The sequence below is a fragment of the Thermobia domestica genome, chromosome 14, assembly GCF_964235325.1.
Source record: "Thermobia domestica chromosome 14, izTheDome1.hap1.1, whole genome shotgun sequence".
Classification (NCBI taxonomy): Eukaryota; Metazoa; Arthropoda; class Insecta; order Zygentoma; family Lepismatidae; genus Thermobia; species Thermobia domestica.
Window position 1 is genome coordinate 126690940 of NC_137467.1, and position 72089 is coordinate 126763028.

Consider the following 72089-nt stretch of genomic DNA (forward strand, 5'->3'; position numbering starts at 1 on the left):
GTTTGTCTTATTCTGAAAATATTTCAAAATTATTAATCATCAGAGGTAAGCACAATAATAGATGGAATTTTTAATGTGTCACAATAATTGAGCGGCTTGGGGAAGACAATAGTATGACAAATTTTCTAATTTCGGTATAACTCGAAAAGAAACTGCAACATTTCAATGCAATGCAATGCAATGACATATAATAGAGAAACTTGCTCTGCCATCTGCAGGTACATTCTCGAAACTGAACTAACTGAATACTGTTCCTTGATCTTTTCCTCCCAAACAATTCGACATAATAACTTAATTCATCAAAATGGCGCTTACTTTTGTCTTATCCACAGAATCTAGATAAGGTTAGTTTCTACTCTGCCTCAGTTTACATATGCAACTTTGTCAGAAAGATTTTAACAATAGTTTACAAAAGGTCCTTCTCGGCCGTTATAGCGATCTTTCGTTTATATCATAATTTGGACACGTATTTAATTTATTTTTTAAATGAAACTGTAAATTACTAGTCTTGTTTGAAATTTAATTACCATATTTATATATCCTACCAAATATCCTTATCTACGTATTCGATAGTTCGTATTTTACTACATGAAATAAAGAAATATCGTAAATGTTTAATATTGTCATATTTTTAGCAAGTTCTCGCAAATGTCATTTGCACATTAATATTGTGTTGTCCACTTTTGCAATTTTTATGGTAGTCATCTCCGCTGGACTAGTAGATAGTGCGCGTGATTCGTAACCACAAGTCTAAAGCACTGAACACATTGTGGTGGTTTGGATTTCATCTGAAATCGTGGGTACGTTTATTATAGAGCTTTGTTGCAAGAAACGAATGGTAAAATTTAACATGAAAGTAAATAAATAAATGCATTCTTATGATTAAATCAGAAGGAGTTCAAATTTTGGACAAATAACAAAACAATAAATAAAAAGCAGGTACTATAAAAAATTCACACAACAGTACGGTGATACATAGAGTATAAGAGAACAGATACAGAATATAAATATATATATATATATATATATATATATATATATATGAGAACGATAATACTTTAAATCGGTTTTAATTAAAGTGACAATATTGAGGTATAAACAGCGTTTTTACCAAAACTCTGCTAATATTTTTCCACTAAAAGTGACTTTAACATCAAGAATTCCACAAACCCGACACATATTTATTAGACACTCTTCAGTCTGAAAAAGTCTTAGAGTATGGACGGTTGATGGCATGCACTAATAGTTTTGAATAAGTTGTGAGTTCAAGCGTAAGGATAATTTCATCACGGCAATGAGGACTACAGCACGTCTGCCACATGACCTAGTTTCACAGTATGTAGTTTTGTTTCATTGGTCAGGTTTCAGTTCGTTTAGCCAGCGATTCAAAATGGCTACATGTGTTGAAGTATTCTGTGGAATACTTCAGTACAGTGACTAGCAACCAGGCGTGCTGGGTGCTGTCTCACTAGCATTTGTTTCTTGAAAATCGTTTTCTGCAATCACAGATAGCAATAACACAGCTCTATTTTTATACTTGGTGCCATATAGAATGCTCTGCAGTAGATCATAACAATAGTTTACAAGCCAGTACAATAATGCATGCAATAGGCAGAGTTGAAACTCATTTTTTGGCAAGATTAACCAGAGTGAAGTTCCTTAGTCCTGGTGATACCAGAGTGAACATTTTTCATCTTCAAAAGAGTATATACGTATTTTACTTAAATATATACACTGTTCTCTCAACCTTCCAAAAAATTGGTAATATTACTTGTTGGTGTGTACTGTTTTGTATGATTACAACGGAATTTTGAGTCGAATCAGAGAAAGAATAACAGAATAGCACAAATGCAAAGGAAACGAAGATAAAGTAATAAAATTAGTTCATGAAGATACTCCCGTAGTTACGAAGTAGTCACAGAACGATCAAATGTACCGCAATTCAAAGTGTTTCTTAAAGAGGATTAGTTGGGACCTGTTGATGCAAGAATAGTATAAGTAATTTTAAAGGAACCTCTCACTACACTGGACTTAGGGTGATCCGTTTGCCTGAGGAATAACACTGTAAAATGAGCTATTACCAACAATAGTAATAGCTCTTCGAGCTCTCATACTATGAACATTGTTAAGTGGATTCAGAAGAGAGAAACGAGCGGAATATTGAGCGATGCAATCATAATATAAATTAATCAAATGATACTATTCTATATTTGGTAACAGTTGAGCATAAAACCTAAGATACTGAAGTATAGTTACAGCTATATGACAACAGCGTTTAGGATTATGGATATAGAGATTAATTATATTGAATGATGAAAGTCGCCGGTTAACTCTGCTATTACGGCTTGCTGTGTGTGAAACGCGAGCATGTAAGTATGGAATCTCAACTTGAGCTCTCTTCCACCAAATATGACAGTTTGGGTTGAAGGATACATACTACGCGTTCTTCTCGATGTTACAAAAATACATTGATAGCACCCTATATATCAGTATAATACAGTGCGTCATCATATCCAAATTAATCCAGCATGTTGTACTTGATGTATCTACAATACTTATAACCACTCCAGCTGAGTCTTAGGTCATAAATGTGATCAAATAATTCTAATCAAATATTTGACCGATCTTGACTGATCTAATCCTTTTAAGATCTACAAAGGGTGCGGGATATATTTCCTAGAAATGTATGTAGTATTTATACATTAGAGTACCTGCTCAAATAGCTTGTTGCATTGCATCTAAATCGCCATACATGGTAAAACAAAAGCACTGTCTCATTCGGTTATCGAACGAGTTTGAAAGTGTTAAGTAATACTGCGAAGGTGGTTGGAGCAACAAGAAATCGAAAGATCGTTAATAATGAGTAGATCACAGACATAGAACAGTTTCTTGTTGATGCCAATAATCGAAGGGAGTGACACTATTTCCAGGAACACGTGACTGAAACATGTCACATAGATTCGATCACCTTTCCATAACAGGTCCTTGCCGGTACGTACATGACAAGCTCACTCAATCACATAGTTAGTGACATTAGTGACAGGATAAAGAACACAAACTACAGAAAATGAGAAAAATAGGAATAATTAGTAGCAAATTCAAAATTTATCGTGTGTATTAAACGTTTTCAAGAAGTTATATTATTTTTCGTTGAAGACCCTCTGTGTTCATTAGTACGTTATTAAATGCAATTAATCCCTTAAGCTGAAATAATGGATATTACCAACAAATATTTCGTAAGCTAACTAAGCACGAAGTTCAAGAACGTATTAAATAATTAATGCATTTCTGTATACAGTCATTTTTAGATACTATTTTACAGAATGACGCAACAAAAGCACTGCATTCCACATTGTAACTTTTTTACGGTCTTTTATGATTATCGAATATGAGATTAAACACAGGCATACATTGCACTTTTCACTTTCGGTGACAACTTGTCAGGAAATCAGGGAAATTATTCACTATCTTTATCCTGCTCGAATGATCTTGCCTTTGTCTAGAATCAAGGCTTATTATTGATATTATTGTCAAGTAGGAAGAGAAATTAGTTTGGACATTAGGTAAGAAGGAACTGTATTCTGAGAGACGTACGAAAGAGTATGGTGGAAAAATGAGGAGTGAGCGTAGGAGGCTACAATTGATGTATATATCAAAACAGAAATATTGTACGTGAAGACGAAGAGGTTATCGGAAGCCAATGGAGCATAGAAACTTCTGTTCTCTCTAGTGACCTACCAATAATAACAGAATACCTATGATGATAATGATTATAACAATAGAGCGCATCTTAAATTGTCCCTCATGACATGCCAACCGGAAATGTTTTTTAGTATCTATAGTTGGATTGTGTATATAAACTGAAGCACTGTCTTCAGTCGAAATTTTAATTTTATATTGAAACTGGTTCAAGAAACTAGCACAAGTAACCAGGTGAATAGCATCACAATCGTTGTTTCTTCTAAACAGGAAGCTTAAATTTATCTTCTTTAACAGCATTTTGTTAATTTGTCTTAAAATAATCATTCGTTCGTTAGAACTAGTCTGAGAAAGATCTTGGTGAGATTGCTAAGTTAAATTTATTTCTCAATATAGAAAGACAGCATTTGATTTTAACGGAAAAATCTGTTGGAGTGTTGTCTGAAACATTTGCCTAAGTTAACAATATCAACAGTTGAAGGTAAAGACTTGAGTACGCAATTTACACTTTGAATTTGAGCTACGTGTGTTTTGGGAGGTATAGAAACTTCTATATATAACTGAATATTCGTAGAACTCCCTAGAACCTCATTACATTTGTGTTGAAAGTGATCAGAATGTGCAAATAATTGAGTAGAATTCTCTTATTTGCATCTAGTTAGGCTAACTCTATGCTATCACTGACACTAGTTAAATGAGAAAGTTCTATCCCTAAAAAGAGACTTTAAAGTAAAAACACAACAAACACTTATAGAATTAACTAGGCATGCATTTCAAACTTTAACTAGGGTTTGTTTTACAGGCTTAATATTCATAGCCCATGGACCAAATTTATCTAGGTATTCTGAGAGCTATTGCTAGAAGAATGTACATATGTTCTTAACGAAAGAAAGAAAAATGTACGTTCTTAAACAAAATTAAGAAAAATACAACATTCGATTGCTCTTGCATTTCAATAAATGAAGGACAACTTTTTTGGCCGTATCTGTGAGTACTGGCATCAAATTCATCTTTTGTGTTTTTGCACTACCGTATGGCATCAACACTTCAAGTATTTTATCATTCTCAACTTCATTAGAACTAGGGGCGACTTAAGTAAAACAAGAGTTTTATCTGCACATTCCACACTTACGACATATTGTCAACCTTCATCGTGTATGTTGTACAGTTTTACTAGCATCCTAAATAATCTGTTCACACAAGAGATGTTATATTAATTTAATAAAAATACAATCGGTAATTATCCAGTTTGATACTCAAAATATTGTCACTTGTCAAATTAAAATTGTCGTCTATAAAGCCATATATTCTATAACAAATTGGACGATTAGGAACATTATTAAAGTTCACGCGTTATGTAATAACTCATTTTATTATCCTTTAGACTGACAAAGGAAGAAATAATAATTCGTATAAATATATGTCGTAAAAACAAAGCAACAGCATACTATGCAGGCTTGGTCTCCACCACTGCTACGTTGACTCAAAAATAACATGTAGGTGGATTAAGGTCTAGTCTCACAGCTCTCAGCACTTGGAGCCAGAAATTTGCCTCTACTTCACCGTATTAATAAAACGGACGCTTGTTCGTAGATTCGTGAGTCTAAACTAAACACAAAGGGACATTCACTTCGGATACAAAATATGGTTAAAATCCTATAATGTAATTTTAGATAAGTCACTAAGGCCCGCGTAAATAGATAATCATTATGTGAGTTAATTAATTTTCTTTACCAAATGTTATTGTTTAAGTAACTGTAATTGTAATTGAACTAGTTATATTATTTTATTATTACGTAACGATAATCCCAATTCCATATTCACACAAATTCAACCTGTTTTACAACAGTTACTGAAAGATAAAAGAAAATATGTTATACGAAAAATGCATTTATATGCTGCAACAAACATAATTTGTAGTTATTTAATAGTAAAACTTCAAATGCCATGCCTGAAAACAATGAATTAACCTAGATTAGGCGCGTGGGTGCAAGGTGTCTCCCAGTGGTTTTTGTCTTAAACTGGCAACACTGTGTGTTGGTGTTCGGAGTCGCGCCTTTCAGTAGCTGAAGGTTAATTGTTGGTGTTTGATGTGAAGGCAGTAGTACACTTCTGTTTCCCTTCTACAGTTTGTATGAAATAAATTATCTCTGCATCAGCGTGTTTGGGTCACAATTGTCAACCGTGCACCTATGTACCTTACAAATAAAATATCAAAACGCCGGAAGACAGAGACTTCAAATGATAAAAATGTTGTTCTGCAATGGCCTGAAAAGGAAGAGGAGGAATCGGATGTGTTTTCTGATGACAATGATTATGAAATTGATCACATGAGTGTAAGTGGCACTCAATACTGAAACGGAACAAGATGAACCATTGTGAAATATTTTGATTTTGTATATGTGAAATTAATGCACTTTGCGTCCTGAAATTCAATACCAGTTCACCTCAATTGTCACGATTTAAATTTTTTGCGGGGATATTCCTGGGAAATGACTAAATCTCAAATACAACGCCGATGCTCTTATTCCCTAAGTTACAGTTGAAATTAGGAAGATAGGCCAACTTTGACTCTTACTTGGTGTTGAGGAAAATTGGATGGTTGATATTGAAAAGCTACCAGGCTCCAGAGGACGTTGCCGTGCCCGTGGGAGTGGAAGAGACAAAACTGCAAGGAATGGTGCTTAAAATGTAAGAGATGGTTGTGTGGAAAACATCTGAAAGACATTTGTGTGTAACATGCTTGCAATTAGTGTATCTGTCATGAAACAAAATTCGTTGTATTCAGAAGAACACTGTGTGCAACCAAAACTTAGCCTGTAATTAACATTTTATCAAACAAATGAGAGAATTGCCATTTAAACATGATTTTACTTATTCTAGATATATCCTAATAGGTGGGTGACACCTGTCACCCACGCACCTAATTGTGCAACAAAAACGTACACGCCTAACGCAGGGTTAAATATCTTAACTTTTCTACTATCCTCTGTAAAGCACGAAACTAGCCCTTTAATTTTTTTAAAGGTAATTTTTAGACTCTCACTCAACTACAGTACCATCACTATTGACGCTAGGATCATGGTTCATACCTCATATTTTTTGTAATGAAACAGAGTTTCCAACTGCATCAGTCAAATTTCCCTATTACGTACCAAATGCGAGAAAGTCCCGCTCAAATTGGGAAAAATGGATTTTTTTTAAGAAAATCATCTTTTATCGCGAATTTCTCCGCTCAGATATATGACACGCACATGCGAGTGGTACCAAAAAACTTTGCTTCATTGTGAAAATAATGAGGAACGAAGAATGTACGGGGAAAAGTAGTCTTGACGCTATAGCCGATTTACCAATTTTCCCTCGATAATATATTATCGGTCAATTTCTATCCAATCCGCTTTAGCATAAAGACTAATCATTTTAGGAACATGAATCGTATTTCGTCTTGTTTGGCATGAATCGGCCTTTGAAACGGTATAACTTGCGTATCCCTATCCTGCACCGAAGAGGAGAAAATTTCCCAAGAGGGAAATGTTTGTAAACAAAATCCTTTTTTTCGATTTGGGAGCAATATTCCCGCTTCTGGTACTTAATAGGGAAATTTGAGTGCTACATTTGGAAACTCTGCTTTACAATGAAACCAACAAGGAACAAACTATGATTTTAAGATTAATATGGATGCGTCACGAATTGTTTATAGAAAAGCTCTAAAATTTACCCTTTTCTAAAAAGCCACCTTCTTTGTTTGTGACGTCTCTGCCGCCAGCCATCGCACACGCGACTGCAAAATGCCCATAAAACGTTTACTTTGATGCTTTCATACTTGAATAAATGCAAAAAGCCCGGTGTGGAAATCTTTACTAGAGATTTATAAAGCAAATTCCGAAGGTCGACGCCATGGCCTGTATACAGGCCAAAAGATTTAAAAGGGCTAGGAATTAGCACTTGGTTCGATATAATGTGGTTCCGATAACACACTAAGTTGTGGGTTTGCTGCTCAAGTACGTCCTTCCTGACGGCAAGCTTTGATATCTCAACGATTATTCTCTAAGTTGTAACATAAAATCATTTCACAATATTTTCGTAATAAATACAATTGCTAGTTATTATTATTATTATTATTATTTTATTATTTTGATCAAAGGATCCAGAACATTTAAATTAAAAATTTTATTGTAGGCCTCATATCTGGTGGACTATATACAGTGGAGCCAAACACAAACAATCAGTTACCTCAGCATGATGTGCTCATTCCGCAGAAAATACGAAAACCCGACAGAACGGTTCAATTCTGTGGCCCATGATCCAAAAACTACTTATTGGCTAAGATCGCAATCTTTGGATCCATTTTTGGTTTTCCTAATGTTTTTGTTTATTATCTTGAAATGGCAAACTCATAAGTTCTGTCGATGTGAATGAAAAAATATTTAATAACAGTGTAATACCGATTTCCGAGGGAGAAAATTGCTTAACTCGAAATAAAATTAGTGCACTCTTCTGTATTGTAATTTAAAGTCGAATCTTTTATAATAATTGAGATGAAAACGGACATTGAATTCCAATTAATTAACGTATTTATTAACACAATAGAGTAAAAATTATTGCACAGTCCAGCGTAGTATAAAGAATATCAAGTCTATTTAAGTTAAGAGCACGTAACATCAAGTAGTCTGAAATTTATTAAGCATTGGAGGTGAAAATTGAGAAGATATTAGAGTTCCCACGTAGTTAAGTGGTTAGCGTGCGCGCATGTGGCGTCCGGGACCCGGGTTTGATTCCCGACGGGAGCTCATGTGTTTCGGATTCTACGTTAATCAGTAAGCCCCGTCTCATATAGCCTCGTTGCTGAAAGGAACGTTATAGTCGTATGATAGAATACGTAATTGTTAGGTTCGTTCAACCCGAGACAGAAAAAGCAACCGGTGGTCCTAAATCATCAAGTCCACTCTCCTGATAATTTCTAGACCGCCGGTCGCTTGATACGATCGGAAGTTCCTCCCATACATCCCCCTCCCCCTCTACTGAAGCTAAATAATGAGCATTTCTAATAAAAGGTCATATCTCAGAAACTAATCAAGATATTAATGAAGGTCTTTTTCCAATTTTATCTGTAAGGTGCGCTTTACAATTTTGTCTATTCATGCTTTGGATAGACCCAACGGTTTTCGGGGAAATTTAACATAAACATCAAAAAGAGCCATATTTTGTCCGTAATATTTTCTGTTTTACTCTGTATCTTCCCAATGATCTGAGATATGGAAACAACATTCCTAATTAAATTTGTAGAGCATTAAATTATCTTTCCAACGGTACCAATATTCTTAGGTTCACTTCTAGAAGTAGCCGTATAGTGAAGTTAGTTTGAAGGCAAGTGCGCAATGATTCGAATGCTGGTGATCCGAATGGCACCCCTGAATTTCAGCTCACATCACTCAATAAAGGTTTTGTTTCTGAGATAAAAGCTGTTTTTTTTATGTTTGAAGAACAGTTCTCACCCTTCTCCCTCGACCTTTCATGTACTGAAATTATCATTTCTAAATCTCCGGTCACTTGATACGACCGTGCGTTAAGGATCACAAAATTTTGAGATAAGTAGAAATGTCTTTTATAGCTTTTGAAATCCATTTACAATTCATATTAAGGATGATTCCGATTTTTCAACTCTATTTCTCTGCAGTATTTCTACCGGTTGTGGAAAATAATTCCTTATTTCTTTAACAAAAATGTTTATCTTCCATAATGAAAAGGCAGAAAATTTAAATAATGTAAGAACATATGTAAAGATGTCTTAAGTGAATGCAAACACCATTTACAGGTTATATACAGGGTGATTTATAACATCGTTGTACACTGGAAGAGTATTTCTAAAATGAAGAATGGTTCTGTATTTTCTCAATGGTCACTTTACATCGAACTTCATTAAATGCTTATTAATTACTGGAAATAAGCAGAACTATAATTATTTTCTCCATTATCATATTAAACGTGCGCAAAATATTTCCAAATTACATATTTCTTTAGTCTATTGAATCCTCATCAAATGAATCATGTTCTGCTACATAAGTGTTTATAATTGAGTTATAACACTTGTTACAATTATAGCTGCAGGTTCTAATGTACTCTACTAAAGCCCTCACAGACTTGCAATTGTTTGAGTCCCACATATGTTTACATACACAAGACATTAACTCTGAGGAACGTTTAGGCATTTATTCCTGATAGGTATATTTTGACACCGATTTTCCATTCGTAGTTTGGCAATCTAGATGTTCGATTTGAAGGAAGTCAATATTCAATTCGATGGCGTGCCGCCAAATGTGTGCTTGAATGTGTGGTCGCTTGATGTGGAGCATTAGAGCATCCTTCACTGGTGGAAGATAATCTGCTTTCTTGTGACCAACCGAATCAGAACAGACTGCACTGATCCTAAAATTCGCTGTGAATACTATCGGTGTGTAGAAGTATGTTGAAAAGTTGCGGAAATAATTGGCATTTATTGACAGTTGACGATCTTTATACTCACCTAAGTACTAAGCTTTTGGGAAACATTTATTTTTCATTAGGTAATTTCTCAACTCCATCATACCTTAAAAATAGGAGGGAAGACTTGGTACTTTGATTCACGTTTTGCTCTTTCTTAAATTCGTTTGAATGTAAGTTGACTTAAAACGTCGTAAATCGATTGCCACTTAGTCCTGTTCATATTAATCTATTAAACCGTGTGCAGAAAGTAAACGAAAACATATCTTCAAGTCGTTCAAGTACTTCACTGCAATTTAGATTTTAAACATCAACAAGTTGCAAGATATAAAATGTCTATGCATAATCGAATGTCCGAAAATTCCCAAGTTCACAAATATTTTTAACCCACAAATATTCTGTTAGAAAGACTTTAATATTTAAGAAAGCCAGAATAACAGTAACAGTATTCTAACATACATTTTCTTGATTGCATGAAAATTATATATATTAACAAAAATAGGCATAATCAAATACAGTAACCTTCTGCATTAACCGAATTTTTGAATGAGGTAAAGTAAAATCAAAACTAGCACTTTGCTTTCATCAAACATTTAATGGGAACAGAAAAGAATAGATAGAGTATTACTTTATTCTTCTCAAACATTTAATGTGAACAAATAAAATTAAATCCTGTTTGGTCAATATTACTCTGTCTATCATAATAATATTGCGATCGATACATGTGAGTTCACCCCTTTCGCCTTTTTGGCGTCACTTTGTCAATTGTGAACTCTGCATACTGGCATCCTATTTCTTCATCCATCATGTAATAATGCATTTCGATCATATAGTCCCCTATATGCATCTCCATCTGCACATCGTCTTCAGCGCTCTTTATTACTTCCCACAAGACATCTTTCGTGTGGTAGTCACCCTATAAGAGATAAATATACGAATATAAAATAACTTATATAGTCTATTCGTTCTCGGGATATTTTACCTGGAGATTTTTAATTTCCAATACAGTATACATTGAAAAAAACTTAGTCCAGATTTAAGGAGAAAATGTAATATGCCATTACAGTCTAATGTGATGATGTTTTTAATAGGAGGGTGCCCGAAATTTTTTGCACCGACTGTACTTGACGTTTAACAAAAAATTTCTGGCTGTTCATATAATTCGTAATTTTGTTTGTTATTCTATTTCAAATTAACATGGAAAGCTGTAAAATATTCATTAGGAATCATAGTTTTGGGAATCAATATCTTTATTTATATATTAAATTAGTTATAAGTCTTGTATATGGATATGTAAATGGATTATTACAGTTCTTACGGTGTCAGTGCGATCTGAAAATATAGGTCCACCATTGGACGGAACTTTTCCAATAAATAACCAATCTAAAATTTGACAGAATTTTCAGGACCACCCTTCACCTCTCTTTTAGATATCTAGGTCCTTCTGAAATCTAGTTTAATCCAGATTTTACCAAATTTTATCCGTTTCAAAGCCCCACCGCCAAAAATGCTTTGTTTTGATTGGAGAATTCACCCACGCTATGATGTTAGAGCGCGATCACTACGACTCATGCCTAGAATTTTGCCGAAGACAGAGGACCCAGATTTTCCCAGTTCTGGAAAGTAGAAATTAGCTAGAAAAGCTGCATTAAGAAGGTAAAACTAGTGTAATAATTGAATAAATACCGTCCAGGAAGCTATGGAGCCATAATTTGCTAAATTTCACAGTAAAAAACCGGACTGAAGAGCTGAAAATAGGAAGTGTAATTCAGTGACGCCAAGTTTTGCCGATATCATTAGTGATGGACAGGTTCTACGAAGTGCATCAGTTTGCTAGTTGTTCTTAAATATCCACAGACAGTTTCGGAAGATTAGTGTTTTCTCCCTTAAAATTTTCTCATCCTAAAATTATTCCTTTTAGAGTTACGTAAGGCCTGCCCCACTGCCGTTTGTGTTCGTGTATGTAGTGAATGTGATTTCTTTTTGTACTTATTTAGTAGTAACATGGCGGTACTTAATTTCTTTGTAGTTAAGATAGTGATCATAATGCACGTGTAAAGTTTCAAGAGGGCTCCTGTCTACTCCCAACTTGGGGGTACGGCTTCCAGCAGGGATGGGTTGAAAGTATAGTTGTCATAAGGTTCTTTTCCCTTCAGGAAAGGGGCATATATTTCTCAATAAATAGTTAGGGTATTAACTAAACAGTTTAAGAATGTGATTTAGTGAATACAAGGGCCAATTGGCCCTGTTCCTTTCTTTCCCTTTCCTTTCGTAAACGATAGAGCCGATTCTAACGAAAATGGTAAAATCTGAATGTTGTTTATGTGAGTAAATAGTGATGATTAATATGTATTATAACATGTATTAATGTAGTTTGTAGTTATGGATGTGGCATGTATGTGTTTGTAATGTAGTATCAGTAGTAGCAATTGTAGTTAAGTGATGAAAGAGTGTGTGAAATAATGAAGTATGGATAGTGTATCATTCGTATTCGATCAATAGCTAAACGCAACATACCAATCTTTAGTAATATCAGAAAATGAGAGTGTCGTAGTATCAAAATTCCGTGTGCAAGGTCACATTCAGTGGTTCAATGTGACCTTAATTTACCCTTCTACTTTCTTCTCTTTCTTTTCTCTTTCTGAATGAAAGAAAACGGAGTCATGACTGAGAGTAGTCGCTATTGGCGCGGTCAATAAGTTGTTTCGATGAGTTTCTTCGGAAGTCCGATATGGGATAATTAACCATGAGATGAGTATGCATTGAGGGACGAACAATAACAAGAAAGTTTATTGAATTTTACTTTATTGGAAAATAATCATGATTTCAATTAGTAGGTGATGTTTCGTAATCGCCCTCGTTAAAAAAATTAATTTTAGCGACTCATCTACACTACATGCAGTTCCACTTCTTCGTTTACTACTACTACAGATTTTTTTTTCGTTTTCTTTCAATTGGCGACCGTTGACTTAGGACAGTTACCATGGAAACAATTTTTTCCCTGGTAACGGATCTGAAATTATTTATTAAACACTGTTTAGGATCGAGCACATATTGACTTGGCCACAAAAAGGTGAATAATTAAAAAGGTCACAGTGAGATTAAATAATTATAGTCATTGGCTGTTCTGCTATCTTTATCTCTCTCTATAAAAAGGGAGAAATGAAGGAATCTGTCAAAGTTTGAAATCTAAAATTTGAAAATGCTGGAAGTTGACCCAAGGAGGGAATCAAATAGGAGTCCTTTAATCTATGAAAAGTATCTGGATAGTAAGTTTTGTTAGTCTGCAAGTATATAGTTGCATGTGTGTTTATATTGTGTCCTTTTTGTACGGAAGCTATGGCAACCAGTCGAGAAGTTGTCGTATCACAACAGAACGCGGAAGTTTCATGTACACAATGTACGTTAGATAGTAATGCGAAAAGAGCTCGCGTCTCCCGTAGGCTAGTGAGGTGTCACGATTGCGGGCTAAAATGGATTCATTTCAGTTGTACAAATTTAGAGGATACTGCTGAAAATGCAGAAAAGGTCCGGGCTGGTGAGATAATCAAATACTGTAGAGAATGTGAGGGAAAGCCCCACCGGTCGCGTGAACCCATGAGTCTATCCTCTGAGAAAGAAGTTGAACATCCCGATTCAGACGGGGAGCGAGGGTATAGTACCCCGAAGACCCGAGGCCAAATATCTCCAGTGTAGATATCTGACCTCGAGGATGCTGAAAGAAATGGGGATTCAATTGGTGATTTACCGGAAAACCTGAATGGTGATAAAACCAAAGAAAAGCAAAGGAAGACTGTGTCATCCAATAATGACACTCTCCTCCTTTCATTACAACAGATGTTACAAGAAATAAATGAAAAAATAGATAAGAATAGCCTGGAAATGAGACGCGAAATAAATGAGAAATTGGACACCTCGAACCGAGAAACCGAATCTCGATTCGAGGTACTAACCCAGAAAATCGACAACATATGTTCGGACTTTGCTTCCTCAATAACTACATTGAGGGAGCAAATGTCTACTAAAATTGACATGGTCAGATGCGAGGCTCAGCAATCTATAAAGCAACTTCAACTGGAGACTGAGGGTAAATCATCATGTAAATTTGATCATGTTTGATCATGTAAATTCCGAATTTGAACAAATAGATACCAAATTACATAAGGTCAACAAAAAAATTAGAAACACAGCAGACCGAAATTGATAATTTAAAGTCAACTTTGTCAAATTTATCACTGGAAACCAAACGGGAAGCAACTGACCAAAAAATTTTGAAAATTCAGGACGAAATAGTGAATATCCAAAAAGAAATAACGAAACCAAGTCGCGAAAAATCAGAGGTCGCCTATACTTTCCCCGGTAGCGATTCCCCGGAAATATTACCTGCTATAACAACTACCTGTAGCGCAGGAAAAGAAAATTCAATGTCAGTTGATGCACGGGATATTGCGACGCACTACCCCATGCATCGGTCAGAACTAAAGTCGTGGTTTAATTGCAATAGTGTGCCGAATCAGTCGAGTGTTGTGACGACTACGGTCACTAGCGTGAGTGCTCCCTCCTTACATGGAGGTATACAATCACATAGCGTGTTGCCGGGAAGAGGAGATGGGTACCATCCTGAGTCGTTGTTCACGGGTGCGGTTGGTCCGGGGATGGAGCCCAACATAGTCAATACGACCAACAGAATCCCTTTTAATTACATGGGTAATTATAACACCGCTACGACGTCGTCGATGGTAAATCCGGTGACTACTCCGATTTTGCAGGATAATATTTTAATTCCCACTAACTATTCCCCTGCTTATGTTAGTATGGGTTCCAAGGTTTCGCTGAGGGACATCGAACGCTTTCCCACGTTTGATGGGAATATCACCAATGGACTGCCTCGTGTTTTCCTGCGCAGATTGCAGCAGTGTTTGGAAATGTATCGGCTGACTGATAGAGAACGTCTGCAAATAGTTGAGAAACTTTTAATTGCAGCATCAGGCGCATGGTTTGCCTCTATTAAATACAGAATCCATACCTTTGACGATTTTCTGATCCTTTTCAAGGAAGAATACTGTAATGAGCATATAGAAATGCTTCAAAAACGCAACCTTCAATCTTTAAGGTATGATCGAGCCAAGTATGGGTCCCTTCTGGACTATGCCTGGAAAATTATAGAATTGTACTACCAGATCGCTGAAAATCCATCGCAAGCCGAACTAGTAGATATTATAGTAACCGCTCTTCCACCAGATGAGTCGCGGGCCATTGCTTCCCATTTGTGCCAAACGGTGCGAGAAGTTACGTCACGCCTAGCTGCCCAGTGTGGGAAAGAAACTGGAGGCCCACCAAAGAGGTATTTCGCCCGGCAAGCAAAAATTGTGAAACCCGTGAAAAGCAAGGCAACGGCTAGTTACCAAACGGACTTTCTGAGTTACACCCAAGCTGGATCTCGTTATTCGAGTGGGTGTGGCTCGGAAAGCAATCAATATAATGGTCGACGTCTGTACCGTAACCGGCCGATGTTCAACAATCGCCGGGGTTATTTGCCCCTATGACCGCACAATGGGGGAATCGAACCCGAATAGGGACGATAATAGGAGGAACTTTAACGGGGCGTACCGGAGAAGAGAAAACGGTAATGGTCAAGGCAGTAATGTTAATAATAATAGTGCAAACAGATCTCAGAGTTCTGCCCCTTCGCAAATACAAACTAATGGCGGAAATGGAATTCTAGCGAATCGAGGGATCGATAGTCGCGAGACTGCTGTCAAATCGACAAACTAATTCCGCAACTACCTGGTGAAATGGGGGAGGATAGTTGCGGTAAAATATATCCCATTATTTTGAAAACTCAAAATTACCATGAATATAAATCTAATTTGTGGACACAAAATTCATCATTTCGAGACTCATCAGAAATTCGTACTGGATAACAAAGCCTTGGAAACTTTCAATAAACTGAGAACTCTTCTTAGTAATCCACCTGCATTAAGTCAACCAGATTTCTCCTTGCCTTTTCACATCCATAGTGATGCGTGCATGGAGAATTTGGCTGGCCTACTCGCACAATTTCCTTCAGATAAAGATAATCCTAACGTCATTGGATATGCCAGTCGACGGTTGAAACCCTATGAGTTGTCTCTTTCAATATCTCAGCTGGAACTCCTGTCCGTCCTGTTCCTTTGTGAACATTTTGAGCAGTATATCATGGGTCGTACCAGTTATGTCCATACGGATAACGCGGCAGTCACACATGCATTCACCCAGAAGAACCTTGAGCCACGAACCACCCGCATTCTATTGAAATTGCAGAAATTCGATTTAATTTTCCAACACTGCCCGGGCAGAGAAAATTTTGTAGCCGACACAATTAGCAGATACCCACCTGAGGTATTGCTTGAGCCCGAAACACATTATGTTCATTTTTTAACTAAAACGCAGGATGCTGATATTAATCTAGATTTTATTCGAGAAAATCAAATAACAAATGAGTTATGTAAGAACCTGTTAAAGCAATATGAAAACAATCGTAATCTGGATAGAGTAACAATGTACTGTGGGTTAATTTACATTAAACCTTTGCGTATTCAGAAGTGGCTCCTAGTGATACCGCAGAGTTGTATACCCCAAATTAATAGTGTTGTCCATCCTACCGGTCACTTTGGAGTTCAGAAGTGTTATCGTTTTTGTCGAGCTATATTTTATTGGAAAAATCAAAAAAAAAAATACAATTAAAAATTTTATTCGAAATTGCATAGAATGTGCTGAAACAAAGTTTACAAACCGTGCTATAGCAAAGCAGGAATATCATATCCAAGCGACCGTACCCCATGAGACTCTGGGGGTGGAGCTCATTGGAAAATTGCCACCTAGTCAGGGATATTATTATATTTTATCGTTAACAGATATCTATTCTCGTCTCGTTACTTTCCTCCCACTGAAAAAGGCTCATACCAAGGAAATAATCACAGTATTAGAGAGACGATACTTTCACCTATTGCCGTATCCACAGGAATTCTTATCCGATAAAGGGCCACAGTTCCAATCCAAGTTATGGCAGGACTTTTGTAACAAATATAAAATCAAACATAAAAGAACGGCTAGTTATTCACCTCAGGCTAACGGCGTTACAGAACGTAGCCATAAAGAACTTAATAGATTAGTCAGATTATGGTGTCATGAGGATCAAACCACTTGGAACAAATACTTAGTTAAAATTCAGGACCTTCTGAATAATTCATATTGTTCCAGTATTGGCTGTACGCCTGCGGAACGCTTTCTTAGTTACTCTGCCGTTGATAACTATAGGAAAGTGTTCCCATGGCACAAAGAGTTAGAGTCTGTAGATAACCGTTTTCGATACGCTGAAGTAGAGGTAAAATTAAAAAGTCATACTATACAGTCGTCAAACGCTATAAATCTGCAAGAAGGGCAATTAGTGATGTTGAAACTGCATAACTTATCCTCACTTATAAAGCACGAGTCAGCAAAATGGATGAAAGTTTATACCGGCCCGTTTTCAGCAGTAAAATTATCGAAAAATTGTGCTGTATTACACAATCTAAAAGGTGAAAGTATCGGAACTCACAATTTCCAGAATCTTAAGCTTTTCAACTGTACCGAGGATAAAAAACGGGAACTTCTATCTCAATATCCAAACTGAATGTTACACTGTCTCATTTGAGTGTATGAGAGTATGAGTGAGTAGTTAGTTTATTAGTATTAATACATGTTCATTCTATTCAACAACATTTTGTTATTCAAACAAAATTTTTTTAACGACGCCGGGGAACTGTAATATGCCATTACAGTCTAATGTGATGATGATTTTAATAGGAGGGTGCCCGAAATTTTTTGCACCGACTGTACTTGACGTTTAACAAAAAATTTCTGGCTGTTCATATAATTCGTAATTTTGTTTGTTATTCTATTTCAAATTAACATGGAAAGCTGTAAAATATTCATTAGGAATCATAGTTTTGGGAATCAATCTCTTTATTTATATATTAAATTAGTTATAAGTCTTGTATATGGATATGTAAATGGATTATTACAGTTCTTACGGTGTCAGTGCGATCTGAAAATATAGGTCCACCATTGGACGGAACTTTTCCAATAAATAACCAATCTAAAATTTGACAGAATTTTCAGGACCACCCTTCACCTCTCTTTTAGATATCTAGGTCCTTCTGAAATCTAGTTTAATCCAGATTTTACCAAATTTTATCCGTTTCAAAGCCCCACCGCCAAAAATGCTTTGTTTTGATTGGAGAATTCACCCACGCTATGATGTTAGAGCGCGATCACTACGACTCATGCCTAGAATTTTGCCGAAGACAGAGGACCCAGATTTTCCCAGTTCTGGAAAGTAGAAATTAGCTAGAAAAGCTGCATTAAGAAGGTAAAACTAGTGTAATAATTGAATAAATACCGTCCAGGAAGCTATGGAGCCATAATTTGCTAAATTTCACAGTAAAAAACCGGACTGAAGAGCTGAAAATAGGAAGTGTAATTCAGTGACGCCAAGTTTTGCCGATATCATTAGTGATGGACAGGTTCTACGAAGTGCATCAGTTTGCTAGTTGTTCTTAAATATCCACAGACAGTTTCGGAAGATTAGTGTTTTCTCCCTTAAAATTTTCTCATCCTAAAATTATTCCTATTAGAGTTACGTAAGGCCTGCCCCACTGCCGTTTGTGTTCGTGTATGTAGTGAATGTGTTTTTTTTGTACTTATTTAGTAGTAACATGGCGGTACTTAATTTCTTTGTAGTTAGGATAGTGATCATAATGCACGTGTAAAGTTTCAAGAGGGCTCCTGTCTACTCCCAACTTGGGGGTACGGCTTCCAGCAGGGATGGGTTGAAAGTATAGTTGTCATAAGGTTCTTTTCCCTTCAGGAAAGGGGCATATATTTCTCAATAAATAGTTTGGGTATTAACTAAACAGTTTAAGAATGTGATTTAGTGAATACAAGGGCCAATTGGCCCTGTTCCTTTCTTTCCCTTTCCTTTCGTAAACGATAGAGCCGATTCTAACGAAAATGGTAAAATCTGAATGTTGTTTATGTGAGTAAATAGTGATGATTAATATGTATTATAACATGTATTAATGTAGTTTGTAGTTATGGATGTGGCATGTATGTGTTTGTAATGTAGTATCAGTAGTAGCAATTGTAGTTAAGTGATGAAAGAGTGTGTGAAATAATGAAGTATGGATAGTGTATCATTCGTATTCGATCAATAGCTAAACGCAACATACCAATCTATAGTAATATCAGAAAATGAGAGTGTCGTAGTATCAAAATTCCGTGTGCAAGGTCACATTCAGTGGTTCAAGGCTTGATCATATCGTCGCTAGCCCCCTAGTGTCAAAATTCAGTACTAACCGTCATTCCTATGTCGATGTTCTTAGTGATTTAGTTTCCAAGAAATTGACCTTTCTTTTCGAAACAAAACCTAGTAAATATAATTCCCAGCCCAAATGCATATACAGTTAGGTTAAGTGATCCAAAATTAATATTTTTCGAAAATTACAACATTCTACTTGGTCTAGAAATCGAAATATTTAAGTAAATAAACAATACGTAAATTCTTAACAGAAGTCGGGCGATATGATGCTAGTTTTTCGCTTTGAAATTATATTAAATGTTCATTTTTTTCTTTCTCTGTGGCTGCAGAATAACTTCATTGTTGCCAGAATTTTATAAAATTGAATAATATCGCGGAGAACTCTGCTTTCTGTAAACATACATACATATTTTTTTTTTACATGAAGCTACGAAGTATAACATAGTATTGTTTGCGTGGTAAGGGAGTCTTGAGTTCGAGGGATGTTTTGTGTGGTGGCCGGAACATGAAATGTTGGCAATGATTTATAGATTTAGAAGTATATGACGAAGTGTGCATATAGTCTGGGTGTAATTAAAGAAATAGGGTGTTTATGAAATACGACGTCGTAATAAAAGAATAAAATGATAGTATGAATATATTGTGAAACGAAATGAATGAGAGGACACCCATATACATAGATATACATATAGATATATATATAAGCCCAGTTTATGATTAGTCACGTTTCGGTAAAAGAATATATATATATATTTTTAAGGATTATATGTAGCTATCCACATCTCGGGTTCTGGCCCCTACACCGGAGCATCCTGCGAACATGTGGGTGAGATATTGCTGGACTATGTTAGTGCTTAATAGCTTAATTTGTTATTGCAGTCGTATTAGTTCATAATAATCTCGTTTAATAATATTTGTAGCATCATATAATCGCTGACTGGACATATTTAATAATCAATTATGTAATCACAATAGTTGTTACATAACGGGGCTGTAGTGAATTATATTTTTCGGTCGGTTTTAAAATAGAATATCCTGCTCCGTGAGATTTTTTTTCTTTCCTTCCCGTTACCTACTCGGGCTAGCTTACAGTATTCATGAAGGCGACAGCTCTGACAGGGTTACGGAAACAAAACAATTAGTTATTGAAATTTATTACCGTACCGGGGCATCGACCCCTCCCCCCTTGAATATTTTCGTTTTCTTTTCTCAGTTTTCAAACTAGATAGAGATGGAAATTAATCGATGCCTGAGAATTTAGCGCATTCTGCGAAGGGGAGCTATCGGTGAAGTTTAGTAATAGAAATCACCGATCCAAAATCCAGTTTATTTAATTTTCTTTATTATTTTGGCAAATCCATAATTAGGGTCTCTCTTATTTCATTGCCTTCGGTCTAATTTTCGTACTTTCCTCTAGATCCTGTCTCAATTTTCGGAGAGGTCGGATAATTTTTTTTACTGTTTTAGAAATTTCAAAATTTAGGGCAATGACATCTTGCCCTCCCCCCTTTCTCTCTTTCGCCTGTTGGTTTGGGCCGGATACGGTTACTAAATAATAATTTTACAAGCATTAACTTGTGAAGTTATTATTTACAAGACACAGACTTGTTTCTTGGCACAGGTGTTTCCCCTTGAGTCTACGTATTTGAGTAGACCACCCTTTTGGCATATTAAGAATATTTTGGCTATGGATTTGTTGAGAGCGAAATTCGACTTCTATCTTTGTAGCGTTAGTTATTTCTCACTTAAGTCTTTGGCGCCCCTGTTCTTCATCTTACTTCTTCTCTATCTCTCTCTCTGTCTTCATTTCTTCAAGTTTTTTTTTAATTTTCCAAACTCCCCCCCAGATTTTGAATTTGTCGCTTACAATTTATTTAACGTACAACTCTGATCTGAAATTACCAGCTGAGATGTTGCAAGACACAATTCATGGATAGAGTAGATAATGATTGGGTCCTCCATCACATTTTGACCTATTGCCAAAATGAATAACGACTTCATATTTGACGACACTTCAATTACGTTCTTTCACCGTCCTCCCTGTAAGTTTTTTTTTTGTCCATTGGTCACTTTCCTTCCGTTTTGGTTTTCGTTTATCTTGTAGTTAACCTGGGCCCAGAAATTGTATATTGGTCTATCTATTTATATCTTTAGGAATGTTCTGTGTTACGTGCCTGCCTCACAAAGTTTTTTTTAGGATTCATGCACGAATTGACTATATGAAAGTTAAAATTTATAGACGCGCCGTATCAGATAAAAAAATATCAATTCTTTTTCATATGTAATGTCGGAAGTCATTTGTTTTTTCTTGTACAATGTTTGCAACCTTTTCTCAAATTATTGTTGGGGTTATTATTTTAAATGTGTGCGGGATTTTTAAATATGAATATATATATAGAGAGAGAGATAAATTAATAAAATCAAATGAATACACAAATGATGTACATGTGCTTAGTATGTGAATATGATGTTAAAGTAAAGTATGATATTAAATGTATTATATGGATATATGTAAGAGCGCTCGTGTCTGTCCCCCCAAACGTGTATTGGTTGCTATAGTTTACCAGTAAGTTTTCCGACGAATATAATAATATAGATTTTTGTCAAGAATACCGCCGTGCACTCAAATAATTTTCCTTTCTTCTGAATAGATGTAAATCATAACCTACGTAATTATTTAATAGCATGTATTAAGAAGTAACGGCAGGTCTAAATGTAACCCACATCATAATGAATATTATCCCTGAACTACCAACCTAAAACCATTGTGGAAAGTGTACCTTTAATCCCTCTCACCTGCATATGTATCCTGTGACTTGACCAGTGTTTTTTTTATCCTCAATGTAAATCATCATACTCCCTACACCTGTGGAAGATCGTCTTAAATTCGAACCATATATACATATATACAAAAGTGATCCTAAGGAAAGGTTTCATGACGTGTCCCAGTGTTAAACAAATAACTTGAAATTATCCAATTAATAAATTTGGAAATGGACTTACTAAGAGGAGAAACATCCTCTGGCGGAAAGTGATTTCAAAATCCCTAGATGGGTATAAATGTTACAGTATGCGAGTGCAGCTATAAACTGCTAATAGTCACAAACTAAATCTAGTTGATGAATGGTTTTATAAACCAATAGTTATATATATATATATATATATATATATATATATATATATATATATATATATATATATATATATATATATATATATATACACAAACTAAGTTAAATGGAGCGAAATGTTTTGGACGCTACAAGTAGTGCGCGATTTGTGATTTGAACGCTCAAAATTATTAATATTTCATTGCTCAATGTGAAGTAGAGACTCATAAGTGCTATTACACCCAAAAGCTTTATTTCTTTTCTTTTCTTTGTCTATTTTTTTTTTTTTTTTTTTTTTTTTTTTGTAAAACAAGTGTCTTCTTTGCGTATGTCGCAAATCATAATTTTGCTTTAGCATGCCTAAGATATAATATTATGTAATTATTATTTTTTTCTTTTTCCATTTGTCAAGATGATTGAATATATAAAGATTTACTAAAATATAACTCTATGTATTCTATTGATATATAACCAAGAACTTGTATTTTTTTTAATACTTTCTTTATAATTATTTTTCCTTTTCACCATGAATGTAATAAACTATTTGTACCTTTGTAGCTAGTTGGTTTCCTTTAGAAGTATATACACTGTCCTGAATGAATGATCGAGTGAATGCATGATAGATTTAATTTAAGTAATTTTAGTAATATTCTTTGTCATATTAATGTGTATAATATATGTGTCATATTTTAATATATGTGTTAAGGTAAATAACCTAGGTCATGAAGGACCGCTACTAACGGTTTAAATCGGCTCTAGGAGTGAGACGAAAATATCAGGATGAGCCTAAATACGACATCTTTCTTCCAGGAAGTTGAAACCCTTATTGATACGATACATAAATTTATATTGAGTTTATAACTTTGATTTTTTTTCTTGGCTAATTCATATGTGTGGTCGATCCTAGAGATACTGGATGGTTATCAATCATCGTTTGGAATAACTTTACAAAGAATAATTTCGATTTTCTCCTTTCCTGGTCTAGGCCTGGGCAACCCCACGAACGTGGTGCCTGGAGCTAGGTCGGGGTGGTATGGAGGAACATGTGTCTATTCCGAAGCATTCTAAAATTGATTAGTCGTTAATAACGCTTAAAATGATTCATCTTTCAACGACTTTCTCGACTTCTTATTATATTTCCGGAAGTATCCAGTAATCTGTTTCTTATTAAAATACTCTATTTGTTTTCTTTCTTTTTCCTACCTCCTTCTTTTACCCTTCTACTTTCTTCTCTTTCTTTTCTATTTCTGAATGAAAGAAAACGGAGTCATGACTGAGAGTAGTCGCTGTTGGCGCGGTCAATAAGTTGTTTCGATGAGTTTCTTCGGAAGTCCGATATGGGATAATTAACCATGAGATGAGTATGCATTGAGGGACGAACAATAACAAGAAAGTTTATTGAATTTTACTTTATTGGAAAATAATCATGATTTCAGTTAGTAGGTGATGTTTCGTAATCGCCCTCGTTAAAAAAATTAATTTTAGCGACTCCTCTACACTACATGTAGTTCCACTTCTTCGTTTACTACTACTACAGATTTTTTTTCGTTTTCTTTCAAAAACGAGGATAGTATGCGCTCTGTTAGAAACACCATGATAAGACAGTGGCGTCAATCATAATACTGGCTGAAACACCTTATTTCTTCATGCTCACTGGCACAGGGCCGGCCTTAGCCGATTGGACCGATTGCTCCCATTCGGGCCCCGCGCCTAACGGGGCCCCGCGCTAGTGCTATCTACTCTATTCTGAAGTCTAATCTACTCACCAGTTCCGTTTTATTAGGAACCATAGCAAACAAGTGCATTGTGGTCCTTATAACTAAATTTTGGTCCTGATACATGAAATTAATATACAATATTCTACTCGCGGGGACGCTAATGCTTGTGGGTCCCTGTCCAAATGGCTTTGGTACCGTTAGGATGGCTTTGCTATTCTCGGTTTTCAAGTACACACAACAGCATATTGCAATAAAAGTACATCCATGCACTCCATAGGGGAGGATATGGGCTCTTCCTAACAAGTAAATGAATAGTTTGTTTTAAGTTTCCAGGCATAAGCAACTATTTTCTGAATTTAATGCTGGAGTAGTTTCTTTATTTCTTTACGTTTACAATTTATGTTATAAAAATATATTATGTCCTGGGAGTATATTACACACCACCAACACCTCTCACACTCCCAAAATTTCCTTACCCACATCCCTGGGCGTAAAAGTATTGCTTTCTTTGAGTTTGTGTCAAAATGTACATCATTATTCTTGGTACATACCCTCTTTTCTTTTGAACACCCCACTAAGTAAAAGTTGCTGGCGTTCTTATTGATTATGTAATGTGATACTACCGTGAATACCGAGATGGTATCAAATAAATCAACCTCTTACAACTTCTTTGCATGTCCTTTCTCTTATTATAGGTATTTTAATAATACAAACCAGAGGACAAACTTTTCCCTCACCTGCGAAAAATCCTGTGGATGTATTTTTTAAAAAATCAAGTCAGGAAAACCGAATGTATACTAGTGCGTACTGAATAGGTGGCTGGTTATAAATATTTGTTTTCTAACTCGAATAATCCAATGGAAAATATGTCACCATCTTCCTTCAGTTCCTTAAGGTTTGTGATCATCTCACCACCATTTCATTTCGTCTGAAGTCGATAACGATTTCAAGCTGATTATATATTTCATAAGTAGCTGCCAACGATGTTCTCACTAGCTTATTAGGTTTTCCTGACTTGAATTCTCCTCAGAAGATACAGCCGTTAAGATATCTTTGAAATAATGAATTCATTCCACTGTCCATTTCATTAAAGCTTATGAATTAAAACTTATGAAAGAATAGACTTCGCCATTCTATTTCTCGTAAAATTGTAGACTAATTTGATTTATTACATAATTCCCTTCCTATAAAAAAAACTCGAGCGAGTTACAAGATGGCTGACTTCAAAATAGCGGCCATGATATGCATACCCTCAAATAGATGTCTACTTTCTCCCAGTGTTGGGTGATGCGTTTTTGCTTTTCATCCCTTTACCTGTTTTAGAAATAAAATGAAATTTTCAAACTTTAAACACATTGTTATTTCGTATCTGATCAATCAGGTTTCTGACCATTGCGTCCGTCTTTATGAGCGGAAGCACTTTAAATTTTGCTTACGCTCGTTGCTTTATATTCCACATTTCTCTGCCAGGTTAGATCAAGAAACTAGACTTCAACATTGATAGGTTTACTTGTAAGAGAAAAACTATGAAATACTAGTACAGAACCTTCTTGAAGAATTGCGAGGCACAAGGGGAAATTTGTATGTTACAATTCATTCACTGTCTGCATTTCCATTTCTGTTATTTCTCTGAAAAGTTAGCAATGAACAGGGTTAGCGTTTTCACCAAAAAAGGTTGCAGATGGAAAAACGTTTTAAAGGGAAATGGGACTCGTATACGATGGGTGCTCATTGACCATTCAACAATTTTATTTTTGGGCAAAGTAGCCTGAGGGCCAGGGGAACGAACCAACACTTCTTGTCTTGTAATGTCTTTTTTGAACTAAAATACGTAATAATTTAAATACATCATTTCACAGTAACTAAAACAAGTAACATTATTACCAAGTCGTTTCCAGATATGATATAATAATATTGCTAGTTTTAGATTTAGGTATATAGTTTTATATTGAAATGCTCCTTTTATATATATTTAGTTTATTAACTTTCAGGCACTATTTAAGCACACATCTTGATTGCCATCCATTCCGACTGCAAAATCTGTATTAAACTTTTGAAATGTAATGAAAATATATATTCCTTATTTCACGTCCCAAGATTTGTTCTTAGAAGATGGATTAAATTTTGTGTTCTCTCCCACCGGAAATCGAGTTCGAGACTATGTACACCACAGGCGCACGCGCTAACCACAAGAGCAGCAGCAAGGAGAGCGCAATACACATATATATATATATATATATATATGTGTGTGTGTGTGTGTGTGTGTGTGTGTGTGTGTTCTACAGACCTTACTGCAAGTTAGCTGTAAACGTGGTGCCCTGCAAAATGTTCCCGATCGGGCCCGGCACCACCTAAAGCCGGCCGTGCTTTGACATTTGATATTCAGTAAAGTGTAAATATGAAAATACTCTCATTTCGAAGTTCACATTTCTAACAAATATTCAGTTTTTATTGAGTTTCTCAGTATCTCTTCAGCTGGATTTGGGCAGTTGTGGAAGAAAGGGCTTCAATTAATCCTATGAAAACAGTAAGCACCGTTCTCACTTAGTGACGTACGTGGCCACACGAAATAAGAGTGTTTCACCCAGTATTACAATAGATACGGTGATCTTGTCATGATCTTCCAAAATAAAATTACATCTCGGTACCCTCCAAATTCTCTTCAATTTTCCATCAAATCTGATTTAGTTTATCATTATAAAATGGCTCAGTTATCCAAAGAAATTCTTTTACTTTCTCTCCAAGAGAGTTTTGAGCTTTTAGAGAAATTATGTGATTTTCGTGGAACTGTATCTCTTCTTCTTTCGGAAGCACTAATTTCTAAACTTATTATTGAAGAGACAGGAAATATTTGACATGATATCGAAATGAATTAGAACCGAAACTGGTTTGGAAAAGAATCGAAAGGACTTTTCACATGGTCGTCTATAGCCGATTCTAAAACTGAAACAGGTTTTTGATAGAAAATCGTTTCTGATTTAGTAAAGTCACATTGATTTAATTAGAGAGCATTTAATGAATTGCTTTTAAAACAAAGCTTTTTTTCTTCCAGAATTTTCAGAGAAATGAACTCTTTCGAACACATTTAAAATAGGGAAACCATTTATCTGAACACAACCGTCTTTAGGGCTGCTATTATGATTTAGATAGTGTTAAGACTATATGCCCTGAATGGCATATTCGAGTTTCCAAATGAAACACAGTGCAGCAAATTTATAAAGACTAAACACCATACGGAGCGGGAAAAGTGAGATGGCAAAAAATAGAAGCAAAGAAGGACTGTCTAATTGATATCTAAAGTTGAGATCTGCGAAAGTGTTACTGATAAAATACTCTTACTACCACACTGCCTTCAACCAATAAACGGACTCGAAATAGAGTGAATTTGGTATTGCAGACACCATCTTGATTTCGCCGTCATATGTAGGAAAATTTAGCATCAAATTGTAAGTAGCAGAATATGGGGAGATCCTGTTGACTTCATGTCTGAGATGCTTAAATAATAGAAAATTATAAACTAACAGAACGCTGTAGTTACATCTACTTACGATAGGTGATTGAAAATAAATAATTTTTACCTATTGGTCTCTCTATTTTGCTGTACGATCATTAAAATTATTTACACGTCATCAATTTGGACTATAATATTCCAGAAAAAGTCAAATCTATTGAGGAGCAGCAGCTTTATTTGTCTGGAAGTTGTTTATGAGTCATCACATGTATTACGTGTATTGACTGGCCTGAAGAAAAGAGCACATATAATGTGGTAGTGTAAAAGTGGGAATGATAATAAATGAAGATCGGTAATATTTGCTAATATCAAGTGCCCGATATCCGTCCCCGTGCAATAATCTATTTACCACTCTATTTCCAGTAGAAGGTGCTGTTGCCAAGTGGAAGTAATTGCAATATATGAGTCACAACGTCATTACTTGCATACGTATTGTAAAAAGCGAGCAACATCAATTGTGCTGCAATTGTAGTGTTTTATCATTTTAGTCGACCCTAAAACATATCTTCATAGCAAATTCACTTGTTGATAGTTTCAGTCCTGGTGTGTTGTTTTCCATCTGTTATTGTATTCTCCGTACATTATTGTATTATATGTAAGTTAGGAATTATGGATAGATTGTAGTAGTGGTAATTATCAGGAAAAATTCCGAATGTTTACAGTGTTCGTATGCCTAAATTTCGTCCCCCTATTAGGTACCGAATACCGTGCAAGGAACGATATTACGATCTGTACAGGGTTTGTCCGGAAAGTAATAGGACTGAGTCGATTTAAAAAAAATATTGAGCCAATTGTTACTATTCTTTAAATACTTTCAAAATAGGCTCCTTCTGCGTCGATGCAGAGCTGCCAGCGCGATTTCCAAGCATTGAAGGCGACACGGAAGTCATTCTCCGGAATAGCCTTGAGAGCCGCGGTGCAACGATTTGCTTTGGATTTACTTTGGATTTGCTCATTCTTTCCTTTTTTGGGCGAGGAGACGCCGGCGTGTGCCACTCGGAAGATTGAATCTTTGTCTCGGGATCATACTCAAAGATCCATGATTCGTCACCTGTGATTACGTTATTGAAAAATTGGGGGTCACTTTCACACATATTCAAATTTTCTTGGCACATTTCCACTTGCCGCAATTTCTTGGTCGTCAGTGAGCACTTTTGGGACAATCTTCGCCCACACCTTGCGCATGTTCAAATGCTCCGTCACAATTTCATGAACCACAGTTTTTGGTAAATTTAACATATGGGTAATTAAACGAATACTTAGTCGACGTTCTGAGTTCAAAACTTCGCGCACACGAGTCACATTGTCGATGTTTGTCGAAGTCGAAGGTCTTCCAGCACGGTCTTCATCGGCGACCTCTTCTCGGCCCACCGAAAAGGAATTGTGCCACCGAAGCATACCACTTCTTGCTAAAGCATCATCTGGGTAAGCCTGCTTGATCATATCAAACGTCTCTATCGCATATTTACCGAGTTTAACACAGAATTTAATCGCGTTCCTTTGCTCTAACGAACGCTGCATTTTCGGCTTGCACCACTCACAGAAAGACGTCGCGCGAAAATCCTGTCCTGACTCTCCGTGTGCTCGGAGACAACTGACCAGACGCTCGTTCGTTAGCTAGGAACGCCCTCTACCGGATCCATCCGGTGCGCGCACGCTCCGAAGTACAGTCATGGGGGGAAAAAATCAGTCCTATTACTTCCCGGACAAACCCTATATGTTATTTTTGTATTTTTCAGATGGGGAACAGCAAGAAGTGCCTGTAATTTTCATGAACTACAAGCAGGCAACTAAAGTGTTTCAAGTAACACTAGCTACACTTAAAAACACGTTAAATCGGAACAAACGGTTAAGCAATGTGACTCAACAAAATTAGGACGAAAATCTGTTCTTTCTGATGAGCCTGAGACACGTCTGGTGGTGTATTGCATTGAAGTGGAAGCTCACTACTAAGGATTAACTATTTCAGATATAAGATGAATGGTTTACTAAGTGGCAATCAAAAACAATGTGCCTCATTCACTTTGTGATAACACAGAAAGAGTGGGTTGCTGAATGACACCGTCTGTTTTAAAGAGACATCCGAAATTAACACTGAGAAAAAGAAAGAATTGTCTTTGGCTAGAATACAAGGGTTTAACAAACAAAATGTGCAAAAAATTCGCGATTCCCAAAAGAAAATTGAAAAAGATAAATTTCGATCTAACTTGTATGTACAATGTGGATGAGACCGGTATATCTGTCGTGCAGCATAAGTCGTTCAAAGTTGTTACACCAAAAGGAAAGAAGTAGGTACACAAGTTAGCATCAGCTGAGAAAAGTACGACAATTAGAATTATGACATGTCTGTCAGAAGCTGGCCAGTTTGTGCCACCTCTTTTGATATTTCCACAAAAAAAGAGGCAGGCGGGCCTTTTAGACGGAGCATCACCAAGTTTTATCGGTGGTTGTAGAGAATCAAATTGGAATGGATCTTTATTTCTGACACAGCTGAGCACTTCACTGATACTGTGTGACCTTTGAAAACGCGTTCACTAGTCATAATACTGGTCGGTCATCGTTCTCACACAAGGAGCATTGAAGTGGTTGACCCTGCTAGTTAAATGGGAATATCAACTGTATGCCTACCACCCATAAATCCAATAAAGATTATTATAAAATATTTCTTTGATAATATACTTTGATATCTAAGTTTGTAATACTTGATGGAAAGACACAAAAGGTTGACAATACTAAGTTAACTTATCTTCCTTCCTAAGCCTCTAAAGAAACTTGTTCCTTCCCTTTTTTGTCCATCCCTCAAGCAGTGAAGCACAGGTGAATGAAGTTGAAGAAACTACTTGGAAAGAGTGGGAGGAAGGAGACACAGGTGCATGAAAGAATGCTAGGAATTCCTTTGTTCAAGGAGTAGTGGTTCCTCAAACTATGCGTTCTGCAACTAGGTCGAAAATGATACACCTGGCGCCAAGATTTGCTAATTATGATGAGTCTTGACAATAGGTCTCTGTTTACAGGAATGTTGTTTTTCCTTGAGTACACATGTACACGTGTACGAACAATGGATGCCCCAGATGTTTGTAGATGTAATATATTAGGGTCATTGACATGCCGGCTTCCTTTATTCTTTGTTGACAGAGAAGTAGTTGGAGTAAGTACGTGACTGGATGCAAGTACAAAGAAGAAACCTGTTTAGGGACCGCAGCTGCATATTATTTTTTTCTATTCATGACAGGAAAGTGGTTGAATGATTACGTGACTGGATGCACGTACACCGGGGTTGAATATTTTGATTATATTCAAGAAAGTAGGTGGAATTTCTGTTAATAGGATAGAGAGATAAAATATTTAAATAATTGTAGGCAATGCAATTACGTGCAGTGAGTGTGAGATTCCCTCTTAACAGCTAGTTGGAAGAACAACGTGTTCTTTATAAAGTTCTTCTCGGGCAATCAGCCAGGTGAAAACTGGTGGATAGGCCAACGTTTCGAGAGCTGTCATCGTTCTCGTCATCAGGGCAATTATGTAGAGATCAGCGGATATAAGTATTATATACTCTGGGCTGGAGAAAATGCTGGTTCCTGATTGGCTGAAAATGGTGGTTCCTGATTGGCTGGTTCAATCTGAAAAACTGGAGCTGTGATTGGCTGGCTAAGTTCCGTAGTCCGTGCTATTGATTGGCTGAGGGTTATCTGAATGTTTGTGTGTCGTTTTCTTTGCTGTGGTACTGATGACCGGGTTCCACAGGGGGCTGAGTTGAAATCCAGTGTCTCTATTAACGTTGTTCGGTTCATGAACTATGGCGAGAGATTCGGCTACTATCCTGGTCCAGTAACTGGTGCTCTTGGTAATGATGGATGTATCTTTAAATAAAACTTTATGGCCTTCTGATAAACTGTGTTCAGCTAAACCTGATTTTTCTGGATGGAATAATCTAATGTAATTTTCATGTTCTCTGCAACGTTGTTCAATGGTGCGTCCTGTTTGTCCTATATAAGCCTTTCCGCATTCACAGGGTATACGATACACGCCTGGTGTCTTTAAGCCCAAGTCATCTTTGATCGGGCGAAGTAAGTTCCTGATTTTTGGTGGCGGCTTGTGTATGGTCTTAATGTTGTGTTTTTTCAGAATCCGGGAGATCTTTCCAGAAAGTTGTCCAGTGTATGGTAAAACTGCTATACTCAATGGTTCTTCAGTTTCTTCTTTGGATTTCCTCTGTTCAGAAAAGGTCCTTTTCAGGGCCAAACTGATATCATGCTTCTTGTAATTATTCTGGAGTAGTGTCTTCTTGAGATGATCCAGTTCCCGAGGGAGGGATTCTTCGTCTGAGATGTCTTTCGCTCTATGTGCTAGTGTGCTGATGACGGTGTTTCGCTGTGACTTATGATGAAAACTGTTGCCATTGAGATAGAGGTCAGTGTGAGTAGGTTTCCTGTAGACGCTATGGCCGAGACTACCATCGGGCTTCCGGCGGATGAGAATGTCCAGGAATGGCAAGCATCCGTCCTTTTCAATCTCCATTGTGAACTTGATATTACTATGTTGTTTATTAAGAAATTCGAGGAACAAATGCAGTGTCTTCTCCCCGTGAGGCCAGATGACAAACGTATCATCTACGAATCTATAAAAACATGACGGCTTGAAAGGTGTCAGTTCTAATGCTTTTTGCTCAAAATCTTCCATAAAGAAATTCGCAACTGCTGGTGAAAGTGGTGATCCCATGGCGACTCCATCCGTTTGTTCATAGTACTGTCCATCATATAGAAAGTATGTTGAAGTTAAGGTGATTCTGAATAATTCCACAATTTCCGGTGTGAAGTGTTCACTAAGTAGGAGTAACGTATCTTGAACTGGAACCTTGGTGAACAATGAAACCACATCGAAGCTGACTAGAAGGTCTCCTGGAGCTGTGCGTATTTTTAGTGTATTCACGAAGTCGGATGAATTTTTCACATGATGCTCACACTGTCCTACTAATGGCTGAAGCAGAGAGGTGAGATACCTGGCTAGGCGGTAAGTTGGACCCCCAATGGCACTGACGATGGGTCTCATCGGGATGTCAGGCTTATGTATTTTTGGCAGGCCATAAAGTCGGGGTGGCTGACTACCGTGTGGCGTGATTTCCTTGCGGGTTTCATCTGGTAAACTGGCTTTTCTCAAAAGAGCTGCTACTTTCCGTTCGACTGCAGGTGTAGGGTCCCTCTTAAGGCGTCTGTAGGCCGTGTCATTGAGTAGCTCCAACATCTTGTTCTTGTAGACTTCTGTAGGCATAAGTACAGTTGCATTGCCTTTGTCTGCTGGTAATATGGTGGTGTTGGTGTCTTGGCGAAGATTTTTGAGAGCTGTTCTTTCTTCTTTGGAAACATTAGGTTTTGGTATACTGGCCCTTTTCAGGGCCAAACTTACTTCATGGCGAATTTCGTCTGCTTCTGCTGTTGGAAGAGAGTGTATAGCTTGTTCAATGCTGGAAATTATTTCTGTAGACGGAATGAACTTAGGCGCTGGAGCGAAGTTCAGACCTTTTTGTAGCAGTGAAGAAGTGGCTTCATCTAGTTGATTGTCTGTAAGATTGATGATGACTCTGTCTGGATTTCGCTCTGATGTATCCTGTATCGGTCTCTGTAGTCGTGAAAATTTCTTACTTTGTTTCCTTGTAGTTATGAGGAGAAGTGATTCTGCCTGTGCCGTGGAACTGGTGTCAACCCAATCCCAGTCTGCCGTAGTCAAGTGTCCAGTGAGGAAGAGTTGAGTTGATAGAAGTTTGCGATCTAATCTGTCGAGTTTCCAGCGGGTGAAACTAATGCGTCCCTTCACAAGAGCTAAACTGGTACGATGTATAATCTTGCTAATTCGAAGCGAGTGAAGTGGGTAACGTATTTGTGCGAAGACAGGAATGACGTGCTGATCTCTGCATCTCAAAAGGAAGGCAAGATTACAAAGCGTTCGAGCCTTCTTCTTACGCAGGTCTTGAAGTTGTAATATGCTGCGTAGGATTTCCACCCCGTAGAGGTGTTTGAAGTAAGATTTGAAGCTTTCCTGGCGGCGTATATTATAAAGTTCTTCTCGGGCAATCAGCCAGGTGAAAACTGGTGGATAGGCCAACGTTTCGAGAGCTGTCATCGTTCTCGTCAACAGTCTGGCCGAAAAAGGGCCAGAATACCAAAACCTAATGTTTCCAAAGAAGAAAGAACAGCTCTCAAAAATCTTCGCCAAGACACCAACACCACCATATTACCAGCAGACAAAGGCAATGCAACTGTACTTATGCCTACAGAAGTCTACAAGAACAAGATGTTGGAGCTACTCAATGACACGGCCTACAGACGCCTTAAGAGGGACCCTACACCTGCAGTCGAACGGAAAGTAGCAGCTCTTTTGAGAAAAGCCAGTTTATCAGATGAAACCCGCAAGGAAATCACGCCACACGGTAGTCAGCCACCCCGACTTTATGGCCTGCCAAAAATACATAAGCCTGACATCCCGATGAGACCCATCGTCAGTGCCATTGGGGGTCCAACTTACCGCCTAGCCAGGTATCTCACCTCTCTGCTTCAGAAATTAGTAGGACAGTGTGAGCATCATGTGAAAAATTCATCCGACTTCGTGAATACACTAAAAACAATACGCACAGCTCCAGGAGACCTTCTAGTCAGCTTCGATGTGGTTTCATTGTTCACCAAGGTTCCAGTTCAAGATACGTTACTCCTACTTAGTGAACACTTCACACCGGAAATTGTGGAATTATTCAGAATCACCTTAACTTCAACATACTTTCTATATGATGGACAGTACTATGAACAAACGGATGGAGTCGCCATGGGATCACCACTTTCACCAGCAGTTGCGAATTTCTTTATGGAAGATTTTGAGCAAAAAGCATTAGAACTGACACCTTTCAAGCCGTCATGTTTTTATAGATTCGTAGATGATACGTTTGTCATCTGGCCTCACGGGGAGAAGACACTGCATTTGTTCCTCGAATTTCTTAATAAACAACATAGTAATATCAAGTTCACAATGGAGATTGAAAAGGACGGATGCTTGCCATTCCTGGACATTCTCATCCGCCGGAAGCCCGATGGTAGTCTCGGCCATAGCGTCTACAGGAAACCTACTCACACTGACCTCTATCTCAATGGCAACAGTTTTCATCATAAGTCACAGCGAAACACCGTCATCAGCACACTAGCACATAGAGCGAAAGACATCTCAGACGAAGAATCCCTCCCTCGGGAACTGGATCATCTCAAGAAGACGCTACTCCAGAATAATTACAAGAAGCATGATATCAGTTTGGCCCTGAAAAGGACCTTTTCTGAACAGAGGAAATCCAAAGAAGAAACTGAAGAACCATTGAGTATAGCAGTTTTACCATACACTGGACAACTTTCTGGAAAGATCTCCCGGATTCTGAAAAAACACAACATTAAGACCATACACAAGCCGCCACCAAAAATCAGGAACTTACTTCGCCCGATCAAAGATGACTTGGGCTTAAAGACACCAGGCGTGTATCGTATACCCTGTGAATGCGGAAAGGCTTATATAGGACAAACAGGACGCACCATTCAACAACGTTGCAGAGAACATGAAAATTACATTAGATTATTCCATCCAGAAAAATCAGGTTTAGCTGAACACAGTTTATCAGAAGGCCATAAAGTTTTATTTAAGGATACATCCATCATTACCAAGAGCACCAGTTACTGGACCAGGATAGTAGCCGAATCTCTCGCCATAGTTCATGAACCGAACAACGTTAATAGAGACACTGGATTTCAACTCAGCCCCCTGTGGAACCCGGTCATCAGTACCACAGCAAAGAAAACGACACACAAACATTCAGATAACCCTCAGCCAATCAATAGCACGGACTACGGAACTTAGCCAGCCAATCACAGCTCCAGTTTTTCAGATTGAACCAGCCAATCAGGAACCACCATTTTCAGCCAATCAGGAACCAGCATTTTCTCCAGCCCAGAGTATATATTACTTATATCCGCTGATCTCTACATAATTGCCCTGATGACGAGAACGATGACAGCTCTCGAAACGTTGGCCTATCCACCAGTTTTCACCTGGCTGATTGCCCGAGAAGAACTTTATAATATACGCCGTCAGGAAAGCTTCAAAACGTGTTCTTGTTGTGCTGTAGTATTGGTTATTGATATTTTTATTGATTGGTAGTTAAAATACTCATATTATGACTGGAGACCATATTGATAGAATAGAGGAAGAAAATCTAATCAATTATGTTAATTTGTATTAATTTATGTTTAAATTTGCATGAATTATAAGCAGTTTTTGGTTGTTAGGAGATAGGAACATATACCATGGTAAGAGGTAGTTATTTCTGTTCTAACTTGTTTGAGCTTAGAGGCAGGAATTGGAGCTTGTTAACTTGCATAGAAAGACTCCAGCAAATGAAAAACCTGAGTTGGAGAATGGTTTTCAACTTTTTATTGTTCCCAGAAATCATAGAAACCAATAATAAAATGATAGAGGAGGGACTAGGGAAGAACGAAGAACGAATGATAAGTATATTCCCATTCCTTGAAGGAGGTCCTTTACGGCTTAAAGAACATTTTCAATTGGCCTGTCCCGTGTCAACCAGCTTGTTTTATGATCCTCCCTCCCGAAGTTAGGGAAAATCGATCCTTCTATACCTGAGATTATTTTTATTGCAGGGGGCTAATAAATCTGTTACCTGCCTTTAGGTTTATTAGGGGTGTAAGAAAGTCTTTATTTGACCAGAGCCTTCTTCTTTCTTTTGCAGGTAGGCTTCAAACAAGACTTCTTTAACATATTTTTGCATAAATTAGATTAATAAATTAATTATTCATGAATATTAATTAGCTGGTAATAAAGAGGTTAGAAAGAATGATTTTTCGTATTTAACGTTCATTTAGTGGTATATTATGATATGTACAGTATAGACTAGTATATATTGTATCCTCGTCGCCATAAGTGCCTTTACATCGCAGTGACGGGTATGTGACCGCGCAATACTCCAAGGAAGGGATGGTTGTATAAGAATTTGTGATTAATTTTGAAGAGTTTTTATTTTGACTAGGGAATTAACATAGGTGAAGGGAGTAAAGACACAGATTTGAAGCATCAGTTCACTGCTATTGAAGCATCAGTGCACGAAAAGATTCGTATTCTCAGTTTTTCTATTTATTGTTTTATATGTTAAGTTAAACACCACAATATGTATCACTGATATCGCAGATCGTATTATTTTTTAAAATCGTGTTTGTAACCTATTGTCAAAACATTCACCTCCAGACATGATGTAGAGAGAAGAGAAAGAGATACGACATCTGTAATATATGTATATGTGATTCACTAAGTAACTGTAGAAATTAGTTAAAGGACAGATAAGAGAGCGAAAAGGAGCTCTGGAAGTCTGAACTTTTTAGAAACGTCCTAGATAGGTGAAAATATAGTTAAAAATTGCCAAAGGTATCATGTAAATTACCTCTCTTTTCTTATATTCTAGTATACTTTTCCTTTCACATCCAAACATCTCTATTCAGAATTACGAGATAAAGGTGGAGAGAGAAACATTCCCATTTCAAGAATTATATCAGGAAAAAAATCTTTTGACTTAGACTAGATTCGAACTCGCAACCCTTGCATCCATGGCTCAGCGCTCTACCGATTGAGCTAACAACTACTGTTGGAAAAGCCAGATTTCTACAACTACCGGTTGCTGAATGGTGTGTATTAACCAAGTTTGCCGAGATAATTGCTTCATATAGCTATAATAATAATAATAATAATAATAATAATAATAATAATAATAATAATAATAATAATAATAATAATAAAGGAGAAGAAGAACAGGATCTAAAAAGTCACATATGTTAAAAGTTTGACGTGCAGAGTAAGTCCTAATATGAGATTTTATTAATTATATATAATAAATGTAAGCGTGGTTTATTCGTGCGTGCTACTCAAACTGCGCAACTCGCTACCTAGTCCCATAAGGGTTGTACGCTTATGGTATAGTAGCCTAGCGTCCTCCAACCGTGAAGAATGTTTCTGTTTGAACCTATGCGTGCCCAAAGAGGAAGGAGATTGAAAGAAAGAAAAGTGGTTTAGAAATTATGCAAACGTAGAATATCTCACGAGGTGAGGTGATATAGAATTCAGCGTGTCTTTCAGCTACTACTCTATACAAGACGTGCATCTACGACTTAACGTGGAACCCGAACCACACGACTCCTGACGGGAATCGAAACCCATATCACCTCTAGTTCTATCATGGGAGAGACAGGAACATGTAAAAATAATCGAAAATTTCTTCTATCTTTCTAATAAAGAAAACAAAGTTGATACCAGATATAAATAACGAAAAAACATATGAATTTAAATGTAAAATTTGAGTCCAAAATACCCACTTATAAACAACTGCTGAATTTTAGAAAATAAAGACATGTAAATTGAAGTTATGTGATTAACTTGGAGCTTCAAAAACCAACACCCAGAAACCGCTGTGTAAAGTCTAACTGATGCAAATTTTTTTATTGCATAACTTGCTTTCGGCTAGGCGGGGAGTCCGCCCCCAGACGCTTGCATTTGCTCTTTCTCCGACCTCTCACTTCTCATATCCCTAAGACCTCTGATCTTAAGTGGTTTCGAGATATGGCTATCTTATTGTAACAATTTCAACTCCCAACTTTGACTTCCTGCTGTTTTTCTTCTAACCGTAATATATATATATATATATATATATATATATATATATATATATATATATATATATATATATATATATATATATATATAAAACGCTGAAATACATCTTTAATCAAGATGTTTCTACTCTTAAGGGATTTTGGAATATGGCCAATCTATTTTACCAATTACAATTTAAACCTTTTTTTTTCTAACAAGGAAAAATGAAAAAACGCAGAAACATGTCTTTAATTGTTTTACTTGCAAAACCTAAACACCAATTTTCATTCCCGGCGGGAGCTCATGTATTTCGAATTCCACGTTAATCAGTAGGTTAACGTTTCATATAGCTTCGCTACTGAATGGGACGTTAAACTCAAAATCAACTCAACCAATTTTCATGTCAATAACCTTAACGATTTTCGAGTTATGACCATCCAATTATAACAATTGTAACTTTACCCTATTTTCTTCCTTTCTAGGGCAAATATCATAAAAACGCTTACACACATATCTAATTATTTTAAATGAGAAATCCATATACCAAATTTCATGTCGTTAACACTCAAAGATTCCAAGGTATGGGCATTTTAAGATAATTGCCACTCCTCTTTCTCCCTTTTCCCTTCAAATTTCCAAATATTCTTCTTTTAGTGGAACCTTACATTACAAATCATATGCCCTTTCTAAACTTCAAGCAGTGTTGGGTAAGTTACTTGTAAAAATGTAACGCGTTACAAGTTACTTTACTTTCTCTTAAAATTAACGCGCTAGTAACGCGTTACATGCCCCCAAAAAGTAACTGTTACTTTACTTCGAAAGTAACGCGTTACTAACGCGTTACTTTTAGGTCCGAAACTTTAAAAATGTGGAAAAAATTATGACTTCAATTTTCCGTACTACTATTACTACCGCTATTATTATTATTATTATTATTATTGCATGTTCTGAATCGCTTTATGTAAATGCAAGGACAAATTTTTACTTGATATATGATCATTTTCATATAATGTAACATTGATAAAATGCCATACTGCGTTACTCGTAGGGATGAGCACGAGCGAGTTCGAGCGGGTTTTATTTGACACTCGATTCGACTAGAAACAGACATCTTTAAGCTCGAGCCGAGAATTCGACTCGAAAAATTTCCATCAAATCGACTCGCATTGGGATCGAGTTCCGAGTCGACTCGAGCCAAATCCGGTGTGTAGTTTCGAGGACATTCTTCAAGTATATTACATAGACAGTGTAATTCTTATCAGTGACACTACAACTACTACTACAACTTGTATTATTATTATTATTAATAATTATTATTATTATTATTATAATAACACTGTATATAAAAAGAAAGATACGCAGTTTGTATTTGAATACTGAAAAACTAGTTGATTGTCAACCTCGGTAGTCGTGAAGTCTAGGAGTCAAGGACATTGTTCACGAGCTTCTGAATTTGGGTTGAGGGTCTAGGTTGAATATTCGGGCTCGAGCCAAACACTGCAGGGACGTAGTGTCCATTAAGGCTATAAGGCTTAGCCTATCCATTTATTTATACATCAGCCTCAAATATTGCTTTTGGATATTGATTCAATTAATTTTACTAAAATGGATTTATTTTAGAATACGCTGATGAAACATCAAGCGAGTTGAAGCGAAACTTCTGCAAGAACGTATTGAAGGCTATCGGCAGCTAGCCTTCCGCTTCTCTCATGGAATTAGGAGAATGGGGCGGTGACAATCACTTTCCCGCCACCCTCAGCAGACGAAAACTTCTTGAGCTATACACAAATTCAACACGATGCAACGAAAGTGGACGAATGTTGACGAAAGGCTAGCCTTTTCGGGTGTTTGGCGAAACAAAAGCGACAGAATGCGGTCTTGGAAGAAAGTATAGAACAGAGGCTATGAAAAATTTAGAAGCTCACATTCAGTAACGAGTTTTGACCAAGAAAAAAAAAAACAGAGAAAGAGACAGAGAGAATAAAAATGTTATGCTATTATGAATAGTATTGATTCATCATGGACCTTATTGTGTACTGGTTTGCGTTATCACAGCGTAAAATTTACATTTTAGTTTTTGATAATTGACATAGCAGTTATGTTGTATTTTTTTTTTGTTTTTTTTTTTGCGTTGCCTTGAATCCGCAAGTTTTTCGAAGATCGATACTGAAGAAGACCTGAGATGATTTATAGTTTCTTTTTTTTTCATACTTTCAATCTACAAATAGCTATTTCTGAAAAAAAAATCATCAATTGACTGTGAGCTACTGCTCCACTGTTTTCCATTAGTATGCTGATATGTGTTTTTGTAGGTGAATGATTTGGGGAAGTTACACTTAAGATCGTCCTATAGCTATCCGTTTTTATTTGTTTCTTTGAAACAGTAATACAGTGTATGTGTGATATGCGAGTATTGCATATGTAAGGAAACCGTATGTCTAAGGGAAATATGAAGCAGAACCACTCTTATACTTTTTCTTGGATTGTATGAAAAATATATTGCATGAATTAGCATTTTTCTATCAAGTATTAAAGCGTAGTCAGAACACTAAGACGTGATCGCTTAAATAAGGGCGGATAGTTGTTTTTTTTTTTTTGGGGGGGGGGGTTACTTAAATTCACTTTACACTCATATATACATACAACAAAAATTACAAGTTTCAGGGGATTGGGCCCCTCCTAGCCACCTTCTAGCTACGAATCTAATTTCAGCCTACCCATTTCAAAACTTTACGCTACGTTACTGAAACACTGTTAAAAGTTTTCAGAAACATTCACAAAAGCCTAATGCATGAAAAGCAAATAATATTTTCGCCAGCGAGGGGCAGGGAAGGAAGAACGCACACAACTCGCTGTATAGCTTTAGGGCAAATACCTAAAGGCACAAGCAATAAACCACCTGACCAAGAGCAATGTTGCGAACATAAGGCAGGGTAAGCCCACGCTCAGCCTGTTCGGCACAAAATCACTGACCCTTCGAACAAGATAACATTATTGCGCTCTCAGAGTCAGGTTTTAATTGCATTTGTGTTGAAGTACGTTTTCTTTGATTTTTAAACATTTGATGAATTTCTTACACACTGTTGTGTATGATATTTTCTATGTGGAATATTATTGAATATTTTCTACTGTACACATTGTGTAAATAGAACCCATCTGTATTTCTTACATTGACTTTGAAAACTTTAGCAATGCCCTCATGCGCTGTGTACGGCTTTAAAATGAACACACGAAATAGAAAAGTTGGTGAAGCGAATGTCAAGTTCCGTTCATTTCCAAACAAGGGGGATTTACAGCAATTGTAAAGCAATAGGAGTGTAATTTTGTCATCTGTGGTTGGACCCAAAAAGCCGTAGGTCCACGCTGCTTATGCCCTTAGCAGAGCTGAGCTGATTTTGAGTTTAACATCCCGTTCAGCAGCGAGGCTATATGATATGTAGACCTACTGGTTAACGTGGAATCCGAATCACATGAGCTCCCACCGGGAATCGAACCTGGGTCTCCCACGCCAAACGCACGTACGCTAAGCTTGTGCCCTTAGTTTTATGAAATTTACCAAATGAATGAATATCTACATATTTTAACACAGTATATGAGTTCTTTGCTATATTGCTTTTGTAGTAATATTTTTGTCATTAATTTGCTTTATTATGTATCTTTCTATATAAAATAACAAGTTCTGGCTGGCTGATTGATCAACGCTAGGCCAAACCGCTTAAGCTAGAAACTTGAAGTCAGTGTTGGGAAGTAACGTAACGCAAGTAACGCGTTACTTGTAACGCGTTACTTTTTAAGTAACGTTTCCTAGTAACGCGTTACATTTTTTTAAAAGTAACTGTAACGGTAACGCGTTACATATTTTTAAGTAACGTACCTAGTTTGCGTTACGTTTTTCGCGTTACATTTCGGATGAGTAACTACAATATATGTATTTTTTTGTTCGGAAACGTTTCTTTCCTGTAAGTGAATTTCTCAGAATGAAACAATCGAGCATGAACTACGTATGTCAGTGACTGACAGTCACAACACACAGAGAAACAGATAAGTTTGTAGTGCCACTTGCTGTTTTTTGAAGATGAGGACAGCCTTAAGGAAATCACGTGTACTGATTGCAAGCACCTGGAAGATTTTGTCGTAGACTTTGATAGCTCCAAATCAATACATTCAGTGAGTGAACTAGGTTACAATGATACCAGTAGTCTATTTTACTTTGATTGGTGTTGTTTTTATAAAGATGGAGAACGAAAATATTTTACCGTTCGAACATTTGAAAGAATACTTTTTTCTTAAGAGCTGAGGATGATGGTAGACAGAATTTAAAATAAAGTGTCTGAAGTGCCCCGCGGAAAATATTTATCAACAACTAGGATGCCATAATTAACGATATACAGTAAGGGGCTAATATGAATAAACAGTGTTTTGATGAGCAGGCCTACTTTATTACTAGAAAATAGTTTTCTGATGGTATGTAATGTTGGAGTTCTTTCAGATCAGTTTGCTTATCCTAGAGTCCCGTTGATTATAGAGTAGTGTAATGTTTCTCTATATTCTTTATTTTTAATTTTACATAACAACATTGTTATTATTATATAATTAGTTTAGCAGAATAATAATAAGCAACCATTTTTTCTAACGCATAAGGATGAACACGAGTCAAGCTAAAACTCGACTCGACTCGACTTCAAGTCTAGTTTCGAGTCAAGTCAAGGGTAATATCCTCGAGTCGAGTTCCGAGCCGATTCAGTTTTTCGCATCGAGTTTCGATTTCGAGTTCAGTCGAGTTTGATAAATGGCTCGTTCGTTTTAAGTCGTCTTGAAATCATAGCCTGATTACACTGGAAAACGAAAGCCATGCAATACTTTTAGTGTTGCTCACGAGAGGGGACACTGCTCGCATCTCGTCTCGTCTCGATAACGAGAACACAAGAGATTTTTTTATAACAAGCTCAGCTCGGCTTGGCTCAACTGAGAAGATGGCTCAAGCCGGCCTTAATGTTGGTGAACCATCGGCTCGAGCTGGCTTGGTAGGGATGAGCCATTTGCTCGGTTCGGCTCAACTGAGCCGAGGGCTCTAACCAAGTCGGTTGCGTGAGCTGTTGGCTCGGATCACTTCTCGGTTCGGGTCGATAGTGAATGAGCTGTGAGCCGATCTGCTCGAGTCGTTGACAATTCTACACCCGGGCCGAGCAGTTTTGAAGACATTTGGCCAGTGCCCTATAACTTTTAACAGTGTTTGGCTCGAGCCCGAATATTCAACCTAGACCCTCAACCCAAATTCAGAAGCTCGTGAACAATGTCCTTGACTCCTAGACTTCACGACTACCGAGGTTGACAATCAACTAGTTTTTCAGTATTCAAATACAAACTGCGTATCTTTCTTTTTATATACAGTGTTATTATAATAATAATAATAATTATTATTATTAATAATAATAATACAAGTTGTAGTAGTAGTTGTAGTGTCACTGATAAGAATTACACTGTCTATGTAATATACTTGAAGAATGTCCTCGAAACTACACACCGGATTTGGCTCGAGTCGACTCGGAACTCGATCCCAATGCGAGTCGATTTGATGGAAATTTTTCGAGTCGAATTCTCGGCTCGAGCTTAAAGATGTCTGTTTCTAGTCGAATCGAGTGTCAAATAAAACCCGCTCGAACTCGCTCGTGCTCATCCCTACGAGTAACGCAGTATGGCATTTTATCAATGTTACATTATATGAAAATGTTCATATATCAAGTAAAAATTTGTCCTTGCATTTACATAAAGCGATTCAGAACATGCAATAATAATAATAATAATAATAATAGCGGTAGTAATAGTAGTACGGAAAATTGAAGTCATAATTTTTTCCACATTTTTAAAGTTTCGGACCTAAAAGTAACGCGTTAGTAACGCGTTACTTTCGAAGTAAAGTAACAGTTACTTTTTGGGGGCATGTAACGCGTTACTAGCGCGTTACATTTTAAGAGAAAGTAAAGTAACTTGTAACGCGTTACATTTTTACAAGTAACTTACCCAACACTGCTTGAAGTTTAGAAAGGGCATATGATTTGTAATGTAAGGTTCCACTAAAAGAAGAATATTTGGAAATTTGAAGGGAAAAGGGAGAAAGAGGAGTGGCAATTATCTTAAAATGCCCATACCTTGGAATCTTTGAGTGTTAACGACATGAAATTTGGTATATGGACTTCTCATTTAAAATAATTAGATATGTATGTAAGCGTTTTTATGATATTTGCCCTAGAAAGGAAGAAAATAGGGTAAAGTTACAATTGTTATAATTGGATGGTCATAACTCGAAAATCGTTAAGGTTATTGACATGAAAATTGGTTGAGTTGATTTTGAGTTTAACGTCCCATTCAGTAGCGAAGCTATATGAAACGTTAACCTACTGATTAACGTGGAATTCGAAATACATGAGCTCCCGCCGGGAATGAAAATTGGTGTTTAGGTTTTGCAAGTAAAACAATTAAAGACATGTTTCTGGGTTTTTTTCATTTTTCCTTAGAAAAAAAAGGTTTAAATTGTAATTGGTAAAATAGATTGGCCATATTCCAAAATCCCTTAAGAGTAGAAACATCTTGATTAAAGATGTATTTCAGCGTTTTATATATATATATATATATATATATATATATATATATATATATATATATATATATATATATATTACGGTTAGAAGAAAAACAGCAGGAAGTCAAAGTTGGGAGTTGAAATTGTTACAATAAGATAGCCATATCTCGAAACCACTTAAGATCAGAGGTCTTAGGGATATGAGAAGTGAGAGGTCGGAGAAAGAGCAAATGCAAGCGTCTGGGGGCGGACTCCCCGCCTAGCCGAAAGCAAGTTATGCAATAAAAAAATTTGCATCAGTTAGACTTTACACAGCGGTTTCTGGGTGTTGGTTTTTGAAGCTCCAAGTTAATCACATAACTTCAATTTACATGTCTTTATTTTCTAAAATTCAGCAGTTGTTTATAAGTGGGTATTTTGGACTCAAATTTTACATTTAAATTCATATGTTTTTTCGTTATTTATATCTGGTATCAACTTTGTTTTCTTTATTAGAAAGATAGAAGAAATTTTCGATTATTTTTACATGTTCCTGTCTCTCCCATGATAGAACTAGAGGTGATATGGGTTTCGATTCCCGTCAGGAGTCGTGTGGTTCGGGTTCCACGTTAAGTCGTAGATGCACGTCTTGTATAGAGTAGTAGCTGAAAGACACGCTGAATTCTATATCACCTCACCTCGTGAGATATTCTACGTTTGCATAATTTCTAAACCACTTTTCTTTCTTTCAATCTCCTTCCTCTTTGGGCACGCATAGGTTCAAACAGAAACATTCTTCACGGTTGGAGGACGCTAGGCTACTATACCATAAGCGTACAACCCTTATGGGACTAGGTAGCGAGTTGCGCAGTTTGAGTAGCACGCACGAATAAACCACGCTTACATTTATTATATATAATTAATAAAATCTCATATTAGGACTTACTCTGCACGTCAAACTTTTAACATATGTGACTTTTTAGATCCTGTTCTTCTTCTCCTTTATTATTATTATTATTATTATTATTATTATTATTATTATTATTATTATTATTATTATTATTATTATTATTATTATTATTATTATTATTATTATTATAGCTATATGAAGCAATTATCTCGGCAAACTTGGTTAATACACACCATTCAGCAACCGGTAGTTGTAGAAATCTGGCTTTTCCAACAGTAGTTGTTAGCTCAATCGGTAGAGCGCTGAGCCATGGATGCAAGGGTTGCGAGTTCGAATCTAGTCTAAGTCAAAAGATTTTTTTCCTGATATAATTCTTGAAATGGGAATGTTTCTCTCTCCACCTTTATCTCGTAATTCTGAATAGAGATGTTTGGATGTGAAAGGAAAAGTATACTAGAATATAAGAAAAGAGAGGTAATTTACATGATACCTTTGGCAATTTTTAACTATATTTTCACCTATCTAGGACGTTTCTAAAAAGTTCAGACTTCCAGAGCTCCTTTTCGCTCTCTTATCTGTCCTTTAACTAATTTCTACAGTTACTTAGTGAATCACATATACATATATTACAGATGTCGTATCTCTTTCTCTTCTCTCTACATCATGTCTGGAGGTGAATGTTTTGACAATAGGTTACAAACACGATTTTAAAAAATAATACGATCTGCGATATCAGTGATACATATTGTGGTGTTTAACTTAACATATAAAACAATAAATAGAAAAACTGAGAATACGAATCTTTTCGTGCACTGATGCTTCAATAGCAGTGAACTGATGCTTCAAATCTGTGTCTTTACTCCCTTCACCTATGTTAATTCCCTAGTCAAAATAAAAACTCTTCAAAATTAATCACAAATTCTTATACAACCATCCCTTCCTTGGGGTATTGCGCGGTCACATACCCGTCACTGCGATGTAAAGGCACTTATGGCGACGAGGATACATTCATATAGCAGATATTGTAGGAGGAAACGGACACAACTCTAAGAAAAGTATCTTATGCATTTATACGTTATTTTCACTGAATGATACGGGATTTTAACGTAGAATATCATCTTTTCAGTGATGATTGGATATAATCGTGTACGAAACACAGTTGAATCACAAATTACGTATGTATATAAGTACATTTTCTCAATGGACGTATGTATACGTGTTCTTATTGTTATGTGGACAGGAATATATGTGCATGCATATTATGTTTTGTATGCATGTAAGTGTTTTATCATCACCTTAAATGCAATCTGGGGTTGCATAACCTCTTGTTAGAGTTATAATATTCGGTTGCATTACTTCCACCTTTGGTTTGTGTTGTAGCCTTATATATTATGACTCTTTATGCATGTAAGTACTTTAACTGTATCTTCAGCGTAATGTAGGGTTGCATAACTTCGTCTTTGGTGGTAAGCTGGGTTGAATAATTTACACCTTTTGACTTGTATTTTATACTTATATATAGTGACTCTTTATAAATGTTCTAACTTTGCCTTTAACGTAATGTTGGATTCCATATCCTCTACTATTAGTATAATGTTGGTTCCATAGCTTCTACGTTAAGGATTGTTTTGTAGACATATATTGCGACTCTTTATACATATAACTTTGCCTTGACTCGATTGTTAGGATTGCATAACCAGTTGTTATGATTGTAATGGGGGTTGCATAACCTTAACTTTGCTTGAATTGTAAGGCTATATATTATGATTCTTTTATATTTAACTGATTTATGCATGTCTTAAGTGTATTGTTGAGATATATATTGTGACTTTTACGTATGTAAGTGTTCGTTATTTAGGTTCTAGTTGTATTTTAACCACATATAATATCAACTTTTAATTGAAGTTTTAACGGAAAGCTAATTATGCAAATAAATGATTTGTGCGCCCATGTAGAAGACATTATAACGTCAACAAGGTTTGCAGCACATGATGATCCATCGTAGGGTGTAACATAAATAACCTTATATAAATCATATGTATTCCTTTTCATCTTATATAGAATACCATACTTATTTATAAGATACCAATATTTTGTGTAAAGGTTTGAGCGTCATATAAAGTATTATTAAAACATGTAAAAGTGATCGGTAAATACTTGATATGGCACTATATGAAGTAAATGTATTCTTCCTTTATCTTAAAGAGAATTAACATATTCTTAATATGATACCAATTATTGAAATTATATAGCCATTTGAAATAAAACATGTAACTGAAATTTGTATTATTTGTTAATGCAGTAATTATTATTATTTGTTAATTTGGTAATGCAAAGTATTATGCCTAATACTTTGATACCCGTACGGTAATGTCCTACAGTCGTTCAAACTCTGAGGATGAAGTCGTTGTCTTTTATTTGCAACCTTTTGATGTGTCATAATTTCAGGCCAGGACAGAATGACAAACCCCGGCTATCGAACAATCCTCCCTGCATTGTTTAACTGTTTCTTGTCAACTTTATCGCTAACTAGATTATAAAAATGATCAAAATTAATTTCTTGGCGCGTACGACGATTTAAAGTTATTCCCCTAATTTTGAAATACATAATCTACTTTCCAAGTCCCAACCTCTTTTAAACGGAACTGGCCCTAATCCTATAAATGCATTAATCTCCCACCCTTCGGGAACTTCGTTAGTTAGTTCACCCGGGTAGGAACCCAAAGAAAGCAGAGGTTTCACGTTACATGGCTGTACAAACATAATACTCTCGGTGTCGTAGTACAGCACACGGTCAGGCCCTACTGTTGTCAATAATTCATAAAGTTTTTGACGTGCCCACGAAATGATGAACGAGCCAAGGACAACATTTGAGAACTTCCATGGTTTGTTTTTGTTCTCAATGTTTTTATACATTACAATGAGATCCCGGTCTCCAATAGGCAATACAGTTTGCACTTCGTATTGTTGTGGCCATAGATAATTTAAAAATTTTCCGGAGTATCGATAATCACCGATTGGGATAAATCCATTCGCTGTCCCCATTTTGCATATAGTGAATTGAGGAATATTCTAGAAATATACCGCAATCCTGGTTTTCATTCTATGTTCTCTTCTGTTAGCTGTATGTCTTCATTGGCATAAAAATCTTCAATATATTTTTTTCTGTGTTCTTCGGTTTTGCAAGAAGCAGGATATCCCGAAGATTCCTCCTTCATTTGAGTAAAGGAATTCACATAGTCTTAAACTGACCATCTGAATCCCCTTCTACAGGCTACATGAGTTCGAACTCTTAGATCTCAATTACTTGCAGAATTTTGTATCCAAGATGTAAAGCTACATGTAGTTCAGGGGTATAGTACGTAGCCCTAAACGCACGCTCGGAATCGGTATGCACACAATTCTCAATACTTTTTTCGAGTCACGTACGACACAATACAAACAAAAGATGATCATTCCACGCATAAGGTATCACCAGAAAATACAACTCATTTGGGGGCAAGACCGTGCATTTTACTATCCCACGTATAATTCCCACTTTTGGAATGTCCGGCCCCTTGTATATTTTTGGCTTAACTACAGGCAATGGTTTACGTGCCATCACCCAAGGGTATACCGATCTTATATCATAATATGCAACGGTTTCCTCGCTGGTACATTTTTACAAAGCACTAAAACATTCGGTAGGACTAACATGAAAACTATCCTTCGGTATTAGATGATCAACAAGATCCTTACATTGAGTTTGAATAACCTCCTGCATGGCCTTATCAGTCTTCACCCAATGATCCCATTCGCATTCCCACATTTGAACAACGTTAAGAATTATTTTTTTCAGGAAAGCTATTTTCGTGGCGGTTGTTTCATATCGGTGTTGTACGGATGTACCTTGCTTACACGTGAAATCCAGGACACATGTCGAAGTGTAGCATAGCATGTCAAGCACCCATGGAAAAACACCCAGGAAATTCGAATAGTGCATTTGTTAGAGGCTCAAAACCATCGACCTTATACTTCCCAAATCGTTTTACCAAGCCATTCCCGGAATACTGGATTCCATTACTCTTGGTACGTTCTAAGTATCGTAACCAGTACACTGCCTTTAAGCTTTGTCGGTTACGATGGACGAACCCATTAGGGTGGAATATTTGGAATAATTTCTTTAGGCAAATATAAGGTACGACAGATCAGTATGGCCAAACTAGCAACAGTAGGAGCGACGATAAAACATTGAATGCCATTCTTTTTTCCTCAATTAAGTTTGAAAATTTAATTACACTCTCTGCTAAAATTTTGACATCATTTCTACAATACGCCATGATCTTTTGGCGATCTTACTTCTCGCCATTAGCAGCACTTCTTGGTGCCTGGCGATTAGTTTTTGTCTTTTGTGCTTCGCGAGTCAGGGTCAAAATATTGAAGAGCAAAAAACGGACCTACATAATTTTTATTTTCCAAACTGTTAAATAAACATGGGAAATCTCCCTTCTTCAAATTTCCAGATAGACTTAGAGTTTTAGGGAGTTTTGATTATTTAACGCCCATATACAAATACGTCTCACGGAAGTAAATATTTTTTAGTAAACGCATTTGAACATTTTTTTGCTCTGAAATTGCTACTTCAAGTGTATGATGATGTCTTATTATCAAAGATTTAGCACAGAACTTCATATCATAATTACTCCCATTATGGAAAAGTACCATGATTTTTTTAAAACGTTGGTCGACTTATTAATACATGATAACCAAATCCATCAATGTAATGGAAATCAAACGAACGGAATCCATTTTTATCTCCCCATATAAATCAAGGATCATCCAGCTTTGTGTCCTTACACTTGAACAAGCATGAATTCACGTAACGTCGATTAGTGATCACGTAACATCGTTTCTACATCAATAATGATATACGAAAAACGTCTACATGCTGCAAAGTAGCAGTCTGAACTAAACAAATATGGTCATCGTTCATACGTATAACAAGCTTTACAATAACGCTCACCGCATTCGTGTTCAAACTTACGGCCTCGCATGTCAACCATATCACAACATTCGGCACTAATTCTTTTTGATTCGCATAAAGTCTTCTCGCGAGCAATCACAGTTTTATGATTGGCAAAACATTCGTCTGAAGAAAACAGTCTGCGGCAATAATTAAGTTCGCATTTAATATCATCATCATAAGAAACATAGTGATACTTCTAGCACATCCTACACTTGAAGTTACACTTATGGTCTTGTGTATGATAATATCCTTCCTTACAATATTGGCAATATCTATGTTTGTTCAATAGAGTTCGAATGTTAGTAATTAATTCATAGTGTCCTTCAGTATACAAAATCAAAGTTTTCTTTGATGCATGTATTCCCGGATAAATTACAGTGTAGTCCCGAGTCAACCATTCTTCTTGTAGATGGCAATTTGGTAATGAGGCGCTAGGTAATTTTGTAACTTTTACACATCCTCAATAGTACATCCATTTCGCATTTCTATGTCAACTTTAGCACTGACACACAAATCCTTTGCTTGTTCCAAAAATCGTTTAGGACGATTTTTCAATTCATAACCGTAATTACGACGATGATCAGCCTTACCCTTCCAATGGAAAATCCACATCCTTTTCCATTGGGATAGTACACCGTTCCAGGTGTGTCACAAGACTAGTATAGTTTGCTGAGCAATAGTTCGACCCCTACCCTTACGTGAGTCAACAATATGAATTTTTAAAGTTACTTTGTACCCAAATAAATAATTTTCGTTACTATTAAAAACATTTTCAATACTCTGAAAGAGACCCTGAGGGCTCAATTGCGCATTTGACGCCACGATATGTATCTTGATCGTGTAAGCAGAACTTTGTATTGTCTTGCCAACACACATGTCACCGTCGATATCGTTTAACGTTAGCTCCTTTACAAATTCAAATATTGAATGAATGCATTCAGGGTCATGAATTCCATTGGTGCGCATACGTTCAATGGTAACTTCCTTTCCGGTTAGTCCAAAATAAGTATAATGTTTGGTTGTACTATTGACAATACGAAAATAACTTGTATTATAAAATTTACTTTTGTGTTTTAGTTTGTAACATTGTTTTTAATATTTTACTTTCTGCATATTTTTTTTCAGTTTTACATTATTGTTACTTAACTTGTACTTTTACATTTCACTTTCTGTATTTCAAATGCTACATTGTGTTTTAAATTTTTACTTTCTGCTTTTCCGTTTTCAGTTTTGCACTTTTTAGGTTGTACATTTTAATTTCTGTATTTTAGTTTGCAAAATTGTGTTTTAAAATTTTAATTTCTTCTTCTCGTTTTCAGATTTACAAGTTGTTTCTTAACTTGTACTTTTACATTTAACTATTTTTGTATTTTAGTTTGTAACACTATCTCTTAAACTTTCTTTCTGGAATTTCAATTTCAGTTCTGTAATATTTTTTCTTAACTTGAACTATTAAATTTTACTTTTTTGTGTTTTAGATTGAAGCATTGTGTTTCATAATTTTTCTTACAACAATTTCATTTTCAGTTTTACATTATTGTTTCTTAATTTCACTTTATAATTTTACATTTGCATTTCTTTCTTTTATAAATTTACATTCGAAATATTGTTTCATGTAATGAAATAAGTTAACATATCAGAACAATTTTTAACTACCAACTTCTTTTAGTAGGATCACAGATATTAATATTTTCGAAAAACTTTTAGTATGTTCACACAGTGTTGGAATAATTATGAGGGAATACAAAAGCATAGTATGCTCTGACATACGAAACAATAAATAAAATGAGTTTTCACAAAAAACGTTTTATTTACATGTTCGCAATTTTTCAATATTTTCGGAACATTTTTATCGGCTCACAATCAAAGATTGTTCAGAGGTTGAACAAGCAAATAGAAAAAATATGAAATGATCCGTCAAAATAAAAGCTATAATTCGTTGAAAGTGTTGCCAGATATTGTATAATTTTCATGAAATTAATTTCTGCTTGTAATGATTTAACATATTAACACTGTCCGTAATATTACTAATACTAATCTAGAAGAAACTCACAACATATTTATATTATCTGACCGCGAGATTACAAACTGAAAGCGTCTGGGTACGACATTACGTTTTGCGTCTATATTAGGGACGCGAAATCGGCGCGACCTCACTTTAGAAGAAGTACTACAGCAGTGAAGACGTTCCTGACTGTACACTAGGTGCAAGTAATTGTAAACATACCAGGGTTACATAAAAATACGTAACATTGACAATTACAATTATCGGAAAGTACTGCAGGATTTGTCAATAAACTTTTAACTGCAGCATGTCTGTACTGTAAAAGTTAGAAGACTTTGCCATTTTCGGGAAACACGGAGTGGAACATATCAAATAGTCTCCATGTATATAAAAGAGGTAAAGTTACGCGGGTAGTTAGTATAAAAGATGTTGTATGCTAAAAACGTTCCCTGGTTGTACGTCGGGTGAAACAAACACAATGAAGAAAATTTTATTACCACAGTTTGTTCGTTACAATTACTGGAAAGTAGTTAAGGATTTACCGATAATCTTAGAAAACATCTACAATGAATTGATAAAGTTACCGGAATTTTTAACATTATAGTTACCGGAAAGTATAAATGCAATTGCCGTTAAACTTTCGGTGGACTGTAAAAGTTACGAGACATTATCATTTTCAAGAGAAACTAAATCTTTGGTGACATTGTAATTTCAGAAACTCTTAAGTGTATCTTTGATAAATAAGAAGTAATTATAGTCTTCTAACAAACAGAATTGAAAACTGAACGTGGATATTTTACTTAAAGCAGTGATACAATGGAGGGCCCTAATGTGATATGTACCATGCTGGCAGCACAAGAAGCGCGCGGATACGGAAATTCAAACGATGTTATATTTACATGGAAAGTGCTGACGCAACGCCATGCTACGTGTGCGAGGGTATCCAATGAAGCTTATTCTAAGCTATTGCAAGCGTTGTTTATGCATTTTGGCTGTAATTCTCATGTTGTTTTGAAGTACTATAAGTGTGCAAAAGATATTATTGATTTATATCATGTAGCCTTCTTTCGCCAATATAATATGAGGAATGCGCTCGTGAAAAGTTTATGGAACTTGTGTCTTCAGGGAAAACATCTGGTTTAATTGCAGGTGAGTCCAATGAGTTTGTTGGTATTCTTCCTGAGCGTAACAAAAATTCTGCACCAGAACCTGTAATGTATACTTATTTTGGGCTAACCTGAAAGGAAGTTACCACTGAACGTATGCGCACCAATGGAACTCATGACCCTGAAAAATACATTCATTCATTATTTGAATTTGTAAAGGAGCATACGTTAAATTGTGTCGAATGTATGTTGGCGTAAAAATATAAAGTTCTGCTTACACGATCAAGATACATATTGTGGCGTCAAATGTCGCAATTGAGCCCTCAGGGTCTGTTTCAGGGTACTGAAAATGTTTTAAATAGTAACGAAAATTATTTATTTGGAGGCAAAATAAAGTTCAAAATTCATATTGTTGATTCACGTGTGGGTAGGGGTTGAACTATCGGTTCTGCAAAATATGCCAGTCTTGTGACACACCTATAACAGTGTACTATCCCAAAAAAAAGTGTGTATTGTCTTCGTTAGGGCATTGACCTTGGGAAGCGTAAGGCTGATCATCGTCGTAACTACGTATATGACTTGAAAAATCATTCTAAACGATTTTTGAAATAAGCAAAGGATCTGTGTCAGTGCTAATGTTGATATAGAAATGCGAAATGGATGTACTGTTTAGCATGTGAACAAGTTCCAAAATAACCTAGCGCCTCATTACCAATATGTCATCTACAAGAAGAATGGTTTGAATCGGGAATGCAGTGTAATTTATCCGGGAATACATGCATGAAAGTAAATTTTGATTTTGTATACTGCAGGACACTATGAATTCATTACTTACATTAGAACTCTATTGAACAAACATAGGTATAGTCAATATTGTTTGGAAGGATATTATCATACAGAAGACCATCAGTGTAACCTCAAATGTAGGATGTGCAAGAAGAATCACGATGTTTCTGGTAATGATGATATTAAACGCGAACATAATTATTGCCGCAGACGGTTTTCTTCAGCAGAATGTTTTGACAACCATAAAACGCTGATTGCTCGCGAGAAGACTTTATGCGAATCAAAGAGAATGTGTGTCCAATGTTGTGATATGGTTGACATGCTAGACCGTAAATCTGAACACGAATGCGGTGAACGTTATTGTAAAACGTGTTATACGTATGTGAACGATGACTACATTTGTGTTGTTCAGGCTGCTACATTGCTGCATGTAGAGGCCTTTTAGTACACCATATTTGATGTAGAATGATATTACTTCCTACAAATGAACAGGAAGAACAAGATCATTTCGTGAATTTCGTAAATTGTATTCATGCTTGTTACAAGTGTAAGGACACAAAGCTGGATGATGCTTGCTTTATATGTGGAGATAAAAATGGGTTCCGTTCGTCTGATTTCCATGCCATTGATGGATTTGATAATCATGTATTATTAAGTCGATCAACGTTTAAAAAAATCACGATACTTTCCCACAATGGGAGTAATTATGATATGAAGTTCTGTGCTAAAACTTTGATAATGAGACACTATCGTACACCTGAAGTAACAATGTCAGGGCAAAAAATTGTTGAAATGCGTTTAGGACAAAACATTTACTTCCGTGAGACGTATTTGTATATGGGCGTTAAATTATCAAAATTCTAGGTCTATCTGATAATTTGAAGAAGTGAGATTTCACATAGTTATTTCACAGTTTAGAAAATTAAAATTATGTAGATCCGTTTTTAACTCTTCAATATTTTGAAAATGACTCGCGAAGCACAAAAGACAACAACTAACCGCCTGGCACCAAGAACGTGCTGCTAGTGGCAAGGAGTATGATCGCCAAAAGGAGATCATGGCGTATTGTAGAAATGATGTCAAAATGTTAGCAGAGTGTGTAATTAAATTTTCAAAATTCAAAGTAAATCCGTACAACACCGGTATGAAAACAAAACAACACGAATATAGCATTCCTGAAAAAAATAAATATTAACGCTTTTCAAATGTGGAAATGCGAATGGGATCATTGGGTGACGACTGATAAGACCATGCAGGAGATTATTCAAACTCAATGTAAGGATCTTCTTGATCATCTAATACCGAAGGATAGTTTTTATGGTTGTCGTACCGAATATTTTAATGCTTTGTACAAATGTACCAGCGAACAGTTGCATATTATGATGTAAATTCGTCATACCCTTGGTGATGGCACGTAAACTAATGCCTGTAGGGAAGCCAATCGTATACTATTCAAAGGTGCCCACTATTCAAAATTTGAAAGTATCCATGGGTTAGTAAAATGCACTGTCTTCCACCAAATGACTTGTATTTTCCGGTGTTACCATATGCGTGCGATGGTCATCTTTTGTTTGGGTTGTGCACTACGTGTATGGAAAAAAGTATTGAGAATTGTGTGCATAGCGATTCCGAGCGTGCCTCAACGGCCACGTACTGTACCCTTGAAATGCATGTAGCTTTAGTGCTCGGATACAAAATTCTGCAATTAATTGAGATCTGTGAGTTCAAACTCATGTACCCTGAAGAATAGGATTCAGATGGCCTGTTTGAAGACTATGTGAATTCCTTTCTTCAAATAAAAGATGAATCTTCGTGATTTCCTGGTTCTTGCAAACGGAAAGAAGACAAAAAGAAATATACTGCAAATTATTATGTCCATGAAGGCATACAATTAACAGAAGAGAACATAGAATTGAACCCAGGATTGCGGTATATTTATAGAATATTCCTCAATTCACTATATGAAAAATGGGAACGGATTTATAGCAATCGGTGATTATAGATATTCCAGAAAATTTTTTGACATATCTATGGGCACAACAATACGAGGTGCAAACTGTATTACCTATTGGAAAGCGGGATCTCATTGTAATGTATAAAAACATTGAGAACAAAAACAATCCATAAAAGTTCTCAAATGTTATTCCTGCCGCGTTCATCACCTCGTGGACACGTCGAAAACTTTATGAATTATTGACAACAGTAGGGCCTGACCGTGTGCTGTACTGCAACAACCTCCGCTTTCCTCTGGTTCCTACCTAGGTGAACTAACTAACGAAGTTCTCGAAGGGTGGCAGATTAATTTATTTATAGAATCAGGGCCAAAGAATTACGAGTTCCGTTTAAAAAAGGTTGGGACAGGGGAAATTAGATAATGTATTTAAAATTAGGGGAATAACTTTAAATCGTCGTACGCGCCAAGAAATTAATTTTGATCATTTTTATAATCTAGTTAGCGATAAAGTTGACAAGAAACAGTTAAACAATGCAGGGAGGATTGTTCGAAAGCCGGGGTTTGTCATTGTGTCCAGGCCTGAAACTAAGACACATCAAAAGGTTTAAAATAAAAGACGACGACTTGATCTTCAGAGTTTGAACGACTGTAGGACAATACCATACGAGTATCAAAGTATTAGGCGTGTCGAATACTTGGCATTATTGGTATTAGTGTTCGAAAAATATTTGTATATACCTCATGTTAAATGTAACCTAACATAGTGACATAGTCATGATATTCTTGAACAGAGAAAAATTTCATAAATATTTTCACGCCACTCGTCATTGGCACTTCTCTTCGTGTATATATGTGAACATGTAAATAGTATATTGTTATTGTAAAGATTATAAATATATAAATAGTATATTGTAAATAATGTAAATATGTTAATATTGTAAATAATATAACTATGTAAATAGTATATGGTAAATATTGTTATTGTAAATAATGTAAGTATGTAAATATTGTGAATGCCTTATTTAAACAATACTTTAAATATATAACTATTTATTATATTGAATACTTATAAATATATCAATCACCTAAATGTATGTAAATAAGATCTCTAATCTATAACATACCGTTACATGTATATCACTGAAGAACAAAAATTAATGCTAATATCAAATAACACAAATTTCAATTACATGTTTTATTTCAAATGACTATGTACGTTCAATAATTGGTATCATATTAAGAAGTATGTTAATTCTCTTTAAGATAAAGGAAGAATACATTTACTTTATATAGTGTCATACCAAGTACTTACCGATCACTTTTACATGTTTTAATAATACTTTATGTTTCGCTCAAACCTATATACAAAACACTGATATCTTATAAATAAGTATGGTATTCTATATAACATAAAAAGGAACACATATGGTTCATATAAGGTTATTTATGCGACGCTCTACGATAAATCACCATGTGCATCAAACCCTGTTGATGTCATAATGTCTTCTACCGGGATGCACAAATAAATTATTTGCAAAATTAGCCTTTCGTTAAAACTCAAATTAAAAATTGATATTATATGAGGTTAAAATACAACTAGAACATAACTAACAAAAACTTACACACGTAAAAGTCACAATATATATCTCAACAATACATTTAAGACATGGTTAAATCAGTTAAATGTAAAATAATCATAATATATAACCATAGAATACAAAGTTAAGCTTATGTAACCCCCATCACAATCATAAGAACAGGTTATGCAATCCTAACAATTCAGTCAAGGCAAGGTTACATGTATAAAGAGTCGCAATATATGTCTACAATACAACCCTTAACGTAGGAGCTATGCAACCAACATTATATTAATAATAGAGGTTATGGAATCTAACATTACGTTAAAGGCAAAGTTAAAACACTTACATGTATAAAGAGTCACCATATATTACAATTCGATCTTCGTTCCTCCCTAGTCCCTCCTTTATCCTTTTATTATTGATTTCTACAAGTTTCTAGACAGAATAAAAAGTTCAAAAACCATTCTACAACTCTGGTTTTTCATTTGCTGGAGTCTTTCTATACAAGTTAACAAGCTCCAATTCCTGCCTCTAAGCTCAAACAAGTTAGAACAGAAATAACTGCCTCTTACCATGGTATATGTTCCTATCTCTTAAGAACCAAAAACTGCTTATAATCCATGCAAATTTAAACATAAATTAATACAAATTAACATAATTTGCTAGATTTTTTCTTCTATTCTATCAATATGTTCTCTAGTCATAATATGAATATCTTATCTACCTATCAATAAAAATATCAATAACCAATATTACAACACAAAAAACACGTTGTTTTTCCAACTAGCTGTTAAGAAGGAATCCCACAGTCATTGCACGTAATTGCATTGCATACAATTATTTAGATATTTTACCTTTCTATCCTATTAACAGAAATTCCACCTACTTTCTTGAATATAATCAAAACATTCATCCCTTGTATACGTGCATCCAGTCACGTAATCATTCCAACCACTTTCTTCTCATGAATAGAAAAAAATAATATGCAGCTGCGCTCCCTAAACAAATCTCTCCTTTGCACTTGCATCCAGTCACGTTGTCACTCCAAATTATTTTCTGTCAACAAAGGATAAAGGAAGTCGGCCTGTCAATGACCCTAATTTATTACATATACAAACATCTGCGGCATCCATTGTTCGTACACGTGTACATGTGTACTCAAGAATAAACAATATTCCTGTAAAAAAGACCTATTGTCAAGACCCAACATAATTAGCAAATGACCTTATCTTGGCGCCAGATGTCTCATTTTGGATCTAATTGCAGAACGCATATTTTGAGATAACACTACTCCTTGAACAAAGGAATTCCTAGCATTCTTTCATGCACCTGTGTCTCCTTTCTCCCACCCTTTCGAGGTAGTTTCTTCAAGTTCATTCACGTGTTCTTTGCCGCTTGAGAGAAGGACAGAAAACGGAATGAGCAAGCTTCTCTAGAGGCTTAGGAAGGATGATAAGTTAACTTTGTATTGTCAGCCATTTGTGTTTCCATCAAGTGTTACCAAATTAGATATCAAAGTATATTATCAAAAAATATGTTATAATATCTTTTATTGAATGGTAACAATGAAAATATTTACAAAAATAGCAAAATCTGAGAAAAATCACCGAAAACAGTACACAATCACCATACATTATATAAAATCATCATAAATTGTACTACAAAATAGAATAAAATTTTTAAAATGTAATAAAATAATACATTAACAGATCATTTTTATCATAGGGAATTTGCAACACTGCATGATGTTCGCGGTCTATCCTACTAACAATCCGTTCGGGATAATTTGCGAGTCATTTTTCTGCAGTCTTCGCTTAATAGGCCTTAAGCGAGTAAATGAAAAATACATCAAAGGCTGTAATTTATCTTTTGAATGGGTGGTATGCATACAGTTGATATTCCAACATAACTATCATGGTCAACCACTTCAATCCTCTTTGTGTCAGAACGATGACCGACCAGTATTAGGGTAGGTGGGGGCAAAGATCCGCAGTTTTCACGTTTTTTCTTTTCTCGATTTATGGTCTTTAATTTCGAAACTCGAAATGCCACAAATTGATACTTTATTTATTCAGCTACATTGAACATCAATTTTAGAACCTGCAAAGTTACTGTGTTTGAGTGGGAATTTGATTTTATGGACCCATGCAATTTCGGACCTTTGCCCCATTGCATGGGGTAAAAATCCGCAAGTGAATTATAATGCGGATTGTTTCCCCACACAGAAAAAACAAAATTGTTACAAAACTTTTTGGTATTTTTACTGTATTAAACTGTGTTATAGTTACCATAATACATAAAATAGTTTTATTCGTGTATTTTAAATTGACAAGTAGGTCTCGATACTTAAATAACATTAGAAATTGAACAAAAAACTTTAGAACAGAAACAAATCACTCAGATCAGTCTTAAAACCTATCATATCTTTGAAACGAGTTGAAGTGCTTTCAATCGGTTTGGACAATTTCCTCACAACGTCGTCTTTATGAAAGAATGATTGTTCAACCGTTTCCTTGAATCGCATGGTGCGAGAAACCCTTTTATAGAAGACACCTATGTAGCCATCAACGTCAACTTCTATTATTTTAGCCACGTATAAACGGAATGATTTCGCTTTTCCATACACTTTGACCACAACAAAGTCACCGACTGCAAGCTCAGCTGGAATATTGTCGTTCTCAATTTCCGATTCACCACTGGATAGGGTTAGTGAAAATTCATAGTCGTCACTGCTCTCGTGAAGAGAAAATTGAGATTCTGATTCAGATGATGACAGTTCTTCACCAATTTTCTTTTTCGGATTACCAGTATTTTGAAAGAGTCTCTTTTTGGATTGTTTTGGTTTGTAGACATTTTTCTCTTGATCTACCTTCCTCTGTCGTAGTTCTTCAAGTCGTTCCTTGTGTGGTGTTGAAGTGAGAAGAGTCGATTTTAGACTTCTTCCTGTACGGTTTCTTTTAACACTTAGGCCTATTTTCGGAAGTGGAATAATATCATAGGGAGACACGGGTGACTGATCAGAATTAGAAGTTCCAGGCTCAAAGTGTTGCAGTGCAGCTCTGTTACTTGTTCTATCAACGGAAGATGGTCCAGGGATAGAATTACCGGGAGCAGTCACCTTATCGGAAGTTGAAGCCTCAAATGTTGCATTGTCCAGGGCAGACTTTTGTATGCTTCCATCAGAAGAAGCGGAAAGCAGAGTTGTATGATGTTTCAAAGGAGCCGTGGAACGTATTCCATCTGAGGAGCTGGAAGAGACAGGATTAGGATTTCCTGGAATAGTTGCGTTGGTGGCTTCATTACCCATTGTTTCTGAAAGAGGAAGTTGAAAGTTTTCCAGCGATCTGTCTTCAAAACAGATTATTCCACGCAGGTCAGGATCTTCAAGATCAACCGTGTCAATTTCAATTTCTTGTTCTGTTACTGAAGCTGGTAAAAAGTCTTCATCAGTGAAAATATTGATATCCAGCGGATGAATTCCCGTTACTCGAAATCCATGAGTAGCTTTCTCTACTGTGGCTGTCTTCTCGAACGCTCGACTAAATATACCTGCTACATAATACTCCGTCAATACTTGACCAGGATTTGATGTGATCCAATTGTCGCACAAATCATCATAATAAGCTTTCAATGGTCTAAAGAAAGCACGGTCCAAAGGTTGGGTTCGGTGACTGCTATGAGGAGGAATACTAACCATGTGTATGTTGTTTTTCTTGGCCAAAGTAATAGCCTGGAGTGAAACATGCGATATATGATTATCTAAAATAAGCAAAACTGGGCTTTCTGCAGAAGGTTGAGTGTGTTTTTTGAAATGATCTAGATAAACTAAAAATGTCTCCACATTCATGTAACCAGAGTCGGTCACAGCCATTGCAGAACCGATTGGCCCATCTTTCAGAAGAAGTGGATTGTTCCTTTTTCGTGAAAATATGAAAAAAGGTGGAACATAATGTCCTGTAGCACTCATCGCACAAGCAACTGTCACTGTTTTTCCTTTGTCAGCAGACACATTTTTTGACACTTCTCGTTTACCTTTTGGAGCAACATGTTTAGGTAATTTATTCGGGACGGTTTGGAAACCACTTTCGTCCATGTTATAGATACGATTTGGCGGGAAGTGATACTTCTCCTGAATTTGTACCAAATTTTGAAAATACTGAGTCATCTGTTGCCTGTTGAATCCCATTGTTCTAGCAACACTTGTCTTTCTCGGAGTCCGCAGAGAGAGATGATTCCTCTTCATAAACTCCCTTGTCCAGTCCCTGCCAGCTAACTTCGATTCCTTTGAGAAGGAATGTGTGATTCCATTTCTTTCTGCATATTCGTAAGCAAGGAACCGTAGAGACTTCAATGTAAGTCCATAAAAACGGGCATCTAAATCTTTAAGATGTTGCACTATTTCCTTTTCTTGCTCTGGGGTGAACACACGTTTGAAACGTCCAAGTGACTTAACTCCGTTACCAACTTTTAATCTTTTACGAACTGTTGACTCATCAAATCCCAGAACTCTGCCGATTTCTCTTACAGACATACCATCTGCTTTCATTTGCTGCGCTTGTTGAAGAAGAGCATCGGTCAGCGGTCTTAAATCTTGTCTCTTTCTTTTGTAGTTCCTGCAACGAGAACGTGAAATTTGTATGAGAATTTCTAGCATTAGAAAATATTCTTTTTCAGAGATATTATAAACATTTGACAATAGTTCAGTGTATTCTCACGATTGCATGCGGTGTTGCCAAGAGACGATACGAGAAGAGACTTTGAGGCTGTCTCGTCTCGTCAAAACGCTGTATCGTCTCGTGTCTCGTCTCAAAAATAATTGGCCCGTCTCTTCTCGTTTTTGATCAAGATGAGACGAGACACGAAAAAGTCTCGTCTCGTGGCAATATTAAAGCATATATGATACCAGTCGAGACGAGAGTTTAAAGCTGTGTCGTCTCTTCTTATGAAAACACTGTCTCGTCTCGTTTTCGAGACGAGACAGGAGACGAAAAATGTCTCGTTTCCTGGCAACACTAATTACATATTACTGTTAGATCAAAATTTTATGGCTGAAAAGTAGGTCTACACTATGCTCTATTTTAGTTCAGTACTATAATTAATTCAGAAGGTATCAACATAAAAGGTCTAAATTTCCTTTTAGTTTCACACGATTCGACAAAGGAACAAACAGGAAAATTTTAAAAACATAATAGAGGTTGTATTCAATACATCGATATTCAAAACACAGGAAACTACCAAAATTTAAAACATTGACACTTCCAAAATTCAGCTAACGTCATGTTAGGTTAGACTTCCTTAGAAATAAGATTTTCGCTATATCGGTGTTTTGAGTGTCGCTCTCTTAATAGACACCCACTTAATGAAGTATATAAAGTCTGATATAGCCTATATGCAATTATAAAGTATGCCTAAGACAGAATTAATTTTTGAACAGAAGAAATTATTTAGTAATTCAATATGAATCCCCAACCACAAGCCAAATTTGGTATTGATTTAACTTAGTCCGTTAGTCTGTAGCCTCGAATATTAGTCTTCTTTTACACAGCACTTGCACAGCATAGTCACCGACATATGTATCGATATGGCCTATGTATATAGGTAGTAAGGTAGATTTTTCGAAGAATATATAACTTTTTATTTAAAAAACGTTCGAACGGGGTAAAGGTCCGCAGCGGATTTTTACCCCACTCTCTCCGCGGATTTTTACCCCATTTTGCCATTGTGGAAAACTCTGCTAATTCCCGCCAAACAACAATAGAGCTCGATGAACTGCCTCCATTAAAAAAATAATAAATCTTTAGGTATATCAAAAGAAACATAATAATACATAAATCTATAATAACACCGGCGTCAAAGAAGTGCATTGTTTATTCTAAATTACATCAAACTATGCGAAAACGTAACTTACCTCATAGCTTTAAAGGTTTTAGTTGTAAAGCAACAAGACTTCGTATGTCACCTCTCCTTGATGATAACTCGTGATCTGAAAAGCAGTGGTGCCAGTTCAATTCTAAACTAACCTGCAAACGCCCTGCGGATCTTTGCCCTCCGCGGATCTTTGCCCCCAAATACCCTATGACTAGTGAACGCGTTTTCAAAGGTCACACAGTGTAAATGAAGTTGTCAGCTGCGTCAAAAATAATGGTCCACTAATCCAATCTGATTCTCTACAACCACCGATAAAATCTGGTGGTGCTTCGTCTAAAAGGTCTGCCTGCCTATTCTTTTTGTGGAAATATCAAAAGAGGTAGCATAAACTGGCCAGCTTCTGACATACATGTCATAATTCTAATTGTCGTACCTTTCTCAGCTGATGCTAACTTGTGTACCTACTTCTTTCCTTTTGGTGTAACAACTTTGAACGACTTATGCTGCACGACAGATATACCGGTCTCATCCACATTGTACATACAAGTTAGATCGAAATTTATCTTTTTCAATTTTCTTTTGGGAATCGCGAATTTTTTTGCACATTTTGTTTGTTAAACCATTGTATTCTAGCCAAAGACAATTCTTTCTTTTTCTCAGTGTTAATTCCGGATGTCTCTTTAAAACAGACGGTGTCATTCAGCAACCCACTCTTTCTGTGTTATCACAAAATGAATGAGGCACATTGTTTTTGATTGCCACTTAGTAAACCATTCATCTTATATCTGAAATAGTTAATCCATAGTAGTGAGCTTCCATTTCAATGCAATACACAACCAGACGTGTCTCAGGCTCATCAGAAAGAACAGATTTTCATCCTAATTTTGTTGAATCACATTGCTTAACCGTTTGTTCTGATTTAACGTATTTTTAAGTGTAGCTCGTGTTACTTGAAAGGCATTATTTGCCTGCTTGTAGTTCATGGGAGTTACAGACACTTCTTGCAGTTCCCCATCAGAAAAATGCAAAAACAACATACAGATCGTAATATCGTTCCCTGCACGGTATTCGGAACCTAATAGGGGGACGGAATTTAGGCATACGAACACTGTGAACATGGCGGAATTTTTCCTGATAATTACCACCATTACAATCTATCCTTAATTCCTAACTTACATATAATACAATAATGTATTGAGAATACTACAACTGATAGAAAACAACATACCAGGAGTGAAACTATCAACAAGTGAATTTGCTATGAAGGTATGTTTTAGGGTCGACTAAAATGATAAAACACTACAATTGAAGCACAATTGATGTTGCTCGCTTTTTACAATACGTATCCAAGTAATGACGTTGTGACTCATATATTGCAATTACTTCCACTTGGCAACAGCGCCTTTTACTGGAAATAGAGTGGTGAATAGATTATTGCACGGGGACGGATATCGGGCACTTGATCTTAGCAATATTACCAATCTTCATCATTTATTATCATTCCCACTTTTACACTACCACATTATATGTGCTCTTTTCTTCAGGCCAGTCAATACACGTAATACATGTGATGACTCATAAACAACTTTCAAACAAGTAAAGCTGCTGCTCCTCAATAGATTTGACTTTTTCTGGAATGTTATAGTCCAAATTGATGACGTGTAAATACTTTTAATAATCGTACAGCGAAATACAAAGACCAATAGGTAAAAATTATTTATTTTCAATCACCTATCGTAAGTAGATGTAATTACAGCGTTCTGTTAGTTTATAATTTTCTGCTATTTAAGCATCTCAGACATGAAGTCAATAAGATCTACCCATATTCTGCTACTTACAATTTGATGCTGAAATTTCCTACATATGACGGCGAGATCAAGATGGTGTCTGCAATACAATATTCAATCTATTTCGAGTCCGTTTATTGGTTGAAGGCAGTGTGGTAGTAAGGGGAACCGATCAAAACCCCCATAGGCAAAACACCCACACTCAAGAAACTTCAAAACGCCCACACAAACGGTCATAACCCCCACACAAATGGACAAATCTCCCAAATACACGAACGGTCATAACCCCACAGCCAAAACCCCTACACTTAAGAAATGTCAAACCGCCCCACACGATCGGTCATGACCCCCACACAAATGGACAAATCTCCCAAATGCACAAACGGTCATAACCCCCACAGCCAAAACAGCCACACTGGTAATCGGTCATAACTTCCAACGGTCATAACTCCCACACAAATGGACAAAAAACCCACACAATCGGACAAATCTCCCACGCTCTAAAATGATCCTGTTTGCATGTATTGCCCTTGTACTTTTTAATAACATTTTTTATTCCACTTAAACGGATGTTGCAACTATTCTTCTTGCACTGTTTTCTAATGACAGAAGCAGTAAAGTGGGCGTCATAAAGAGCCGCAACAAAGACGTGCAATCACGATCATTTCAGAGTGTGGGGGATTTGTTCGATTGTGCGGGGGTTTTGTCCATTTTTGTGGCAGTTGTGACAATTTCTGCATGTGGGAGTTTTGACCATTTAATGGGGGTTTTGTCCATTTATGTGGGGATTATGACCGTTGCTATGTGTGGCTGTTTTGTCCATTTGTGTGGGGGTTATGACCGTTCGTGTGGGTGTTTTGACATTTCTTCAGCGTGGGGGTTTTGGCTGTGGGGGTTATGACCGTTCGTGTATTTGGGAGATTTGTCCATTTGTGTGGGGGTTATGGCCGATCATGTGGGCGTTTTGACATTTCTTGAGTGTGTGGGATTTGGCTGTGGGGGTTTTGACCTAGACCCGTAGTAAGAGTATTTTATCAGTAACACGTTCGAAGATCTTAACCTTAGATATAAATTAGACAGTCCTTATTTGCTTCTATTTTTTGCCATCCCACTTTTCCCACTCCGTATGGTCTCAGTCATTATAAATTTACTGCACTATGTTTCATTTGGAAACTCAAATATGGAATTCAGGACATATAGCCTTAACAGTATCTAAATCATAATAGTAGTCCTAAAGAACTATCTATGTGAGTAGTAGAAAATGGATCGATCTGGGCCATATGAGGCCATATGAGGACAACTCACAAGCCCCTGAGAAATTGAGCACCGTACACCGTGAGCCCACGGTCTTTTACGACCTCAATTTTAGGGGTGAATTTATTCTCTTTTATGAGCACTTTTTAGGGGGTGTACTCGTTCTCTTTTATGACCACTTTTTAGGGGGTGAACTCGTTCCCTTTTATGAGCATATTTTTCAACCCCTACGAACATCACACAGCAGAGCAGATAACACATAAGACTCGTTCCCTTTTATGAACACTTTTTCAGGGGTGTATTCATTCCCTTTTACGACCTCCATTTTAGGGGTGAACTCGTTCCCTTTTATGAGCACTTTTTAGAGGGTGAACTCGTTCCCTTTTATGAGGACTTTTCCAACCCCTACGAACACAGCAGAACATCAGACTACGTAACACATAGCAGAACAGATAACACATAAGAGAACGTAACATAACAAGGGTGTATTTATTCCCTTTTATGAGCACTTTTTAGGGGGTGTACTCGTTGTCTTTTATGACCACTTTTTAGGGGGTGAACTCGTTCCCTTTTATGAGCACTTTTCCAACCCCTATAAACACATAGAAGAGCAGATAACACATAAGACTACGTAACACACAGTAGAACAGATAACACATAAGAGTACGTAACATAACAAAGGTGAACTCGTTCTCTTTTATAAGCACTTTTTGAACCCCTATTTTAACATAGGAGATAACACATAAGATTACGAACACATAGAAGAGCAGATAACACATAGCACTATTTAACATAGCAGATAACATAAAAGATTACGAACACATAACATAACAAGGGTGTACTCGTTCCCTTTTATGAGCATATTTTCCAACTCCTATTCTGAACATAGCAGATAACACATAGAAGAGCAGATAACACATAGCACTATTTTAACATAGTAGGTAACATAAGATTACGAACACATATAAGAGCAGAAGACTACATAACATAGCAGGCCTCCATTTTAGGGGTGAACTCGTTCTCTTTTATGAGCATATTTTTCAACCCCTATTTTAACATAACAGAAATGACATAAGAATACGTAACATACCAGATAACTCATTCCAACCCTTATTTTAACATAACGAGCAAAGATTACAATCGAATACCCACGGTCTACATATAATCATTTTAGAGGGTGTATTCATCCATTCTCTTTGATGACCATTTTTTCCACCCCTAATTGAAATTACATAGCAGAGCTGATAATACATAAGATTCGTTCCCTTTTATGAGCACTTTTTAGGGGGTGTACTCGTTCCCTTTTATGATTACTTTTTCAACCCCTATTTGAACATTTTAACATAGCAGAAATTTATGAACACATTCTCCACCCCTATTTTAACGCAGCACTGATTTCGTTCCCAACCCTTAATTTTAACATAGCAGAAATGACACAAACATGTCCTCAAACTACTGACCATCGTGAACAAAGGTCAAACTCAAAAACAAAACAACATATCGAGGTGCTGTTTCCACATTTAGTAATTGGTCATCAAGTACTACAAGTTCCAAAATAATGATCGTCGAGGTCAAAGGTCAAAGTACTTGAAACCTAATAACTCGAAAATGGATCCACATATTGAGGTGCTGTTTCCACATCTACAAGTTTCAAAAATAGTGGCCATCGAGGTCAAAGGTCAAAATACTTAAAACCTAATAACTTGAAAACGGAGCCAAATATCGAAGTGGTGTTTTCACATTTAGCAAGAGGTCATCAACTAGTACAAGTTCCAAAATAATGACCATCGAGGTCAAAGGTTAAAATACTTAAAACCTAATAACTCGAAAAAGGATCCACATACTGAGGTGGTGTTTCCACATTTAGCAAGAGGTCATCAACTACTACATGTCCCAAAATTAGTGGCCATCGAGGTCAAAGGTCAAAGTACTTAAAACCTAATAACTCGAAAACGAAGCAACGTATTGAAGTGCTGTTTCCACATTTAGTAATTGGTCATCAACTAGTACAAGTTTCAAAATAATGATCATCGAGGTCAAAGGTCAACATACTTAAAACCTAATAATTCGAAAACTGAGACACATATTGAGATGCTGTTCCCACATTTAGTAATCGACCACCAACTACTAGAAGTTCCAAAATAATGACCATCGAGGTCAAAGGTCAAAATACTTAAAACCTAATAACTCGAAAACGGAGCCAAATATCGAAGTGGTGTTTCCACATCTAGTAATTGGTCATCAGGTACGACATGTTCCAAAATAATGATCATCGAGGTCAAAGGTCAAAGTACTTAAAACCTAATAACTAGAAAATGGATCCACATATTGAGGTGCTGTATCCACATTTAGTAATGGGCCATCAACCACTGCAAGTTCCAAAAATAATGAACGCCCAATGAACCAATGAACGCGAATAACTCTTAAACAGAGCAACGTTTTGAGGTGCTGTTTCCAAATCTAGTAATACGTCATCAACTACTACATGTTCTGAAAACACTGACCATCGAGGTTAAAGGTCAAATATTTAAGCTTTAATAACTTTAAACAAAGCCTGTGTGACCTATTCAGTTTTGTACCAAGAAGAGAGAAGTGAAGAATGAATAAATATGACTGTCTTACTTCGAGAAAGAAAGCAACGATATACATTTTAACTAGCTGCGTATTTTAAATCATTTTGTACTATTTAAATAAACAATCGGATAAATTTAACCGGCTCAGAAGTTTAATACTATTTTGTACTCTTGAGTGAGCTTTCCAATTTTGTAGCAAGAAGGACCATTTTTTAAACTAACTCAGAATTTCATTTCATTTTATAATACTCAAATTTGGATGGAGTGTTTAGTTTTGTACGAACCAGAAACATTTGATTGGATTATTTCCTTATGTACCAACTGGAAAAAGTGAAGGGCCATTATTCAAATAAACGAAGGAATAGGGTATTTAGTTTTGTACCAACTAGAAAAAAGGAGTGAAGTATGAATAAAATTTAGGTGGACTATTTTCTTTTGTACTAACTGGAAAAGAGAAGAAGAGCTACTTTAACTAGCTCATTATGTACTGTTTAAAGAAACGAAAATTGACTATTTAACTAGCTCAGAATTTATGTAAGAATAATTTCGATGTTCTTCTTTTTATACCAACGAGAAAAAATGAACTAGCTGAATATTTAAATATACGAAAGAATAAATTTAAGTGACCTATTCAATTTTGTACCAATGAGAAATGGCATTTTAACTGGCTCAGCAAAAGGCAAAGAAGGACTATTTTATATAATTTTACTACTCAAATAAACAATGGAGTATTTAGTTTTGTACCACCAAGAAAAAAAGAAATTGCACCATTTTGGAGTATTCAAATAAACAAAGGAAAAAATTTGAGTGACTTATAATTTGTGTTAACTCTAAAATCAATTAAACGAAGTAATGCATTTGAGTGAGCTATTTAATTTGAAAAACCAAAGTTGAGTATTTTATACCATTTTGTATTATTTCAACAAACAAAGGAATAAGCCAAAAAAGGATCATTTTATATCATTTTAAACTAGGCTAATAAACGAAGGCATAAATATGAGCGAGCTATTTAATTTTGTAGCAACCAAAGGATCATTTTAACTAGCTGAGTATTTTCACGAAAGAACAAAATTGTACTAATCAGAAAAAGCGAAAATGACCCATTTTAACTAACTGAGAATTTCTGTACCTTTTTTTACTATTTAAACAAAACGATGGGATAAATTTGAGTGACCTGTTTTTTATACTAACCAGAAAAATCGAAGAAGGTCCAATTTAGCTAACTCAGAGTCTATATACCTTTATACTAGCTCAATGAACGAAAGAACAAATTTGGGTGTTCTACTTTTTTATACCAAACAAGGAAGAACCATTTTAACTTGCTGAGTATTTTATACCATTTTGTACTACTCAAATAAACGAAAGAAAAAGCGAAAAAAGACCTTTTCAACTAGCGCAGAATTTCTGTAACGCAAAAATTAATTTGGATGGAGTAACAAGAAAGAAAGCAAAGATATGTCATATTAACTATTTAAATAAACGAGGGGATAAATTTAAGTGATCTATTCCATTTTGTACCAAGGAGAAATGCTATTTTTATCTATCTTAGAATTTCTAAACAAAACGAAGGGCTAAATTTGAGAAAGCGAACATGAACCATTTTACTCAAATTTGGATGGAGTATTTAGCTTTGTATGAACCAGAAAAAAAGTGAAGAAGAACCATTTTAACTAGTTCAATATTTCTGTACAATTTTGTACTACTTTTTGTACCAATCACAAGAAAATCCAAGATTGGTCATTTTAACTAGCCAAGCAGAAAAAAAGGAAAGAATTAACACTTTGTACTAACCAGAAAAGGAGAAGAAGGATCAGCATTCTATACTTTTTATGCCATTTATTGGGGTGTCCTATTTCTTTTTTTTACCAACGAGAACCATTTTTAACTGACTTAGAATTGTATACCTTTTTGAAAAATTTTTATCGAATCGAAAAAAGCAAGGAAATATCACTTTAAATAGCTCAGCATGTTATACCTTTTTGTGTTTTTGGTCTACCCAATTTCTTGACCATGTTGTACTATTTAAACAAACAAAGGAATAAATTTGTGTGACCTATTCACTTTTATAGCAAGCAGAAAAAGGAAAGAACTAACATTTTGTACTAATCAAATAAGCGAAAGAATAAATTTGAGTGGCTTAAGCAAAGAAGGTCAATGGTAACTA

General features: G+C 36.1%; 2 protein-coding genes across 2 annotated transcripts; one reads left to right on the top strand and one right to left on the bottom strand.

The window, feature by feature from the left end:
• Positions 1–10909: 10909 nt before the first annotated feature.
• On the bottom strand, positions 10910–34085 carry LOC145669995 (uncharacterized). Its single transcript, XM_081738336.1, has 3 exons — positions 34078–34085; positions 32098–33763; positions 10910–11095 (listed from the first exon to the last, which is right to left on the bottom strand). Exons 1-3 carry the CDS (start codon positions 34083–34085, stop codon positions 10910–10912), a joined length of 1860 nt encoding a protein of 619 aa, XP_081594462.1.
• A 61-nt stretch (positions 34086–34146) lies between these two features.
• LOC145669996 (uncharacterized) lies at positions 34147–40232 on the top strand. Its single transcript, XM_081738337.1, has 2 exons — positions 34147–35146; positions 40159–40232. Exons 1-2 carry the CDS (start codon positions 34147–34149, stop codon positions 40230–40232), a joined length of 1074 nt encoding a protein of 357 aa, XP_081594463.1.
• Positions 40233–72089: the final 31857 nt, after the last annotated feature.

What these genes read in the sequence shown, in the direction of transcription:
- LOC145669996 (XM_081738337.1), top strand. Translation starts at nt 34,147, where the DNA reads ATGTTGGAGCTACTCAATGACACGGCCTACAGACGCCTTAAGAGGGAC. An exon ending in TTACAAGAAGCATGATATCA is followed by an intron (nt 35,147 to 40,158) that starts GTTTGGCCCTGA and finishes GATTTATTTTAG; the next exon opens with AATACGCTGATGAAACATCA.
- LOC145669995 (XM_081738336.1), bottom strand. An exon ending in AGAAGCATGATATCAGTTTG is followed by an intron (nt 11,096 to 32,097) that starts GCCCTGAAAAGG and finishes TATCTCTTATAG; the next exon opens with GGTGACTACCACACGAAAGA.